Source organism: Peromyscus eremicus, chromosome 4 (assembly GCF_949786415.1).
Source record: "Peromyscus eremicus chromosome 4, PerEre_H2_v1, whole genome shotgun sequence".
Taxonomy (NCBI): domain Eukaryota; kingdom Metazoa; phylum Chordata; class Mammalia; order Rodentia; family Cricetidae; genus Peromyscus; species Peromyscus eremicus.
The window spans coordinates 65,153,030-65,225,118 of NC_081419.1; the positions used below are offsets into that span (position 1 = coordinate 65,153,030).

General features: G+C 36.1%; 4 protein-coding genes, 1 long non-coding RNA gene and 1 pseudogene across 6 annotated transcripts; all 6 read right to left on the reverse strand.

Annotated features, from left to right (window-relative positions):
* Nucleotides 1-440: 440 nt before the first annotated feature.
* Nucleotides 441-3,276, reverse strand: LOC131908320 (olfactory receptor 4C15-like). Its single transcript, XM_059259373.1, has 2 exons — nucleotides 3,144-3,276; nucleotides 441-1,418 (listed from the first exon to the last, which is right to left on the reverse strand). The coding sequence occupies exon 2, from the start codon at nucleotides 1,374-1,376 to the stop codon at nucleotides 441-443; it is 936 nt and encodes a 311-aa protein (XP_059115356.1). The 5' UTR covers nucleotides 1,377-1,418; nucleotides 3,144-3,276.
* A 5,870-nt stretch (nucleotides 3,277-9,146) lies between these two features.
* LOC131909332 (uncharacterized) lies at nucleotides 9,147-34,160 on the reverse strand. Of its 2 annotated transcripts, none has more exons than XR_009378825.1 (7): nucleotides 34,076-34,160; nucleotides 31,692-31,758; nucleotides 21,188-21,375; nucleotides 18,711-18,814; nucleotides 15,484-15,539; nucleotides 14,749-14,846; nucleotides 9,147-9,323 (listed from the first exon to the last, which is right to left on the reverse strand). It is a non-coding gene; the product is annotated as an uncharacterized LOC131909332 (long non-coding RNA). The 2 variants fall into 2 exon arrangements; XR_009378826.1 differs by having other exon boundaries at nucleotides 15,432-15,539.
* LOC131909330 (olfactory receptor 4C15-like) lies at nucleotides 12,396-13,731 on the reverse strand. Its single transcript, XM_059260848.1, has one exon. The coding sequence runs from the start codon at nucleotides 13,699-13,701 to the stop codon at nucleotides 12,766-12,768; it is 936 nt and encodes a 311-aa protein (XP_059116831.1). The 5' UTR covers nucleotides 13,702-13,731; the 3' UTR covers nucleotides 12,396-12,765.
* Nucleotides 30,633-31,598, reverse strand: LOC131909331 (olfactory receptor 4C15-like). Its single transcript, XM_059260849.1, has one exon. It carries the CDS (start codon nucleotides 31,566-31,568, stop codon nucleotides 30,633-30,635), a length of 936 nt encoding a protein of 311 aa, XP_059116832.1. The 5' UTR covers nucleotides 31,569-31,598.
* Nucleotides 34,161-53,012: 18,852 nt separating the features above from the next.
* On the reverse strand, nucleotides 53,013-53,966 carry LOC131907800 (olfactory receptor 4C15-like; annotated as a pseudogene).
* Nucleotides 53,967-63,520: 9,554 nt separating this feature from the next.
* Nucleotides 63,521-64,468, reverse strand: LOC131908321 (olfactory receptor 4C15-like). The gene has a single exon (XM_059259374.1). It carries the CDS (start codon nucleotides 64,454-64,456, stop codon nucleotides 63,521-63,523), a length of 936 nt encoding a protein of 311 aa, XP_059115357.1. The 5' UTR covers nucleotides 64,457-64,468.
* Between the last annotated feature and the right edge of the window lie 7,621 nt (nucleotides 64,469-72,089).

Below are 72,089 nucleotides of genomic sequence, written 5' to 3' on the forward strand. Positions count from 1 at the left end.
GCTTAGATTGTGTGCTTATGTGTACATGTTCTCTCTCTCTCCTCTCTCTCTCTCTCTCTCTCTCTCTCTCTCTCTCTCTCTCTCTCTCTCTGTGTGTGTGTGTGTGTGTGTGTGTATGCACTTGATGAAGTTGGAGGATGCACTAGCAGTGCATGAAGATCATGAAAAGGGAGTTGAGTATCTTTATCTACTTTACTCTGTCTTATTTCCTTGGACAAGGTCAGGGAATGAACCTGGAACTTTCTGGGTTTCTGATAGATTTGCCTTCCAAGGTTCAACTACATCTTATGTGTTTCAGTAATACCAGCAATGGGTTAAAAGGGCACTGCCATACTTGGCTATAGACATCACAATGGGGATACAAACAAAGTTCTATGGTTACACAGTGCAGGCTCTGTTTCTCCAACAGAATCATCTCTTCAGCTAATATATTAACTATTTTAGTGAGCATCAGGAACCACTATAAAACTTCGCCACATTTTTCTGATAGCGTTTTTCATTTCCTTATTCCTGAAAGTATAAACCATAGGATTGAGCAATGGTGTCAAGACATCAGCAAATATAAATACATTTTTCTCCAAAGAGAATGGGGATGTAGGTCGTGCATATATTAATATGCATGGAACAAAGAACAAAACCACAACAGTAATATGGGATCCACAGGTGGAGAGAGCTTTACGTCGCCCTTCAGAACTGTGACCTCTCAGAGAGAACAAGATGACACCATAGGATACAAGCAAAAAGGAGAATATAATGATGCAGATAGACCCACTGTTGGCAAACACCAAAATGACAAAAATGCGTGTGTCCGTGCAGGCAAGCTTCAACAATGGGAACAAGTCGCATATGAAATGATCAATAAAATTGGGTCCACAGAAGGGCAATTGCAAAGTGAAGGCAATTTGTATAATAGAATGTAAGAAGCCACCTGCCCAGGCAACCCCCACCAGAGTGCCACAGACCCTCCTGTTCATAATGGAAGAGTAGTGCAAGGGCTTGCAAATGGCCACATAGCGGTCATAGGCCATGGCTGCCAGGATGATCACCTCCACCGCACTGAAGAAGTGAACAGCAAACACTTGTGTCATGCAGCATTCAAAGGAGATGGTCTTTCTCTTATAGAATAAATCTACAATCATCTTGGGTGTGACAATAGAAGAGACACATGCATCCAATAAGGAGAGGAACGACAAGAAGAAGTACATGGGGGAGCCCAGCAATGCAGGGCTCCACACAATGGTCACCACAATTGTCATGTTGCCCCCGATAGTTGTAAGATAGAGCAACAAAAATACAACAAATAGTATTTTCTCAACATTTGGGTTCTGTGAAAGTCCCAGGAGTATGAAGTCAGTGACAAAGCTCTGGTTTTGCATGATTCTCAAGAGGAAGATAAAGTAAAGTTTGTTCACATCAACCTGAAATAATGAAAAGAGATTGTTTCATTTAATTTGCAGTATCAGCATCAACAAATTGGTCCATTCTTTTGCAGAATCATCTTCACTAACTTTTATTACCCTTTAAAACAGAGTATTGGGATATTTTGTAGTACATTTCTGGATATATGGTAAAATGGAAAAAAAACAAATTATTGGATACTTTAGATAATTATATATTATAGCAGAAACCTTCCATATATGGTAGAAAATAGGAATAGTTTATCTTTGAAGGTTCAAATTTAATAATTCTCAAAGGACTTTTTGAAATGAAGTATTGGGCAATATTTGAAATCATATACCTGGTATGTAGTATTCTATAATTTATTAATTGGGTCTACTATCTGCACTGAATGAGGGAGTGCCATAGAACCTACAGGTAATCACTGGATGAGAACCTTATCTACCAACAGAAGAAGAAATGAAGGCACCTTGGGGCATTCCAGAATATCCTGACTACATTTTGAACTGTTTCAAACTATGAGGTGGGAATAGAAATCAAAGTGAACTAATCTAATCTTCATTTTTTTAAAAAAGCTACGTGGGCCAGTGTTTAGTATTACACATGATACAACTATTAAATAGTTAAAATTTTACTTACATCTCATCAGATAATTATTAATTATCTTCAGAATAATTATGTTGTCATGACAACTAAATGAAACTAATGCAATAAAAGTAACTGCTCAGGACACAGGCCTTTGTCAACAATATGTGGCATGGGTTATTGTTGCTATTTTTATGAAAAATTATAACTAAAATGGAAAGTTTAAACAACAAAAGATACTAAGTGTTTTGTTTTTGTTTTTTTAAGAGACTGGCTCTTTCCTTTTCAGACATCAACAGGGTGAAGAGTGAGATTGTTTTTCTCCATGAGAACTTCAGTTGGTCTTTTTGTGGTCTCCGTCTCTCTTTAAAATGTAAAGAATCTTCTTCCTTTGTGTGTTAAGGTGTCTTGAAAATGGCAGCAGAGTAAAGGATAAACCAACCACCAACACTTGAAAATTACTGAAAACCATATAGCAGAAGTGATGAAAAATAGTTGAATATAATTTAGACTCCCAAGACTTGTTTATTTGCCCATTATTTATAAAATTGAAACTTGTGTAGGGGTTGGAGAGGATGGGTCAACATTTCAGAGTACTTGCTGTTATTCCAGAAAATCTGTGTCATTTCCCAGTGTACTTACATCCAAATAAATAAGTTCTAAAATTTCAACCTTGTCTATTAAGTAAATACTATTATATAAGAAATATGGCTAAAGATTATATGAATTTACTATAAAACATGTTTATTAGCAACTTGCATGCTCATCCACAAAGATTATGAAGACTAAAGCGGGGTGAACAAAGAACTTCAAGGAATATAAAGTCCCAAAGCATATTATACCTGCAGTGAAACTCCAGAAGGTTTAAAGGTGGGAGGGCTGTGTGGGAAAGGAGATAGGAGGAGTTGGAGGAAGGAAAGAGGAAAAAAAATGATACAAGTTTATTATAACAAAAATTTAAAAGACTCAAGTAAACCTCCATATATATATATATATATGGAGGAGAGAGAGAGAGAGAGAGAGAGAGAGAGAGAGAGAGAGAGAGAGAGAGAGAGAGAGAGAGAATACAAGGGGAGGGTATAAAAAACATACTTTAAATTCATTAGACTTGTGCTTAGATCCAAACCAACCCTCTTTTACTATGTCCTGAATTAGGTTACCTGATGTTCCCGAAATTCCAGAAAGCTCAGCTTTCACTTCTGTAAATTCTCCTTATAGGAAAGAGATCAACAGGACTTAGAGGGCAGCACTTTTGTTTCAGGTAGCCTTCCTGAAGAGAGCATCATGTGGAGTAGGAGCTTGAAAGGAAAACAAGCCCTATGTCTTAGTTAGAGTTTTTATTGCTGTGAAGAGACACTATGATCATGGCAACGCTTAAACGCTTATAAGGAAAGACATTTAATTGGGATGGCTCGATTACAGTTTCAGAGATTCAGTCCATTATTATCATGGCAAGGAGCAGGGCAGCATGCAGGCGGATGTGGTGCTGGAGCTAAGAGTGCTACATCTTGCAGGCAACAAGATGTCAACTTGTATCCTGAGCATAGGAAACCTCAATGCCCCACAGTGACATACTTCCTTCAACAAGCTCATACACACTCCAACAAAGCCACATCACCTAATAGTGTCATTTCTATGACATTATGAGGGCCAGTTACATCCAAACTACCACACCCTATGTTCATCTAAAAATTAGGTAAATTTCAACTTCTTTCATGTCCTATTTAAAAGGATCACTAGTTATAAACAAAACAGTGCCACCATATTTCCAATAAAGCAATTTCTAAAATTTGTGTTAAACTATCTATTGAAATGTACAGCAGGGTTTGGTTTTATTATCACAAGGGTAATGGATTATAAATCATTTAGAAAATAATTGGCCTAATCCAAGGTCCACTCTGAAATGAATTTTCAAAGCTAAAATAATATTGACTGAAAAGTAAGCTAAAAACAAATAAAATTTGTTGTTCAGATTAGACAAGTGTATTGAGTTTTCTTCATAATCTTGACTACTGCACGCAGAGTAAAGCTGTGTATCAGAATCAAGTGAATCCATGTAAGTGATATGATGGAACCTTCTGCTCTATCTTATTTGTGATTATCTTAAATTAGGTCAAAATCTAATGTGCTGAGGATGAAAGAGTAAGTGATCATTCCTACATGTAACAACTCTGAGGTTCTGGATACTGGTAGAGTTCCTATGTCTCACTGTCTAGGACCACATCCATATGCACATGGGCAACACTACCTTGATACAGTGAATTATCAAAAAAAACCAAGAGAATCATAATGTTGTAAGAGGTGTGTTGCATTTCCCTTGGGAGGACTTGAAGAGTGGAATAAGGGCAGATAGGATCGTGTTCAATTGCGTACATGTATCAACTTTTTAAATATATAGAAAAACCGAAAGTATATTAAAATTATACTAAACACTCTGGTAAGTGGAAGGAAAATTGATCACTCTTAAAAAAACAAAACAACAACAAAAACCCATCTTCAGTGAAATACATTATTTACCACAGGGGGAAAAAAAAAACTAACAGACTGCAAGATTTGGATCCATGAAAAATGAATTGAGAGTTGTTTACTTTGGTGGGGAATTGACAAGGTCTAAGGCAGACAAGGCTGGGCTCAAACTTACCATTTAGGTTAGGGTGATCTTAAACTCCTTTACAGTCAAAGGCTGGAATTAAAACATTTCCACAGTTTTGTATCAAGATATTCTGCAGACTACATTGTAAGGGACATATGAGTGTTTATTTCATGATTATTTTAAAGATCTGTAATACATGGTGATGTGAAAACTGAATCACTCAAAAGACAAATGTCTTTTCAAATATGTATTTTAAAAGTTACATCAATTAAAATAAAATTGGTTTATTCCAGTAATACTTTTAGAAAACATATCAAGAAGTATCTCAAAATCACAAGTCTGTTTATCTTTGTATTAGTAAACTCAGTCTTCATTATATATTCTAAAAATGAAATGAGATGATGATCCATTGTCAAGTTCGAACACAGAAATATCTAAATCACTCTTAACAGGGTTGATTTGTAGACAATGAAACTACAACTCACTATCACATCATACTACTAATGAAACACTAGTAACATGAAGATCTCAACTATGAAGCATTTTTATGGTGAGTTACGTCAGAAATTCAAGGAAAATTTCATGACCATTTAGTGATATTTTACTACATTTTACAGTGTAGAAGTGAATTATGAAATTATATACATCTTATAATACATAAGTTGCTAGTATCATAAAATATTTTGAATTAATCATCAAAATTAAAATCCACAAAATTAATTTTCTTTGAAGTTCTGAGAAGGTTGTGAGGTTTGTAGGTCATTCATCATAGTAGTGAACTCATATGCTGACAGTGTAACATCTGACATTAATGTTCTGAGCAATTATAATTTTATCTTAAATGGCCAGAATGCTGAGACAACCCTCTCCCATCCCCATATAATCTTGAATTTCAAATCCATATTTTTTATATAAGGACCAACTGAATCTGCCAATGTTTCTCCTGAACATCCCATGCCCTTTTTACCCCTAAAAGCCGTGTAGTTGAATAACTAAAGGCTCTTCTTGATCTTTTCCTTATCACAAAAGGAGCTGTGGTCTCTGTGCCATTTCCTTGAGGAGTGACATTGGGAAGAGTTCTTCTATTTACTCAGCTGTGCACATTACCCCACTATTCCCTTCCCATCCTTGATAGCATTAAAACTAATTATCCCCTTCCCATCCTTGACAGCATTAAAGGTAATTATCATGCTAATCTGTGTATATAAGCACCATGCACTAAGCAACTGAACCACTGGAGCACATCCAATCAATACATAGATAAGAAGATTACTTTGTTAATGTAAAGTGTGAATAACATTCAAAGCTATCAGAGAGATTAGCAGAAATATTATTCTAGGTAGTTGATTTACATATATTTCAATCAAAATATGTTATCAATGATAATAAAATCTCACTTAAAATTATCTTGGTGGTCAATTTCATAAGACACTCATATTCTTATTTCAGACAGTTAAGTACCAATAAAATATTGCTTGCTTATATCTGTAGCTATGGAAACTCCTCTTAGCAGCTCTCCAGGAAATACTTTCTTTGGGTAACTAATGCTTTTCCTCTTTTCATGATTGCTCTGCAGAGTCCTCTAAATGTGTAAACACTCCTTGTCTTTCTATTTCTGAAATGTAGGGGCAAGGACTTTCCCTTGCTTCCTATCACCTCCTTCAGAACAGATTCAGAAAATTATCTTTTGATGTCTTGGTGATTTGGACACTTTTAAGGGTTCAGGCCAGGACTAAAGCACTACAGCTGTTCTTAACTTCATCTAAGATTTTCCTGAGGCAGAAATCTAGTGTTGGAGGAAATTAAGTGTTCTTAATTCACCGCATTCATTCTCTGCCCTTCTCTGACCATAATGTCCTTTCCTGAACCATGTGTTACTATGTAGCAGTGTAAAAAGACCATTTTATATTTGTTTGCAATATTGTATAGAATTTAGTACAGCACTTCAATGTACCATGACCAGTGATGCTTATTCAATCTCAAAGCGTACCAGGTTTATGTCCAAACATAGGAAAGGTCATTTTTACTCACCGTAGTTGAATATGCACTAGGAAAAACAAGTAAAGTATTATTGCAAAGATAATATAAAATGCAAAGCATTGATGCTTTGTACATTACTTGATTTCTGTGTAGAGATGAAAAGGTGAAAAATGCTTCATTACATTAAACATGAAGAAATTAAGAGTCAAAGGGAAGGAAGAAAAATGCTATGCAAGAAAGCAAGCAAGGAACATTATTAAGAGGAGGGAGAGAGGAGGAAGGGAAGGAGAAAGGGGAAGGAGAGGAAGAAAGAAGGAAAGAAGGAAGCAGAAGGAAGAGAAGTCTCCACTCTCTAACAACTGCTATTTATTGGACACTTGGGCAGTTACTACTTTTAAAGGCTATTTTTTGGGCTTCTCGACTATTACTTTTACTAGATTCTGTATGCCTGGTTTGGGGTCATAAAATCAGCATTGTGAGTAAGGTAGATAGATGTATATAATACCCTCAAGAACCCAGTTATGAAGTAAAACTCTCAATGTTTTCATTAACCACACAATAGCCTGAGCAAAAATAAAACAAACAAACAAATTTTAACATGCCTTTTTAGAATTAAAAACCCATCTCTGAAAATGTAAAAATGTGTTTATGAGTCTTACCATGTGATATTTTGATGAAAAATTAGGAGACAGCCAGCTCTTCTTCTCTGTTTTGGTAGTCCATTCAGTGGTACCCAAAAGGCAATGTTTGTAGCCAACGCTTCTTTCCAGTCTAAGAGCTATACCAGTGAAGATGGAGAATGCTAGTCATGTTCCTTTCATGTAGTCTTAGCCACATTTTAAGGATAAAGGCAAAAAATAGAGCCCAAAATCCCTCCTTAATTGCAACTGGAATTTAATGTGGGTTCCCTGAGAGGTGCTCTGCCTCTGAGACTTGCTCTTAGCTCCCCTAGGGTTTGAACGATTTTGTGCCCCATAAGTGGCTGAGATACAATATTGTATACTTTTTTACTAGGTAGGGTTTTTGTATTTATATTTATATCAAAATTCATCCTGAAAAAGTTCTTTGGGAGATTTTATTGATGATGCTTTTATGTACCATCATGTCAAGGAACAGAAGAGTTGTATAATGGATAGGATACAGTGTTGATGGGTAGAATTTAAGTTAAATTCCTATATGTTCATCCAATGTAACAGATGAGTTTTGACATAAGAGTCTATTTATTAATCTATAAGATAATATGAGGGCTGGAGACATGACTCCGAGGGTAAGAGCACTGGCTGTTCTTCCAGAGGTTTTGAGTTCAATTCCCAGAAACCACATGGTGGCTCACAACCATCTATAATGTGTTCTGGTGCCCTCTTCTGGCCTGCAGTACAGGCATACATGTAGGCAGAACACTGTATACATAATAAATAAATAAATAAAACTTTTAAAAAAAGAGGGAATAATATGAACTATTCTGGGGAAAAACTGGTATGGCCAGTATGAATAGCAACGTCTCTATTTCCTCTATGAATATTTTGTTTCATTTTTATTATTTTTGATGATTTCACAGATATGTATGATATATCATAATAGCCACACATCACCATCTCTTATCCCCTTCCCATCCTGGTGACTACCTTCTTTCCAAATAGTCCTTCTATATTCCTGTCCTTTACTTTTGACCCAATGATATTAGAGTTGCCTTTATGAACATCAGTAGAGGATTATTATGTTCAATTTCCCTATGTCTACATAATTGGAAAAAAAAAAGATACACCTTTCTCAGGAGCTTTGACTACAAATATGGTACCAGATGTACAATACTGCTGACATTACCTGACACTTCCAGATGTGGCCTAAACCCCATGCTTGTCTCACAACTATACGAATGTGTCCTGAAAAAGGGGAAGCACTTTCGTGGGAATTCTTTCCAGGAGCAGCACACTCCTTCAGGTATATCCTGAGATCACACTCTCTTCTTTCAAATAAGTTCACTTTTCCCTGTGTTGGAGCCTTTCATGGGTGGAGTCATGCCTTTAGGTCTAATTTGCCATTATCACATTTCAGAGAAGGATGCTTCTCTTTAGCAAATATCACTCCTTTTCTTAAGCACACATCTTGCTGTGAAATTTAACTAGACAGAGCTCTTTTCTTACTTGAAAAATTATACTTTTAAAAATTATTTTTTGCCCAATTTTCTGCTCTCTTTCACCAAAGACTATGGTATGAGCAATAAAATATAGCTAATGTTCACTTGTCCTGAAATTTCTTCTTCCAAATAAATTAGTTCATTATCTTTAAATTCAACTTCACTCAAGCACAGAACATGGGCAGAATGAAGTGAGATTCTTGACAAATATATTACAGAAAAGATAAATTTTCAGTTTCATGAGGGAGTTTTTATTTCCCCTGAAGACATCATGAGACAGCTCTCTACTATCTTCATTTCTTTCAGTAGCTGGTTTTCCAAGCTTCTAAAATAAAGACCTGCCAAAAATAATTTTACCTTTAGCATACTTTGCTAGCACACTGTAACAAGTTCTTCCCAACTGCTGCCATGTTTATCAAAGCAACAACCTTGCCCCTTGTACCACTTACCCATATTACTTGCTTTTCTTCTTCCTGATATCAACTTCATGTTAACAGACCCTTAAAGTGGAAATACTTTATTGTGGCCCACAATTTGGGAATATAATCCATCACAATGGGGTGCCATAACTACCACTGTAGTTAGAATTGAGTCATGAAATGCTGGAGTGAGTTATACAATTTAAGGCTCCTGCAAGAACAAAGAATGCTCTTAGATGCTGAACGATCTCTCTAACTCAAGATGTTTGCATTTACAATAGTGAAAATTATTGGAATCTTGTAAAGTTCAAAACAGACAATAAAAAATTATATGGAATCCTAATCATGGATTTAAAAGCTTCTGACAGATGAAGATGGCCCCCATCCCTTGCAAAATGTATCTAGTGTTCTATAATTTTCCAGTTATATAAAATTCCATTTTAATACATTAAATTTGAAATTCTACTAATGTCTTGGTTTAGCTAATATTCCTAGGATAAAAATAAATGGCCACATTGAAACTGGGAAAGTAGTCGTTTATATGACTTCTACTTCCACATTATTTTCCTTCACAGAGGGAAGTAGGGGTGTGAACTCAAGCAACCTGGAAGTAGAAGTTCAAGGAACCTGGAGACAGGAAGTGAAACAAAGACCATGGAGGAACATTGCTTACAGGCTTGAACACCTGGATTGCTTGATTTGCTTTCTTATACACCCAAGGACCGCATGCCCAGGAGTGGTACTGCCTTGGTGAGTGGACCGTTCTATAACAATTACCAATCAAGGAAATACTCACAGGCTTGCCTTCAGGGCAGTATAATAGAGATGTTTTCTAAATTAATGTTCTATCTGCTCAGGTGACTCTATCTTGTGTCAGGTTGGGAAAAAATACATAACCAAATAAGTTCTAAAGATGAAGAACTGAATTTCATTGTAAATATCTTTCACTTCTTTGGTAAAATTTCTTCCAAGATATATTTAGAGGCTATTTGAATCATATTCATTCCCTGATTTCTTTCTTCATAGGTTTGTTGTTTACGTTCAGGAAAGTTACTCACTTTTGTGTGTCTATTTTGCATCCTGCTACTTTGATAAAAGTTTTTTTTTAGCAGGTACACAAATTTTCTGGTTGATGTGTGTGTGTGTGTGTGTGTGTGTGTGTGTGTGTGTAAAATAATATTATGTGAAAATAATACTTGAGTTCTTTCCTATTTCTTTTACAAATCCAGTCAGATGTGTTCTATATACGTTGTTCAGAAACTGTTTTTGACACAAATTGTGCTGGTACATTTTTCTGAATGTATCTCTTGAGCCCAAAGAGACTAAACTTTTGACATATCTGAAAGAAAGATAATGATATTCTTTGAGATCATTTGACTATGGACTTGACCTTCTATCCTAGGGTGTACTCAGCCTATTTAAGTTTGACTTGCCTCTAAGACAACAATGTAAACTACTATACATATTTCCTATCTAATAAGCTTTTCAAACTAAGATAAGTTCATAGATTTACTATTATATTTATGTATAGTCCCATGCTCCTAAGACAGTATAATGTATGTCTGTGTTGGGATAATCATTTCCTGAAAGTAGCCAAAAGTTGAAAACAGACTAAAACAAACAAAATCCCATAAATATTTGAAAAGCGTGTTCAGATAGGCTGATAACATATGTTTGCAGTTTGGGTTACCCTTCTGGATCAACTGGACTCAGTCAGTTCTTCCCTTGAAAAATCCTTACAAAGAATCTCTTATCACTTTTCTATAACATATCTTCTGTGCTTTTCAATGACCACAGAGCAAGCCCCTTTCTTGGTCACAGGAACAGACACAGCAGAGACATGGAAACAAAACATAGACAATACATCAGATGGAACTAAAGCCAGGCCGACCGGACACACACAACAGGTAACACACAACAGTCACCACAAACTACAGACAGGCACAAAAACAGGGTAAGACATAAGGAATTCAAGTTCAGGCTCGCTCTGCCTCAAACTAATACAAGAGAGAGTTTATGTCTCTGTTCTTCAATGTGACATCTACACATTTTGAAACTTCCTCTGTGTTTTTTTTAATCATTAACTGATAGACCAAATCTTAGTTCTGTATTTTTTTCCCAATAGGAAGTCTCATGTGTCTTTTGTAATATCATGTATATTATCTCTGGCAGTTAAAATCATTGAGAAACAAACACTATTAATATTTACCATTTTTTTACCATAAAATTCAGTTACTTGTTAATGTTGTTGATTCTAAGCAGAAGATGTTTAACAGTAAGTTAATTTTCTGCAAATTCCTTTTGACAATATGAGTGTAAGAATTCATGAAGTGACATGAAATGTCTAAATTTTAATGATATTGATCGATAAGTTTAAAAATGTAATTATCATTTGTGCACACAAAGTTAAGAATCTTAAAATCACATAATAAATTGACATTTTGGAAACTAGTTTTAAATCCGCTTGCTTTGGCTTCTATTCACTCTGTAAAGAGTAGGGACATGTGCTCATCGTGTCACCGTCTTTGCAATGGTGTGGCTAGGACAGTAACGTCCCATAAACACTTTTTGTAGTATAGAAATAGGAGGTCTACATGGGTATTTATCTAATCAGGTCCCAGAGCTCATTGGGATAGGATAGTCCCATCATTCAAGAGAAATTACAGTTGGTCTCAAGGATTTTATCAGTGAAGACGTTGAAAGAGTAACTCGTGTTTCCTTCCAGGCATGAATGGACCCACCTTAAAAGTTAGGGACACCTGGAGGTCAGGTTCTGGGTCTCTCTCTCTCTCTCTCTCTCTCTCTCTCTCTCTCTCTCTCTCTCCTCTCCTCTCCTCTCCTCTCCTCTCCTAGCTTCTGAAGTCTCAATTTGTCACTTAGAAACCTGTTTTCTCTTGAAATAACTTTATTATTTTTCTTGTCCAAATGCACATTTATTTTGTCAACCAAGTTTTTAAATGAAACATAGTATTAATAGAAAGCAGACAAATATTTAAGACATTTTGAATATGCAATTAACAAATGAGAGGATGTAATTGAATTGCTCTTATTTTTATATAACAATACCAAATTATCAATGCAGAGTGAAAATGTGACCCTAGAAACTTATTCACATTCCCACTACTGATGTCTTCTGTATCAAATTGTATCAAATGATGTTATTTCTTTATAAAAAATTAATGCTTTATTTGCCCAATAAAATATTAAGTTCTTTATTCTTTACATTTAACAGTATATTTTTGTTTGCTTATATTGGTGTGTGTGTGTGTGTGTGTGTGTGTGTGTGTGTGTGTGTATGCATGTGTGTGTGTCTGTGGTACACATGTTAGTGTACATAAAGGGTGAATGGTTTTGTATCTGTGAACATTCATGCAAAGCTAAAATAAGGGGCTAACTATGAATATTTACTGCGTTCTGCCTCATTTTCTTAAGGCAAATCTCCAATGAAGCTTGAGCTCACTGTTTCTCAAATATATACGCCGTGAAGCAAAACCCTGGAATCTATAAATCTCCCATTTACCAGTACTAGAATAAAGTGTGCTTCCATGCTTAGACTCTCACATGAGTTCTGGAAAATAAAAATCTTGTCCTCATGTTGACAAAGCATGTGTTCTTACCCATTGATTCATCTCCTCACCATTGTAAAAGCAATATTAAAGCCTAACAAAAATCACTTTCAATCTCTTCCACATTTTTCTCATGGCATTTATCATTTCCTTATTCCTGAATGTGTAAACCATAGGATTGAGCAATGGTGTCAGGACGTTGACAAATATAAGTGTGTTCTTCTCAAAGGAGAATGCAGATGTATCCCGTGCATATATTAATATGCACGGAACAAGGAACAAAACCACAACAGTAACGTGGGCTCCACAAGTGGAAAGAGCTTTACGACGACCTTCAGAACTGTGGGCTCTCAGAGAGAACAAGATGACAACATAGGAGACAAGCAATAAGGAGAAGATGATGATGCAGATAGCCCCACTGCTGGCAAACACCAAAAGGACAAATATATGAGTGTCAGTGCAGGCAAGCTTCAGCAATGGAAACAAGTCACACATGTAATGATCAATGACATTGGGTCCACATAAAGGCAGCTGCAATATGAAGATAATTTGTACAATAGAATGCAAGAAGCCTCCTGCCCAGCATATTGCCACCAAAATACTACAGAGCCTCCGGGTAAGGATGGAAGAGTAATGCAAGGGCTTGCAAATGGCCACGTAACGGTCATAGGCCATGGCTGCTAGGACAACCATTTCTGCCCCCGAGAAGAAATGAACTGAAAACAATTGTGTCATGCAACATTCAAAAGAGATGATCTTCTTCTCACTTAAGAAGTCTATAAGCATCTTGGGTGTGACAGTAGAAGAAACACATGCATCCAGGAAGGACAGGAATGCCAAAAAGAAATACATGGGGGATCCTAGCAGTGAAGGGCTGTAGATGATGGTCACCACAATGATCATGTTGCCCCCTACAGTTGCAAGGTAAACCAACAAAAAACAAACAAACAGTATTTTCTCAACTTTTGGGTTCTGAGAAAGGCCCAATATTATGAATTCAGTGACAAAACTCTGGTTTTGCATGATTCTCAAGAAGATAGCAAAATAAACTTTCTTCACACAAATCATCAATTGTTAAAAAAATGTTTCTCATATGCTTATATTTCCATCAACAAGATAGTATATCCGTATGCAAATTATCTTGATTAATTCTATTACTATTGAAAATAAAGTATTAGAAAAATGAAGGATATAGTTATGTCACATAAATTGAGGAAAACATAAATTATATATTAATATAACTTTAAAGAAACCACATTTTAAATTTCAGTTATGAACACATTCAGTTGTGTGAGAGGAGAAGTCTAGTGTAATTGTATTATCAGCTCTTGAAATGAATATTAAAAGACATTTTTATAACATTTATAAACTAGATATGAATAAAAGGCCATGGCTGAGTAGCCCACAATGACTTGTCAGAGAACTGTCTTATACAACAATAGAATAAGAGGCAAATGTACATTTAGGTGCACACAAAATCCTGGCTACCTTTTAAATTTGTTTAAAACTAAGAAATATATTGTTACCTCAAATAATAAATTATTCTTCACAAAAGAAATTCTTTAATCCCAGCACTCGGGAGGCAGAGGTAGGCAGATCTTTGTGAGTTCAAGGCCAGCCTGGTCTATAAAGCGAGATCCAGGAAAGGCACAAAGCTACACAGAGAAACCCTGTCTCGAAAAACCAAAAAAAAAAAAAAAATGAAATTCTGTACGAAGTATCTAGCACTATAAATGAAAGATCTATATAAAAAGAATTAATTTTTCACTTTAAAGTGTGACCAAAACATTATAAAAATAATCTCCTTGTCATCAAATCTAAGAGAAATACCAAAAGAAATTTCTCCTGTTCTGGTCTCAATCTCCTGGACAAACAGTATATGATATTGTTAGTGTTTCATTTGTCTGACATTCTAATCTAAATATAAGACCAAACAAACAAGGAATGGTTAACTTATATGTTCTAAGACCCAGGAGGTCTCCATGGAGTCAACTTGATGACAGGAAGATTGTTTATCTTAGTTATAGCAGCACTGACAGTTGTTCTCTCTGTTCTCCTTCTCTGAAATACCACAAAAGCATCTTCTTATTTTGTTCCTATGTGAGTGATGAAGGTTCAGAAAGTGATGGTCCAAAATCACATATATAAAAATTGGTGATACCACATAACTGAAAAAGAGAAATTATGCATTGAATTAATTTTAGTCTTGAGACACAATTTTATGTTACTTACTCATGCAGTGTTAAGTTGTTTAAGCAAGTATTATTTGATAAGACAAATGGTTGGAAATATGTATGAGCTTATTATAAAGCATATTCATAAACAGCCTAGCTGCTCATCTCCAAGTCATTGTAAAAGAAGTCAAATTGAATGTGTGAAAATGTTTCTCATGGTCACATGACCCAAAAGTTATAGGTATAATTCAATCTCTTGAAAACATATCTGCTTCATACATAGTAAGCTTCTCCACAGAAATTAAGGAACTATTCCAGATTTTAAATTCATTTGCTCTCCTACTCACACCTTCAAAGGCCATTTGTTTCCTCTCCTGTCTATACAACTGAATTTCACTGGAAATAATGTTTTAGTCTATGAGCATTGCTTGGTTTATACATGCATATATAGAAATATACATGTGGACATCATACATCTTTGGCTAAAATTTTGTGAGTAAAAACAATGCAGTTCTATTGAAATGAAAGATTTTGGTAATTTTAAAGGCAATAATTAAAATAGAACAGAAAAAAATTTACTTGCAGTATCTACACAACTCATTAAAGATGGAGAAGTTGAGTTGGTGCCTACTTAGAGCTTTCTTCCCTATGTTCCAGGATCTTCTGTACAAGAACATACTCTGCAAGCTTTTAAATGAGAAACATAAACAACAAGCCAGTCACAAAGTCTTTATCTACAATGGTTTACTGCCTACAAGATATGCTAGGGAAATATTTGCACAAAGTCTTTGGGAGAAAACAACAATGACTAATTTGACTTAAAGCCCACTGCATGAGATGGAACCCATACCCTACACGGCTTCAAGAACTAGAAACTAGGTAGTGCAGGGACCTAGGTTAAAGCCAAATAATACTAGTCTAGATAATTTTTTTAATGTAGTGATAAAATGACTCCTAATGAAATGTTGCTACTAACAGTACATGAATAGTACCTTGTTCACTTATGAGCAGAGAAGCTTCCTCTTACAGCAGATGGGAACAATATAGGGACCCAAAGACACACATTATGCAGAGAGTAGGAGACCTTGGAAGTTTTAGCCCTAAATGGGATGTCTCCATCAAATCCTTCCCTTCAAAGCTAAGGGAATTGCATGCAAGGGGAAGCAGAAAGAATGTAAGAGCCAGTGAAAGACTCTTTAAATCAACAGGAACAAAACTCACATGAACTCAAAGAGACTGAACCTGAATGCACAGAATCTACATGGGTCAGCACCAGGTACTTTGACATATATTATGGCTCCTAGATTAGTGCTTTTATGAAATTCCTGAGTGTACAAGTGGTCGGGTGTCTGTTTCTTGTGCCTTCTCTTTGGCCCTTTTCCTTCTGTTGGTTTGTCTTGTCCAACTCGAATGTGATAGGTTTTGTTTTTAATTATTATATTTTATTTTGTTATATTTTAAAATAATGAATGAATAAATACAAAAACAAATCCATCATAAGACATTGCTTCTATTTAATTTAAAACAAACAATCATTTCATGATGTTCTCAGAGGAGTTCCTCATTTAACATCTATAACCAAAATCTGGATCCACTCACAGGCTACAACTAAAGGATTAAAACCTAACCTTAGAAGATCATATGAACAAATAACTATCATTTATGATAATCTGAGAAAATCATTATATAATTTATTGGTTATTATCCAAGAATAAATCAGAATGGACAAAAAAACCTGTAATGACTAAGATTGTGGGGTGTGGTACCCATGAATAAAAATGTCAGAATGAAATTCAGTGTCACTTACAATGATGGTATTTGGACAAAAAAGCAAAACTGCTCTAAACCCTTGAGCCATTTTTTCTAAGATGCATACTCTCACTTTTTTATGGTATAGGTCAGATTATTTTATATTCCTAAATTGCCTTAAGTCTTATGTTTCTCTTGTGCAAATGAAATTAATTTGAAGGAGTCTCCAGAGTTCCTTTGTGAATAACACATGAAAATAATGATGGACTTAGAAATGTATGAAGAGATGTTAAATGTTAAGAACAATTTGACCCCGGAGAATTAAACTGAGCAGAGAAGATAATTCTATATTTCACTCTTATTTGTGGATAGTAAAAGGTGAGAAGTTCTTTCCATAATATTTATACACAGGTAAATTATTTTATGTTATGAGTTACAGTAAAAAGAAGGTTTCAATGCCTAGAATATCCTGTTATTCTTTATAATTAAAATATCTGAAATGATATTACAATGTAGTTATGTTTTATGATCATATTTATAGGAGTCAGAAAATACATGAATTAAGCACAAGATGTAGCCTTACTCTAAATTGAATCTTGCAACATAAAAGGGATAATGGTAAGATATAAACTTTAGTGACCTAAAAGCCTTTGCCCTGAGTATAAATTGTCATTATACTAGAACTTGCTTGTTAAGCTGCAAGGTGGAGCGGCAATCAATAGTCATAATCAGCTGTGATGCCTGTGAATCACAATGATCAACATGGTAAGACATTCCTGAAGGCGTAATAAGGCATTCGTTCCTATTTCAACATTAACCAGCATCTTTCTAAGGAACTTAAAAACTAAATTGAATAGGAGGAAAATTACACCCATTAGCCAACTACTCAAGGCTAATGTGGTCATGGACCTTAGAGGAAAATCTATTACCACTTCTTTTCTAGACCATCCCAATTCCTAACTGAATTCTAAAACTTTTCCTTAAACACGTGGATGAGTGTAGATCTCATCCCTCATCAAAGAAGTTTCCCTTTGCAGCAAATGGAGACCATTACAGAAAATTGGTTAAATGTACAGATAGACTAATCATGAGGAACCCAGTCCCAACAGATACAGCTAGGGTCCAGGGAACATTTCTGGAAGGGTACAAAAATATAGAATACTGTAAACACTGTAGTACAAGAAATTCTGCTGTGAGACTGCTTCCTAGAAAGGACAGAGAAGCTGCATCTATGACATCTCGGAAATATGTCTGTCTAAACAAGGCCTGAATAATGAGGAGGACACCAATACACATGCGAATGTGGAAGGAGAAATCCCATGGGCCCCACCTCTAGACAAAGAACCACAGGCAAATAATGACTGCTGAGAGAGGGAGACTGAGTCTTTCCCAGGGATGAATTTCCAGGCTAGGTATCCTGATATCATTTAACTACCTGCAACAATAAACAGACTGAGCAGGTTGTATTTTAAAATTTTTGTATTTATATATTATATAGCAATAATATTTTTAAAGGGCCATCATTTTGAGATATTATGAGGAAGAAGACATGAAAAGCCTGGTGGGAGGGGACATGGGAGCAGCTGGAGGGAAAACAGGCTAAGGGGGAGTTACTTAACTATGTTTAACTTTGAGTTGAGAGGTAAATACAATTTAAAAAGGATCATCACTGAAAATTATCCAACTATAAATACAATTTGTTGTTTAGATGAGGCAATCATTCTCACTTTTTTGTACATCATCTACAACAGAATGCACCTTAAAGCGACGCAGCAGACTCAAGTGAATCTATGCAAGACAACCTGGGGCTTCTGTTCTATTTGTGTTCAGCTAACATTAGACTAAATAAAATGAAGAGTGGAAATTAACAAGTTATTTCCTTTCTATTGTGGGAACATCTAGGATATGTTCACAATACATTGTGCAAGATTCTCAAGTTAATAAAAAATTCATTAAAACATGGGTAACAAAACAGCTGGATGTGTAATACTCATGGGCCATTTACTGATCTACCACAGCACTGGGATTTTTTTTCCTTAAAAGACAGATAGACTTTACTCTAGTGGTAAAGGGAAACACAGATGCAGCCAAGGTTGGACACAAACTCACCATGTCATTGAATTCCTGATCTTCCTGACTTCAAGTTCTGGGATTATAAGCATGTGTGATCACAAACAGCAAAATCCATAAATTTTATTAACATTCTGTAAACTCTATGTCAAAAAGAACATGAACATTGGTGTCAAGTTTCTTTAAAATGTGCTTTATGCCAAAAATGAGATGAAACATAAAATCAATCAAAAGAAAATGTCTCATAAAAAATCACACTTTCAAATGTATTACAATAACTTTAACATTGCTTTTTTAATGCAGTAATTTTGGAACACAAATCAGAAATAATTACAGAACCTTAAGTGCATTTTTATTTTTTAAACAGAATTCCTCCCAAAAACTTTTATTCTAAATATTAAGTGAGTAGAGTAACATTGTGATGCAGTGTGTAAAATATTGAAAAAATGACAAAAATGTAAAACTTCCATAAGAGCTATGATATATAATTAAGACTATTACAAATTACTATAATATGATAGCATAAATAAAAATCCAAAGATATGACATAAAACAGGAGGTATTTAAAAACTTTCTTAAGTGAGAATGAAAATATAAGAACATTAATAATTCATTCACTAACATAAATATGTACTATTTTCTATGAGATATTAAAGTGATAAATTCCATTAGTAAGAAGTATGTTCCTATGATTATTAAAAACCTGAAAATTAAAAACCAAGATGACACCCACAAAAGCTAATTTCCTCTCAATTTCTGAAAAGAATTTCTGATTTTCACACTATCCATCTGATTACCAAAAGTTGAAGTAATGAGTTAATTTAACAGGCATCTTATGTGGACTATTTCATTATATCATAATCTTTCCGTTAATGACCATACATTGGACTTGACTCTATCCCAATTCTTTGCTCTTTGACTTAAAATCCAAATTCTCACTTAGGAACAACATGCTTTCTCTTTACTTATCCTAAAATATTCCATGATCTTTTCCATAGCAGCCATGCACTTGAAAATAATAGAGGGCTAACTTACCTTACTCATGGGCACTAAGTAGAAACTGTGGTCACTGAGCCTTCTCCTAGCAGAGACCTAAAGGAAGTATGCCTCCCCAGTCCACCATCCACACTGCCCACTATTTCCTTCCCATTCATTAAGGCAGCACAAGTAATTGTAGTGCCAATATGTTCTCATAACAGAATGTCTTCATTAACTTGAGATGCATGTAACACTCAAAATGTTTAGAGAGATGAATAGAGGGTTACCACTATAAATAGTTGCTCTTTAATATATTTAATATAAATAGCTACCATTCTTACAAATGATGATAATTTATTGAAGTTTTATATGAAATTATCCAAGATATTAAATTCCGTAAGTCCAATATATTTTTAAAATAAAGTTATTATCTACCAATAAAAGTTTCCTTCTTTGTGTTTATTGCTAACCAGGTTTATTTCCTTGACTTTCTGGAAAACACATTCCTTTCAGACTACTAATCTTTTCTCTATCCACAGTGTTATTCTTGATTTCCCTACATATCTCAACTTTACTCCCCCTATTATCTCTGGAATGTAGGCAAAAGAGATATTCTCTTTCTTTTCATGTTCTCCTGGGGGAATTTCTGAAGCCTCTTTGATGTTTTAATGATTCTGCTCATTTTAAGAGAGAGGATGACACAAAATTCTAGCTCTAAGGGAGTCAGAGCTTCACCCACTTGGTTTTCCTAAGAGCTCAGTGAAAAACTCTAAGGCTTTGAGGAATGTAAGTGGATATGATTGAATCTGAAGAGTTCACTTTGTGAATTAAGTCAAACTTCGTTACCTTGTATCCCTCCTGTGTGTTATGTGTTGCTGTGTATATGTGGGAGTAGAACATTTTATATTCGACTTCCACAGCTTTTTTTTAAGATACAGTAATGCTTCAATTTATGACATTCTTATTTCAGCATTCTTAATACAAACTCAAAGCATCCTACCTTTCCACGCAAGCTTCACAATGGGGAGTTACTAGTATATAAATGGACATATGTTTAGATAATCAAAGTATTGTCATTGAGATAAAAGAAAAATAAATTAGTGCTGCAGTTCTAAATTATTTGATTTTAATGTGAGAATGAACATTTGAAAATATGTTAAATTTCAATGAACTCTGAAAAAAACTGAAAGCTCAAAATAAATTATGGAAAGACATTTCAACGAGGGATGGATGGAAGGAAGGAATTTGCTCTTAACAGTTATTTAAGCACTGTGAGCACTTAAACAATTATTTATTATTATCTGATTTTTTTTCATGTAACATTTTATTCATTTAATAAAAAACTAATTTTGGTAATAAAATATTTACTAAGGTAAATAATATGAGCACCAGGCTTTATAGAACTTTCACAAGAACAGATGGCTGTAGAGTTAAAGGGACATAATTTTGCTAAACACAATAGGTTGCACATAATACCAAATGTTAAATCACTTTATCACAAACTAAAGTTTTTCCATGAAGGTGCATGATATGCTTACTTTGTCTCTCTAGGTGTGACTTCTGTGAAAAATTTGAAGGCAGCCTCCTTTTCATTCAGTCTTGACCAAGATTCTCTGCTTGTTTCTATTTCTTCCTTCCACATCTAAGGGACAGAAGGAGAGCAGCCCTGGCAGTGAGGGTGGAGGATGTTACCTCTGCTTCTAGGATACTGAACTCATCATGGTTGCTGAACAAAACATAAATTAAAAATCCAAATATTACTCTCTCACTGTATCTGGCATTTAAAGAGGTTTCCTTGAGACATCATGAGTCTGTGAGACTAATTTTTAGTTCTCTCAGGGTTTGAAAATGTTCTGGTCCCATGAGATTCAATGACACAATTTTGTGAAACTTTCCACTTGTTTCAAAACTTAAAATGTTTCCATGTCCATCTAAGCTATGCTGTGTAGTTTTGTAATTTGGAGAAGGTTTTATTTGCTCATAATTTCATATACCATAATTTTCAGAAAAGGTAAATTGTTCTACATTGGATGGAATACAGTGCTTCTGTGCATAAACTAGGCAAAAAGCCTTGTGTCAGAAGGAATCTATCTTTAAGGAAAATATCCATTGTGTTGTTAAACACTGTTAAAGACTTCTTAGTAAAGTATAACTTTTTTTATACTTTTATATTCAGTAAAATATAATTATTTTGTGTATAAATATAAGTGAACTATAAAATAATAGAAATATTTTTACCTCAAAGAATATTTTATAGCTCCTTATTTTTCACAATTCTACACACTTACCCAATGAAATATGATCACATTGGCCACCAATATGTTTTCCTTCTCCACTTCCCTTTAATGGCATTCTTTTCTCGTTATCATCCTTTTCCTCTGACAGTCATATGTTTTTATAGACCATTGAATTTGATGAGGGAGGCTTGTGTGAGCATGGTTGGTGCTTATTTCTTGGCCTATGGAGCCACTTATGAAAGGCTACATAGGTGAAGAAAATACTGAACTACTCTGCTTGGCATCTAAATTTAACTATCAATAACTTCTCAAGGAGGAGTAGGGCTTCCTGCGATCATCCCAAATCAGTGATGGGATGTCCTAATCTTACACCTGGCATGTGTTGGTGTCTACAGTGAATGCTTGTTAATGGTTGCAATGTCCATGCTACCACTATCAAACAACTTACTATAACATACCTCTCTAACCCCCAGGAACAAGTATATTACAGTAAAACACCAGAAAATGTTTCCGTTAAACACCAGTGGTATTAAGGTGGAAGCACATGGGAAGAGTGATGGGGGAATAGCCCAAAAGGTGTTGGAGAAAGTAAAGGAAAGGGAAAATAGTGTAATTATATTTTTAAGAAATTTTCAAGGGACACAAACAACAGCAACAATAAAAAAGAAAGGAAAAAGGGGAAGATATAAAAAACTACTTAAACTTTTTAGACTTGTACTCAGTTCCCTATCCTTTAGATTACAAAATGTTCCCAAAAATCTGTATGTCTCATGTTTATCATCTGTAAATGGTTCCAATAGCAAGGAGTATCATTATAGTTTAGTGGGCATTGCTGTTGTTTCACAAAGCCTTCCTACAGAGAGCAGCAAGTGCAATAGGAAGTCCCAAGGAAAACAAAGCTCCACATTCATCTAAACATTAAGTAAATCTTAGCTTCATCTTTCATATCCCAATTAAGATATTGACTAATGTTAAGCAAAATAAGTGTAATTATATTTCCAATAAAGAAATTTCTAAAATTTATTTTAAAACATTCACTGAAGTGTATAGCAGGATAATGTTTTATTATTACAAGGGATATAATTTCTAATTAATTAGAAGATGACTGACCTAACATAAGGTCCATTCTGAATTGAATCTTTCAACAGTAAAAAGATAGTAGTTGCAAGTTAAATTAATTACAAATAAAATATGTTATTTAGATTACATAAGCATATCCCTGTTTTCTTCACTATCTTGATGACTGAATACAGCATAAAGCAGTATAGCAGAATCAAGTGAATCCATGTAAGTGATATGATGGAAACCTCTGTTCTATCTTCTTTGTTTTCATCTGAAATTAGGTCAAACTCAAGAGTGCTAAGGATGAGAGAGTAAGGGATCAACCCTACATGGGACAATTATGTTTCCCCTACACCATTACCAATGCTCAGAGAACAAAATGGAAGAGAAGGAGAAAAATGTAATAGCCAGGGAATCAGAAGGAGTGCTCTGAAATGTCTTCTGGACATGATGTAGCTATTACCTTCATGAACTCACAATAACTGTAGTTACTGCAAAAGATAAACAAAGACAAATTCCTGGACTAAATGTAGAAGATCATTTCCAGGCCCCTGTCATAGTGAAAAGGTATTTACCCTTTAAGTTCATAGGGAATGAAAAAAAAAAACATTTTTTACTAAGGATCTGGCCACTAGTAGTTTACCAGTAGTAGATGCTCCAGTAGCTGGCACCATATACAGGTGCCTATGGATAACTTGGGTATATGAATTTAGCTGCTTATCAAAAAGGAAGAGATTTGTCATGTTAGGAAGGGCATATGGCAGTTGATATTGGAGGAATTTGAAGAGAGGAATGAATGTAGAAAAGTTTATGTTTAATTGTATGCATGTGTGAAGTTTTTGAATATTCATAAAATCTAAAAATATGTTAAAATTAGACCAACTACAATGGTTAGTAGAAAAGAATTATTCATTTCCTTTTCTCAAACTGGCAAAAAATAGCTTTGTGTGTTATGTATTTGTCATAGAAACAAACAAAGAGACTGTTTAAGTCTATTCTGCACTTTCTTCTCTATTGTCTTTAAGGTGTCAGGTCTTTTGTTGAGGCCATTGATCCATTTGGATTTAAGTTTTGTGAAGAATTAGATGAAGAGTTCTAGATTCATTTTTTTTCTGCACGTGGCTATTCTATTGTGCCAACACCATTTGTTGAAGGTACTATATTTTCTCTAATTGTTGGTCTATGACAAAAAATCAGTTTATTGTGATAGACTAGGCTTATATGTAGATATTCAACTCTATCCCACTGATCTATGTATCTGTTTTCATGACAGTATTATTAATTTTTATTGTATGTCTGTGTAGTACAATTTGAAATCTGGAAGACAAGAGTGGTATGTATTCTCTAATAAGTGGATGTTAGCTTTAAAGCTTTCAATAGGCATGGTAAACCTGTATAACCACAGAATCTGGGTACAGAGTGATAGAGTGAGAGACTACTGAGACTGTAAGATTAATTAGAATATACAGTTATTGAGAGAGTGAATAGAAAGAATAAGATAATTAAATGAAGGGGGGAGATGAAGGGGGAGTAAGGGAGAGAATATAGGGATAAACTGCTAATACCATGGGCCTTTTGAGAGGTCATATATAAGCCTATTGCTGTAGAACCTCCTTAATACATGTGTGTGTGTGTATAAAATCAGTCTAACTATAATCAACAAATAACAAAGAAGACAAAGTCACAAGACATCTATCATGATCAAGTGAAATAGCCAGTGCCAGAAATGGATCATATCTATTTCAGTTGTTGGACAAAGTTGCCCCATGGAAGCCCTCAAGCAGGCAATTGACAAGTCCATTGGTTCCTTTCTACAAATTTATGGTAAACCCCTGTTCCTAAAGACCATATTTACATATTTCATTGAGGATGGAGAAGTTGAGCTCATGACTACCAAGAGCCTTCACCTCTACTGAGTAGTGTTCATAATGCTGAAAGGTAGTCTGCACACTACCAGAAGAGAAAGTTAACCACTACTCCAGCTACAAATGTTTAATCTACAGTGGTGTCCTGCCTGCAAGGTACACTCATTCAATAGTGGCACTAAAGTTGTGGGAGGAACTAACCACTGCTTGAATGGATGTAAGGCCCAATCCATGAGATGGAACCCATGTCCAACAATACTTGGGTAGCCAAGATCCTGAGATTGGATAACAGAATATTATTGTTCTGCTAACAGAACTTAGAAACAAAATGACTCTATATGACATGCTGCTAAATCCATAGATCAGCATCTCACTCAGCCATCATAAGAGGTCATCCTCATAGAAGGAGTTTGGTAATGTTCCTTCTGTTTCTATTGTGTGGAACAATTTAGAGAGCATTGGTATTAACTCTTCTTTGAAGATCTGGTAGAATTCTGCACTGAAACCATCTGGTCCTGGGCTTTTTTTGGTTGGGAGACTTTTAATGACTGTTTCTATTTCATTAGGGGTTATTGGACTATTTAAGGAATTGCTCAACATCCCTAATCATCAGGGAAAGGCAAATCAAAACAACTCTGAGATACCACCTTACGCCTGTCAGAATGGCTAAGATCAAAAACACTGAAGACACCTTATGCTGGAGAGGATGTGGAGCTAGGGGAACTCTCCTCCACGGCTGGTGGAAACGCAAGCTTGTACAACCATTTTGGAAATCAATATGGCGCTTTCTTAGAAAATTGGGAATCCATCTCCCCCAAGATCCAGCTATACCACTCTTGGGCATATACCCAAGGAATGCTCAACCACACCACAAGAGCACTTGTTCAGCTATGTTCATATCAGCATTGTTTGTAATAGCCAGAACATGAAAACAACCTAGATGCCCTTCAACTGAAGAATGGATAAACAAAATGTGGTACATATACACAATGGAATACTACTCAGCAGAGAAAAACAATGACATTATGAGGTTTGCAGACAAATGGATGGATCTAGAAAAAAATCATCCTGAGTGAGGTAACCCAGACTCAGAAAGACAAACATGGTATGTACTCACTCATAGGAGGATACTAGATGTGGAACAAGGATGACTGGACTGCTACTCACATCACCAGGGAGGCTACCTGGAAAACAGGACCCCAAGAAAGACATGGCGATCACCCAATGATGGACAAATGGAAGAGATCTACATGAACAGCCTGGAATGAGTGGGGGTAATGAAGGGCGAGGGTCGAGGGAAAGAGAGCTTGGGGGAGCGGGAGATCCCAGCTGGATCAACAACAGAGAGGGAGAACAAGGAATAGGAGACCATGGTAAATGAAGACCACATGAGAATAGGAAGAAGCAAAGTCTTAGAGAGGCCCACCAAAATCCACAAAGATACCCCCACAACAGACTGCTGGCAATGGTCGAGAGACAGCCCGAACTGACCTACTCTGGTGATGGGATGGCCAAACACCCTAATTGTCGTGCTAGAAACCCCATCCAACTACTGAGGGATCTGGATGCAGAGATCCATGGCTAGGCCCCGGGTGGATCTCTGGGAGTCCAATTAGCGAGAATGAGGAGGGTTTATATGAGCAAGAATTGTTGAGACCAAGGTTGGATAAAGCACAGACAAATAGCCAAACAAATGGAAACACATGAACTATGAACCAATGGCTGAGGGGTCACCAACTGGATCAGGCCCTCTGAATGGGTGAGACAGTTGATTGGCTTGATCTGTTTGGGAGGCATCCAGGCAGTGGGACCGGGTCCTGTGCTCATTGCATGAGTTGGCTGTTTGAAACCTGGGGCCTATGCAGGATCGCTTGGCTCGGCCTGGGAGGAGGAGACTGGACCTACCTGGACTGAGTCTACCAGGTTGATCTCAGTCCTCGGGGGAGGCTTTGCCCTGGAGGAGGTGGGAATGGGGGGTGGGCTGGGGGGGAAGGTGAGGGGGGCCGGAGCGGGGAGAATAAGGGAATCTGTGGCTGATATGTAGAACTGAATTGTATTGCAAAATAAAAATAAAAATTAAAAAAAAATAAGAGGTCATCCTCTTGCAGGAGACAGTAACTAATACAGAGATCCACAACTGGGCAATGTTCAGACCGTGAGACATCTTGACACTCTCAATTCTAAGTGGGATGTCTTCCTCAAACCTCTCCCCTCAAGGAGGATATGGCAGCTATGCAGAAGAACAGTCAGAAAGGCTGTAAGATCCAGTGGGACTGAATGACAACAAGGAAACAGACCCTTCCAGAAACAACAGGACTAAGACACATATGAAGCCACTGTGGCAGCACGCACAGGGACATCAAAGGTCCAAGCCAAATGGGGTGCCAGTGCTGAGAAGTGAAGTGGACAAGAACCCCCATACCTTATCAGGAAGCTATCTCCAAATGACACCTGCTCACAAAGGAAAACAGTTTTCTCCAGTAGAGTCTCACTGGATATACATAACACACTTACATGGAAGCCCTGTGCCCAGCAATAATGGTCAAAACAAAATGAACTCAATGGTATTTTTTTTGGAGACTTTTTGTCTCATATACTTTGTTTGGGCATTTTAAAAAAAGGTTTTATTGATTCTATGTGGATTTCACATCATGCATGATCCCATTCATCTTCCTGTCCTTTTGTATCTATCTACCTGCTCTCTGCCCTTGCACCATCCCCCCCCAAAAAAATTTAAAAGAAAAATCTCATCGTGAAAGCTGAAGTGTGACACAGTGAGTCACACAGTAAATCCTTTAGTACACATATCTTTACTTAAAGATAATCATTGCAAAAAGTCATTGGTCTAGTTTGAGGCCTCTGGTTTCTCACACACTATTGATACTGGGCCCTCACTGAGACTCTTCTTGGATATCCTGTTGCTGCCCTGTGTCACGGAGATCCTGCAGTTTTGGATCCACAGGATCAACCACTTCATAGTGCTATAGCAGATCATAGATAGGATGGATATTGCACTGGGCCAGCTCATCATTCTGGGCCTGGGTGGTTGTAGGGTTGGTCAGTCTGCCAGCTGTCCCCATCCTCACCACCAGGGTGAGCTCTACAGCATTGTCTCATCTAGTTTACCCTATACAGCAAGGAGTAAAGCTGATTCTTCTGTTTTCATGGTCTCAGGGATGGCTCACCCACACCTACACCACCAGGGCCAGCTCTACTGTGTTGCTCAAACAATGTGCAGGGGCTGCTCTCCATAGTGCTGCAGCTGATGAGGGGCAGGAACATGTCTCCTGCTCATGATCTCACAGCCAGCTCTCTCACCTGCCACAGGCAGCAAGGGGCAGAGGGTGGGGAGGGTATTTCTACTCACTCACAGGACCATAAGTCAGATGAGGGGCAGGGTCAGCTTTCCTACTCTCAAGCCCTCCATGCCAGCTCACGCACACCCCTGCCAACAGAGCAGCTCTACCATGCTGCCCAGGTGAGGTACAGGGCGTGCCCCTCTGAATGTTGTTGCCAGTGAGAGGCAGAACCAGCTTTCACACTCTCAGGTCTGAGGGGCCAGCTCTCCAGCCTACCACAGGTGGCGAGCAGTGAAGGGCATCAGGGAGTCATCTCTCCATTGCCCATGCCACCACATAGGCAGCAAAGAGTGGGGTCATGCTCACATTCTTGGTGCTGGCTCACCTAAGCCCCTGTTGACAGGATCAGCTCTACTGTGTTGTCCATATAAGGTACAGCAGGGCCTGCTTTCCCAAGTGCTGCAGTTGATGAGAGGCTGGGTCAGCTCTCCCACTTGCCACAGGTGGTGAGGGGCAAGGGGAGGGCATCTTTTCCTTACCCACACCACCACAGGGCAGATGAGGAGGACAGGACCAACTTTCCCACTCTAACACATTCAGTGCTAGCTCACTGGCACCCCTACCCCACCTCCAACTGCCTAACCCTCCCTAAACCCCCACCACTCCCCCTCCCCCACCCACTGTGAATAAGGGAAGCTCTATTGTACTGCCCATGTGAGGTTTAGGACCTGCTCTCCCTGGTGCAGCAGCACCAGAGGGACAGGACCAGTTCGCCCTAGGGTTGCAGCCATTGAGGCAGAGGTGGGGGTGTGGGGGTGTGGAGGGGTGGACAACACTGTAGAGTCCTATCTCTTCAGCAGGGCCACAGACCCAGGCATAGGCCTTGGAAGGAGCTGAGGCCCATACATCACCATGGCCCAAGGTGACAAGCATGCCACCTACCTCAGCCCACTCTTCACCACCTGCCTTCACAACTTCAGATCTCCCTCTCTCCACAGGACATGAACCATTCTGTCTGTCCGCCTGTCTCTCTCTCTCTCCCATAACCCACCATATATTTGCTCACATAATAGTGCCTGACTGCCTGGAGCTACAGGGGACCAGGTTGGAGAGTGTTTTCACCTCACTGCCAGGGCAGGCCATCCTGGAAGGAGTATGGGTCTCCTTCTACTCGGTCTTAATGATGCTGGGCAAGTCTTTTGATTTTTGTGTTTTTATGTGTTTTATGTGTCTGTGTGTGCCTGTGAGTATATTTGTTTCTAGTGCTTTTTCTTTTCTTTTGTTTTTCTGTTTGTTTTGTCTTATTCTCTATTTTAGTGGCCTGTTTGTTTTCTGAAGAAAGAGACAAAGAAGTCACGGAGTTGGATGGGTGTGGGGGGTGCTGGGAGAAGATAAGGGAATGGAAACAATAATAATAATATATTATATGAAAAAATTACTTTTCAACAACAGGAAAAGAAGTCACATGTGCAGAAACGCCTAGAGGTCAGGTTCTGTTTCAACATCTCTGTATTTCTAAGTTCTGGAGTCTCAGGGTGTCACTTAGAGACTTGTTTTCTCTTGAAATGATTTCAATATTTTTCTTCTCCCAATTTCAAATACACATTTATTTTGCCAACCATTTTTAATGAAACAATGGGAATAACAAGGATCCAAATAGTTAAATGTTCTCAAATACGTAATTAAATAAATGAGAGGATAAAATTAAGCTGACTTTCACTTTTGTAGAACAATCCTGGATGGTCTTTTCAGAGTGAAGGTGTGAACTCAGAAACATAAATTCTCACTCCCACTATTGATGTCCTCTGTATCTAAAGATGCCATCCATTTATAGATTCTAGAATGTAGTATTTGTCCAATAAAACACTGACTTCTTTATTACTTTCATTTAGTTTTTCAGGTGTACTTTTTGTTAGTTTGTGTTGGTGTGTATGTTATAAACACATATGAAGGGTAAATAGTATGTGTGCCCATTAACATTGATACAGAACCAAAAGAAGTCACTGGCTATGACCATCTTTTGCTTTCTACCTTATTTTCTTAAAACCAATCTCCACTGAACCTTGAACTCACTGTGCACCAGATAAATTCACAATGAATTTAAACTCTGGGATCATAAATCTCCTGTGCACCAGTACTGAATTAAAAATGTGCTTCTATCATGTTAGCAATGTCATAAAAGTTTCTGGAAAGTAAATCGCAAATCATCATGTTGGCATATCAAGTTCCTTTATCCAATGAAAGTGGAATATTGTAGTGGGTAGCTGTTCCAGGTTTGCTTCTGGTAACTGTCATGCCTAGGAGGGGGGGGCAAGAGAGGAGCCCTTAAGACCTGGATGTGCTGGCTCTCTTGGTTCCTGGATCCTGGACACTGGAGGTAGACCAAGCAGAGTTCTCCAGAGAATATTGCTGGACTGCCCTTCACCTCTCCTGGGCCCTTTTACTTGTAAGTTACCCCACAAAATAAACCTCCCCTTTAACTATGTGGAGTTGCCATAATACTTCCACCAATAAAATATTTTAAAATTGATCAGAAACCACTGTCAATCTCTTCCACATTTTTCTGATGGCATTCATCATTTCCTTATTTCTGAAAGTGTAAACCATAGGATTGAGCAATGGTGTCAGGACATTGACAAATATAAGCATATTTTTCTCAAAGGACAATGCAGATGTAGGTCGTGCATATATTAATATACATGGGACAAAAAACAAAAGCACAACTGTAATGTGGGATCCACAGGTCGAGAGAGCTTTACGGCGACCTTCTGAACTGTGGCCTCTCAGAGAAAACAAGACAACACCATAGGAGACAAGCAATAAGGAGAAGATTATGATACAAATAGCCCCACTGTTGGCAAACACTAAAAGGACAAAAATGCGTGTGTCAGTGCAGGCGAGCTTCAGTAATGGAAATAAGTCACACATGTAATGGTCAATGACATTGGGTCCACATAAAGGCAGCTGCAATGTGAAGATAATTTGTATGATAGAATGCAAGAATCCTCCAGCCCAGGATATTGCCACCAAAATGCCACAGAGCCTCCGGGTCATGATGGAAGAATAGTGAAGGGGCTTGCAAATGGCCACATAGCGGTCATAGGCCATGGATGCCAGGACAATCACCTCCGCCCCTGTGAAAAAGTGGACTGTAAACAGTTGTGTCATGCAACATTCAAAAGAGATGGTCTTCCTTTCATAAAAGCAGTCTGTAATTATCTTGGGTGTGACAGTAGAAGAAGTACATGCATCCAGGAAGGATAAGAATGCCAAGAACAAGTACATAGGGGAACCCAGCAGTGCAGGGCTGTAGAGGATGGTCACCACAATTACTATGTTGCCCCCAACAGTTGCAAGGTAGATCAACAAAAATACAATAAATAGTATTTTTTCTACATCTGGGTTTTGTGAAAGCCCCAGGAGTATGAACTCGGTGACAAAGCTCTGGTTTTGCATGATTCATAAGAAGACAGTGAAAGTAAACTTTATTAATATAAAATCTTCAATTACAACAAAAAATGATGCTTATAAATTTATAATATCACCATCAACAAGATGGTACATCCTTACAAAAATTACCTTGATTGAGTCTCTTTCAACTGAAAACAAAATACTGGAAAACTTCTGAAGGCTATAGTTGTGTAACCTGAAGAATTGAAGCAGAGGTGAATTATTAAATTCTTGAAAGTAGTCACAATTCAAACACCATACACAAAGACATTTACTCGTGTGAGTGGTAATAAATAGCTCATCTTTGAATTATCAGCTTTTGTAAATCTGCTGACTTTTTTTAAGAGAAATATGAAAACAATATTGAAACTATAACCTAGATATTAACCAAAGACCAGAATTTACAAATCATGCCTGTAATCTTCATGGAATGAGACAGGTCTGAGCAGCCTGCACTGACTTTTCAGAGCGCTGCCTTGTACACCACTAGAGGAAGAGGCAAAGTGTACTTTTTGGAACACACAAACCTTGGGTACTGATTAAGCTTGCTTCACACTAGGAGGCAGATTGTCAAATGAATTATTCTTCACAAAAAATTCTGTAGGAAGTGTTTAGCACTACAAAAGATGAATATATTGGAAGAGTTAAAATTTCACTTCTACTTCATTTTGATGTGTGACCAGATCAATATGAAAGTTAGGCTGCCATCATCACACAAATACCAAAAAAGAACAACAACAACAAAAAACCATAAAGCATAAAGAAGCAAACAAAGAAAATGTTACTGTTCAGGTCTCAAGCTCTTGGTCAACATTATGTGGCAGAGGTTATTGTTATAATTTTATTTGTACAATATTATGATCTAAGTTACAAGACCAAACAAGGAATGATACACCTGGGATTTTAAGTAACATGTGCTCTAAGACCCTTGAGGTCTCCGAGGAATCAACTTGTTGAACAGTGAGATTTTTTTTTCTTAGTTATAGCTGCTAGTGGATATATATGTTATCATGAATATTCTTTCTGTTCTCCTCTGCATCAACACAAAAGCATCTTCTTATGTTCTTTATATGTGAATGATGCATCATGACAGGGGAAATAGTAAATGTTGGATGTTCAGAAGTTTATGGACCAAAAACTCAACATATGAAAATTCATAACAACACATATCTGCAGAATAGAAACCATTCTCTGAATTTGAATTAGACTCTTGAGACTTAATTATTTGCTACTTAATTATGTAATGTTACTTGTTAAACAACTATTGTTTGAAAGGTTGATAATAAAAATAGTTGGAAATTTGTATGAAATTATTATAAAACATGTTAATAAAGTGCTTATATGCCCATCTTTAGGAACAATGAAGAAAGTCAAATTGAAATTGTTAAAATGTTACTCATAGTCACATGATCTAAAAATTCTACATGCAATTCATTTACTTGAAAATCTATCTGTCTCATGCATAGGCAGTTCTTTAATAGACAATAAGGTAATATTCCATCTTATGGATTTATTTCCCTCCTTGTCATGGCTTCAAAGAGCATCTGTTGCCTTTCCTGTCTACACAACTGAAATCTCTTAATAAATATGACCTTTATGTATGAATGATTCCAAATAAATACGTGCATATATAAATATATATGTGGACCTATACATATTTGTTTTAAATCTCTGAATAAAAATAATGCAATTATATTGAAAAAATGTGAAAATTTTGATGACTGCAATGTAAAAAGAACAGAAATAGCAAAGCAGTGGTGGTGCATGCCTTTAATCCCAGCAGCTGGGAGGTAGAGGCAGGCAGATCTCTGTGAGTTTGAGGCCAGCCTAGTCTATAAAGTGAGTTCCAGGAAAGCCACAGCTACACAGAGAAACTCTGTCTTAAATAACCAAAAAAAAAAAGAGCAGAAATAAATTTACTTACTAATGACTCTATCATGTGATACTGCCTGTATTTAATTTTAAACAAACAACCATTCCAAGATGTTCTCAGAATAATTACTCACTAGAATCTATAATCTGAACTCTGAATCTGTTCACAGGCTACTACCAAGGAAAGAGGAGTACACTAACCCTATAAGGTCATTGGATCAGACAAACATTATTTATGATGAACTAAGAAAATCACAATACAATTGTTATCTAGCCATAAAACAAGATGGAAAAAGAAGTGTAGTAACTAAGAAGACCATAGAGCATGGTTACCCATGCATGAAATATCAGAGGAAAACTCGACATCTCTTAACATTAGGATGGTACTTGTAAAAAAAAGAAAAACTGTTCTAGAGTTATGAGATTTTTTTCTTAAGTCTAGATCCTTATCTTTTTCTCTGGCACAGGTCAGGATATTTTATACTCCTAAAGTTCTGTAATCTTTCAGTTTCAGTTGTGCAAATAAATTTCTTTGGAAGGGATATCCAAAGTTCTTTCATGAAAATAATGATAGAATTAGAAATGTAAGAAGAGATGTGAAATAGAGATTGCCCACAGAAAGGCAGAGAGAAGATCTTTACATTCTTCCTTTCCTCCAAATCCAATCCCTCAGTCTCATGCCCAGTTCTATAGTAGACCACCTCTGCTGCCTCCAAGTCCTTTCTGTCACCAGATCACAAAGATCTTCTCCTATAGCCTCCTTCATCATCCCATCCCATTGTCTCAGCTACAAACTCCCAGAGACATTCCCTAGTAACTCACTGTCAGATAGGCAATCTTCACTATCCTTCTTCCCCTCGAAATCCAATCCCCCAGTCTCATCCCAGTTCTGTTTCAGGATACCTGCCTTAGCCTCTCTTCCCTCTCTGACCTCATTTTCATGGGCCTATGCAGATCCTGGCTTTCTTCCCTCCTGTGGACCCCCTCAGACACCTCCTTCTTACCTATTCCTATTCCTAAGTATCAATTCCTAATACATAGAAACACATTCTGTCCCGGAACTTTGCTTGGTGTGATGTCAGAAGCATTATTATCAGGCAACCCACAGACACTCCTCTAAGAACTAGAGAGGGCAACAGATACCAATGAAAGGAACACCCATCCAACAAAGAAAAGAAAAAATATATTAGCACCAAGAATTACAATCATCCCAAACACAGATGCTTAGATCCCAATGTAAAAACAAATTCAGTAATAGCCATCACAGTTTGTCCCCACTAGATCCCAGCAAGCCTACTCAATAGGCCCTAACAATTGCAATACAGCTGAAGCACAAGACAAAGACTCAAAAAATAGCCTCTATGATTACAATTGAGATTCTCAAAGAGGAAATGAATGAATCCTTTCCTGAAATCTGTGAAAACACAATCAAGCAGTAGAATGAAATGAATAAAATAGTAAAATACCTGAAAGTGGAAACAGAACCAATAAAGAAAATACAGACAGAGGGAAAACTTGAAAGGAAAAAGTTAAGAACTCTAACAGGAATCTCAGAGCCAAACCTGACGAATAGAATACAAGACACAGAAGTGTGACTCTCAGGCACTGAAAACAAGATGGAAGAAAGGGTTACCTCTGTCAAAGAAAATATTAAATATGAAAAAATCCAGGAACACATCATTGAGGAAATCAGAGACACCATGAAAAGACCAGATATATTCGTAATAGGAATAGAGGCAGTAGAAGAAATCCAGTCAAAGTCACAGAAAATATTTTCAACAAAAACATAGAAGGAAATTTTCCTAACCTAAAGAAGGAGATGCCTATCAAGGTTCAAGAACCATATAGAACACAAAATAGACTGAAGCATAAAAGAAAATCTCCACAATATATAATAATCGATAACAACATAAAGTCCAAAGAGAACATTAAAAACTAAAAGAAAAAAAGACCAAGTAACATATAAAGATAGACTTGTTAGAATAACAGCTGATTTTCAAGGGCAGCTATAAAAGCCAGACAGGCCTTGACATGTTCTACAAACTCTAAGAGACCAAAGATGCCAGCACAGACTACTATACTTAGCAAGAATTTCAATCACATTGGTTGGAGAAAAAGGCATTCCATGATAAAAACCACATTCAAGCAGTATCTATCTACAAATAGAGCCCTTCAGATAGTGATATAAGGAAAACTTCAACCCGAAGAGGTTAACTACATCTACAAAAATATAAGGAATAAATGATATTAGAACAACAAATCAAAAGATGGAGGGAAAACCCACACTAGAACAACAAAATGACAAGAATCAGCAAACACTGCCCATTGATAACTCTCAATCATTTGTCTCAGTTTCCCAATAAAAAGACATAGACTAAAAGAATGGATTTCAAAACAGGATCCATCCTTCTGCTGCATCCAAGAAACACACGTTAATATCATCTATCACTTCAGGCTAAAAAGATGGAAAAATATATTCCAAACAATTAGTCATAGGAAGCAAGCTGTGTATCCATTTCAATATCTGACAACATAGACTTCAAACCAAAACTAATCAGAAGAGATGGGGAAAGACACCTATATACTCATCAAAGGAAAACTTTACCAAGAAGATATTTCAATTCTTGACATCTATACATCAAACACAAGGACACTCAAGTTTGTAAGAAAAAGACTACTACAGCTTAAATCACATAACGACACTCATACAGTGGTAGTGGTGACTTCAGTACCCCATTCTCCAACAGACAGGCCATCTAAATAGATACTAAACAGAATCATGCTGCAGCTAGCTGACATCATAAGCCAAATAGACCTAAAAGATATTTACAGAAAATTTCACCCAAACATAAAAGGATGTACCTTCTTCTGATCAGCTCATTGATATTTATACAAAACTAACCACATATTTGGACACAAACAAGTCTCAACAGATACAAGAAAGTTGAAATAATACCCTGCATCCTATCAGATCACCATGGATTAAAGCTGAATATCAACAACAACAAACCTTAAAAACTCATAAAAACTTAACAACCCACAACTAAATGAAAAATGGGTCAGAGTAAAAATTAAAAAAGGAAATTCAAAAAGAACCTGTAGGATTGTACAAAATTGAGCACAACATACCCAAACTTATGGGGTACAATGAAGGAAGATCTAAGGGGCAAATTCATAGCACTAAATGCCTTTACAAAATATGGAGGTCTCATATTAATAACTAAACCAAACACTTGAAAGATCTAGAACAAAAAGAAGAGTCAATACTTGAAAGGAGAAGGTGAAGAGAAATAATCAAACTTGGAGCCAAAATCAATAAAATAAAAAGAAAGAAACAAACAAACGAAAATACAAAGAATCAGTAGAACAAAAAATGGTTCTTTGAGAAGAAAATCAGTAAGATTAACAAAACCTCAACCAAATTAACTAAAAAGCAGACAAAGAGAATATACAAAACAACTTAATTAGAAACGCATTGGAGGATATAAGAACAGGCACTGAGGAGATCCAGAGAATCATAAGAATATATTTCAAAAACCTGTACTCCATCAAATTGGAAAATTTGAAAGAAATTGATAATTTTTTTCAGAATATACCACCTACCAAAGTGAAATAAATATCAGATAAGCAACTTAAACAGGCCTATAATTCATAGTGAAATAGAAGTAGTAATTAAAGTCTCCCTACCAAATATTTTTATCTTCTACATATCTAAGAGAGTTCTAATATCCAAAACATATAAAAAAAGTTAGTATCAAGAAAATAAACCAATTAAAAAAAATGTATAGATCTAAACAAAATTCTCATAAGAGAAAACTCAAATGGCTGAGAAGCACTTGAATATTTCAACATCTTTAGTCATCATAGAAATGAAAATAAAAACTACTTTGAGATCTCATCTTTCACAGTCATAATGGCCAAGATCAATAAAACAATTGGCAGCTCATGTTCTCAAGGAAACAGAATAAGGGTAACACACATCCATTGCCCGTGATACTGTGGATTTATGCAGGCACTATGGGAAACAGTGTGGTGGTTTCTCAGTATGTACTTCAAGATCCAGGTATACCACTCTTGGGAGTATAACAAAAAGATGCTTCATCCTTTATCCTACTACAGAGATACACGTTCAACCATGTTCATTGCTACTCTATTCATAATAGCCAGGAATTAGAAACAACCTAAATGTCCATCAATGGATGAACTGATAAAGAAAATTCAGTACACATATACAATGGAATATTACATATTCACTGAAAATGAAATTAGCAGGTAAATGGATGGAACTAGGAAAGTCATCCTGAGTGAGGTAATCCAGTCCCAGAAAGATAAACATGGTATGTATTTTCCTACATGTGGATGTTAACTGTTAAGTCATTCATAAGCACGCTATAATCCATGTAACTACAGATGTTAGGAGTAGAGTGGGGGACTAGGGGTATGTGTGGGGTTGGGTGGATCTCCCTAGAAAGGAGAAATAAATTAGACAGCTTTGGGTGGATAGAGGAGTATTAGACAGACTAGACTGGACAATAAAAATGAGGAATTGGAGGGTCAAATGGGGCAGGAGGGACAGCTAAAACTTGGGGCCATTTGAGTAGTATTGAAACCTAATCAGAAGACACTTCTAAAAATATATATGTACATGACAGTGATCTAAATGATCTCCAAGTAATGGGGGAGACAGAGCCCTAACTTTTCTCATCACCAAATGAAGCTTACAATTCTAAGAATGTTTACATAAAATGAAGTTTTTGGCCATAGGGGTCCCATGGGAGACACCAAACACATCTGGCTATTGCCAAGGCAATTATTTTCTCTGCACAATCTGATGGTGAGGGCCCTATTGCAGAAGACAACCCTTACAGAACTCCTTGTACATGAGAAGTTGATCTGCTGACAATAGATCCTTCTCCCCTATGTTCTAGAGCCTTTGGTTCAGGAAGGTACTCTACATGCTGCCAATCTAACCACAAAACCTTTTATGTATGATGATGACCTGACTGCAAGACATGCTGGTGTAATAGTCACACAAAGCTTGTGGAAGTAACCAACCACCCTTTAATTGGACTTATGACAAACTCCATGAGATGAAACCAATACAAAACACACTTTGGGCAGCCAAGATTCTAAGGCTCGATAGGCCAAGGACCGAGGGGAAAACCAAATAATATTGTTCTGCTAAAGGAATATAGCCACAAAATTACTCCTATGGCACTCTTCTATACCCATACATTGAAGACTTTCTCAGCTATCGTCAGAGAATTGTCCTCCTTTAGCAGATGAGAACAAATTACAGAGACAAACAGCAAGACATCCATCAGGGTGCAATGTGCCATCCATCTCTTGGCAGTAAACACCAGCTCTATAATTGGAATTAAGGACTACTCAATAGGAGAGAAATCATGCATAGTACTAGAAATCTAGCCAGCTACCCAGGGCTAGTGAAGTCGTGGATCTTAGATGAGAACCTCTTACCACCACTTTACTACAGCAGTCCAATTCATAATTGCATTATAACATTTTTCCTTACACTCAGATAAATGTAGCTCTCATCCCTGATAGAAGATATTTTCTTTGCATCAAATGGAAATGCTTACAGAAAACCAAAACCAGCCAGTTGACCAAGATGAACTGATCTTTTTGTGACAAACCACAACAGATACATCTACAACTTGAATCTAGCAACTAAGACTCAAGGGACATTTCTGAAGAGGTACAAAGAAATTATAAGAGACAGAGGACAAGGAAGTTTACAGTGAGATTGTGTCTCCCAGAAATGACACAGAAGCTATATCTATGATATCTCTCAGCAGTGTGGATGCCTAAGCAAGACCTAAATAATAAGGAGGGCACCAATAGATATGTTAATGTGGAAGACAGAAATCCCATGGGCCCTACCTCTAGACAAAGAACTACAGGCAAATAATGATGGCTGAGGGAGAGAGAGTTAGTCCTTCCCAGGAATGAGATCCCAGTTAGGTATGCAATAACAAGTGGTCAATCCTTATATCATTTACACGCATACAACAATAAATAAACTCATCAAACCTGATGTTCTTTTTTCTATTTTTGAATTTATATATTATGTAAGAATAATAATAATAAAAGGCTATCAGTCTGAGAGGCTGTGAAGAAGAAGACCCAGGAGGCCTGGAAGGAGGAGACTTGGAGGGGGATGGAGGGAGAACAGAAAGGGGGGGGAAATACAAAATTATATTTTGTTTTGAAAAATAAATTTAAAAATTTAAAGATAATAATTGAAAAATTATACAAATATAAATAAAATGCATTATTTAAATGAGACAAACATTTTTCCTTTTCCCCTCTTTGTCAAATGAATACACAGTAAAGCAGTAACATAGTACCAAGGAAATTCATGTGAGATGCAACCTGAGCCCTCTGTTTCCTGTTATTTCTGTTAATCTAAAAATGGACTAGATAAAACATTACTTTGAAATTAAATATTGTTCAGTTTCTGATGTTGGATGAGCTAGGATATGAGCACAATACCTTGTACACATATGTAATGAAAATCTCAAATGAATAAAAAATACACTACAAATATGGTTAAAAGACAACTAGATGTATGACAGCCATATTCCATAAATCAGTTAACTACAGCTCAACATAGATTTTATTGCTGTGGTGGTGAAAAGAAATGATGTAGCCTAGGATGGATAAAAACTCACCATGTATCCTAGGATGACTATGAATTTATGATTATCCTGCCTCTGCCTCATAGTGCTGGGACTATAAGCTTACGTGATTACATTCAGCCAAATGCATGGATCTTATCATAATATTCCAAAAAAACTACTTATTAAAGAGATGTGTGAAGATTGACATCAATATTTTATAAAAGTGCCCGTCTGCCTGCCAATGTTGAATCAGTCAATAGAAAAATGTATTTTTAAAGTATATGTTGAAAACCACTCCACTTACTTTGACGTTGCTTCATTGGAGCAATGTTACAGATTACATGTTGAAAATAATTGTAGAAGCTTAACAATGTTTTTATTTTTGAAACAGGACTCCAGCCCCAGAATTTTATTCTAAAAATAAACATGAGACAGTTTTACAATATAATATAATGCAGTATCTAAAAACTGAGAAATGAGAACAATGTAAAACAGTCATAAGAGTTAAGGTAGGTAAATAAGACTATTACAAATTACTATCACATAGTTCTATAAATAAAACTCTAATCATATGATATCAAAGGTAAGGCTTTTTACAAGTTTTATAAGTGAGAAAAGAAGAGGAACATTAATCACCATTCATAGATATTATAAATATACACTATTTTCTAAACGGGACCTTAAAATGATAAATCCATTAGTGCGGGAGTCCAGCTCTGGATGAGGGCAGGGTCTAAAGTGAGTGAATGCAAGAGAATCGAAGGAGAATCCAGACACAGGACAGTTTTTAGTTTTGTTTTACGGGAGATGGACAGAGAGGAAGTTCATCTTGGTATGGCAAGACCTCCTCTGACAACCTGCATCTCTATCAGGCTTTATTTATACACAAAATTATTTTCTCATAGATTTTAATCATTGATTACAAAATATTTTCTAAATTCTTCCTTGATTATGCAAGCATATCGAAGCAAAAGAAGCAAAAAAAGCAAATAGCAAATTTCATGAGAACTAAAATCTAACATTATGATAAGAATTTTTTAACTCAATGACTTTTTCTTTAAAATCAGTGCCATAAAGCCTTGCAGTTATATAAATACTACACAGGATGTCTCTATTTAAGTTTGACTAAGTCAGTAGATCAGAAGTTATTTCCTACTACCTGCCATATCAAGCTTCTCCTGTATCATTCTATTGACCTGCTGTAATGAATATCCAATCTTTCTAAGCAAAATCTAATCCCTCAGTCCCTTGTTTAAATTTTTTTCTTTTATATCTGATGTAAGACCTCCATCCTTTCCTTCGATTTTTTAAAGTACTTTGCTCTGCTCTTTATTCTTTCTACATTATCAGAAAAGGCCTGATCTGACAAGTCTGCTCAGGAAACCAGGACATTCACTGAGCCAGAATGTTTCTCTTTGTGTCTGTGTCATAAAGTCTTGTTTCTGTATGGTCCCTATCTTTATTATAATCCTGCAAAGTGTAGAAGAACATAAGATTCCTAAAACTGCTTACTTTGCCTTCAGGAGGATACCAAGGCTTGGCATTAAGTTTTGTTTTGTTTTGTTTTGTTTTGTTTTGTTTTTTTAGACAGGGTTTCTCTGTGTAGCTTTGGAGCCTTTCCTGGAACTCACTCTGTAGCCCAGGCTGGCCTCGAACTCACAGAGATCCACCTGCCTCTGCCTCCCGAGTGCTGGAATTAAAGGCATGTGCCACCACCACCCGTCATTAGTTTTATAATTAAAAGCTTTTCCTGTCCATGCTAGTTTTGTGTTTCTGAGGCAGAACCTGAGAACCTAATGATTCAGCTATAGTTTATTAGCTTTTAAAATTTCCCTAATTTTTTCTTTTTTAATGATTTTTTCCAGATCCTGTGTCCCAAGCTTACTAATACTTAAGAAATAAGTCTATAGAAGACTCATTTTTTTTTGCATAGCTTATTCTCCTAGGAAGCTACCATGAGTTTTATTCTTATTAACATCAGCTTCTATATGAACTGTTACATTATCACAGCTCTAGACTTCAGTGAAGGGCCTTTGACATCAAGGAATTCCAAACATTAAACAAAGACACAGGCAAGAGTTGTGCAGCAAATTCCACCAAGGTCAGTGATGGGTCAGTCCAAATCATCCAAGCACTGTAGCTTTGTCAGGAAGTGCCTTCAAGATGCTTAGCATAGCCACATTAGTAAAAAATATGCTGTTATTATTATTTTAAAAACTGAAAATTAAATACCAAGATAACACTCATAAAATCTAATTTCTTAACAATTTCTGAAAACAATGTCAGATTTTCAGTCCATCCATCTGATTACCAAAAGTTGAAGTAATGAGTTAGCTTAACAAGCATCTTATGTGGACTATTTCATTATATCATAATCTTTCCATTGACAACCATACATTGGACTTGACCCTTTCCCAGCTCATTGCTCTTTGGTTTCAAATCCATATTCTCATTTAGGAACAACTCACTTTCTCTTTACTTATCCTAACATATTCCATGATCTTTTAAATATATTTAATATAAATAGCTACTGTTCTTACAGATGATAATAATTTATTGAAGTTTTATATGTAATTGTCCCACATGTTAAATTCTAAAAGTCTGACATATTTTTAAACTAAAGTTATTATTTACCAGTAAAAGCTTCATCCCTTATGTTTGTAGCTAAGCACGTTTATTTCCTTGACTTTCTGGAAAATACATTCCCTTTAGATTACTAATCTTTTCTTTGTCCACAGTGTTATTCTAGATTTCCCTGCATGTCTTTACTTTCCCCACTATCTAAGCCATGTGGGGAAAAGAGATTTTCTCTTTCTTTTCATGTCCTTCCTGATTGATTTCTGAAGTGCCTTTGATGTCTTAGTGATTCTACTCATTTTAAGAGAGAACAGGACAGACTGCTAGCTCTCACAGAGCTTCACCCACTTTGTTTTCCTAAGACTTCAGTGAAGAACTCTAAGGCTTTGAGAAATTGAAGTGAACATGATTAAATCTGAAGACTTCACTTTGTGAGTTGAGTCAAACTTTCTTAACTTATGCTCCTTCTGTGTAGCATTATTAGTGTGTTTTTGTTGAATTAGAACATTTTATAGTCAATTTCCTTAGCTATTTAAGGTACAGTAATGCTTCAATTTATCATGTTCTTATTTAAGTATTCTTTATACAACATCAATGCATTCTACCTTTCAATGCAAGCAGAATTGTGACTTGCCAGTTTATAAATGATGATATGTTTAGATAATCAAAGTATTGTTGAGGGATAATAAAAAATAAATTTGTGCTGTATTTCTAAATTGTTTGATTTTAATATGAAGATGAAAATTTGAAAATATATTTACTCTCATTAACCTTGGAAAAATGAATGCTTAAAAATTATTGGAAAGAATTTTCTTGGATGGATACATGGATGGAAGGAGTTTGTGTTGTGCTCTAACCCAGTTATTTAAGCCCATGGGCACTAGAAAATTATTTATTACGAAATGTTATTTTCTGGTATCCTCACATTGCAATTTATTAGATTAATAAAACACCAATTTTTAGCCGGGCAGTGGTGGCGCACGCCTTTAATCCCAGCACTCGGGAGGCAGAGCCAGGCGGATCTCTGTGAGTTCGAGGCCAGCCTGGGCTACCAAGTGCTGTGGGATGGTCTGTATGTCAAGTGTGTTGCTGATTGGTCAGTAAATAAATCACTGATTGGCCATTGGCTAGGCAGGAAGTATAGGCGGGACAAGGAAAAGAATTCGGGGAAGTGGAAGGCTGAGAGGAGAGACACTGCCAGCCACCATGAGGACAAGGAAGATGTAAAGTACCGGTAAGCCACAAGCCACGTGGCAAAGTAAAGATTAATAGAAATGGGCTAAATATAAGAGTAAGAGCTAGACAATAACAGGCCTGAGCTAATGGCCAAGCAGTTTAAATAATGTAAGAGTCTGTGTGTTTATTTTATAAGTGGGCTCTGAGACTGGCCGGACTTGGTGGCGGGAGTTGGAGAGAAATTCTCCAGCAACAAATGGCGTCCAACGTGGTGGCAAGAGTTTCCACCTAAAAACTTAGAAAAAAGATTCTAAAACGGAACTAAAAACAGCTTCCTAATTGTCTCTCTCAAATAAGCGGCAGCTGCCGGTTTGAGCTACTGGCGGGTTCCTAGCATGCGCTCTCGACCTGCAGTATGGTGGGAATGAGGCCTCTGCAAGTAGCACATTAAACTGTGTGGTGAATTTAGCCTTTGCTAGTACAAAACAAAAAAAGAGGTTTCTGGGCTACACGCTGCTTTGGTAAAAGTGTAGACCCACTATTTCTGAGAGTTATGGCTCCCAGAGCTGGCGGAAAGCGGACCGCCGCCATGTTGGGAAGCTGAAATGGGCGGAGCCAGCAGCCACTGCGCCGTTTCAGGCTTAGAAGGCTGCAGTTTAAAGCAATAGGCTCAAGCTAATATAAAAAAATAAGCCACGTAAAGATGGCTACCACACAAAGAATCTGGATTATGTTCTCTTTGATATTCGTAACTACAGAAAAACATTTGATTGTAAAAGCTGTTGAGTTATGCCAAAATGTATATTTTAAAGGTTCCTTGACTTCAAAATTTGGATATAAGGATATGTTGCTTTGGAAAAGAGTCTCTGCTTTTGTTTCCACAGAAAGCCAGAGACTATGGATTTGTTCCAGATTAAGATACATCAGGTTTGACCAGCCAAGACCCCCTGAAAGGTCTCCAATGACACCATGGCCCAGATGACTCAACATCCAGAATGGTTCCAAGGCAACTGGCTCAGACGATACAGCCTCATGGACTACTCCATGATCCTAAAATTTTCTTCGTGTCCCCATAAGATACAGCGCCCCCCTCCAGCAGGAAGTAGTAAGAGAAGCTACGCCCAAATTCCCAAATATACCAAGCTGGCTTTAGAGATGGAATTGGCTCACTCCCCCTCTAAACCCAGACATATTGCTCAAAAAAAAAAAATGGTTAAGAGATTCTTATGTCCCAAATCAGAAGAGCCCTCTGGTGTGGGACAGACAAAAACCAATATTTTTATTTAAAGCAGGTTGATTATAAATACAATCTCTTTCTAAAGAAAAAAAGGGGATAGTTTAGATATGATAGGATGAAAGGGTAGATTAATAAACCTACTTTTAAAGAGTAACAACTTGTTTAAAATGTTTTACATTGCTATAGATTTTAGTTTATTGATACAAATTTAAACTTAATTTTGTTATACTGTATATATATTTCTATTCTTGTTTGAGGTATTATGTTTATGTAACTCATTTAAAATTGTAATGGATAATTAAAAAATAGATTAATAATTAGTCATCTATGATAATCATATTTGTAGCCATGTTAGTTAAGTCTTTTAGGTATACATAGTTATATTTCAGATAGATAGGTAGTCTTCAAACACTTCAAAGACCTACAGAATATGGCATTTAAAATGTTTTAAAAATTTAGACTTTCTGGACAGTGAGACATGTCTGCTCCTGACAGCACCGATTTACTTCAGAGAGGAGGATGGGCATCGAAGACACTCCATACGGAGTTTATCTTCACCTTGACAAAAATAGCCATTTGGGCAAGAAACTGTTCTTGCCTGGACTGCTTGATCAACTGGACATACAGGACCCATACAAAGGTGACCACTGAACTTTGCTTGACAAAATGGTCCTTCAGGTTCCTGCTTTGCAGAGAAAACTGCCAGACATTCTACAGGACACAGAGAAAAATGAATAAGAGACTCTAGGCCTGTGGGCTGAAGACAGATGTCCCAACTTTACAAGAAAACTTTGCATGACTGTCCAGGCTCAGCTGTCTCTGTCTACCCTGCAAGACTCCCAAAAGTTGCTTGCATCCTTCTCCATTTCTCAGGTAGTAATATATCCTTCTGAGGTCTTTGATGTGGTTAAAGACTAGATACTTACAATTTTCCTTAGTTATAATAAAAGATAAGTTAGATATAAAACCTTAAACTTACAAATATAAGATAGATAGGATCTCTTCTTTAATATTGTAACTGTAATTCTTGCTTCATAATTGTTTTGTTATATGTAATTTTACTATGTTAAAGTTAAAACCTTCCTTTTTAAGAAAAGAAAAAGGGGAAGTGCTGTGGGATGGTCTGTATGTCAAGTGTGTTGCTGATTGGTCAGTAAATAAATCACTGATTGGCCATTGGCTAGGCAGGAAGTATAGGCGGGACAAGGAAAAGAATTCGGGGAAGTGGAAGGCTGAGAGGAGAGACACTGCCAGCCACCATGAGGACAAGGAAGATGTAAAGTACCGGTAAGCCACAAGCCACGTGGCAAAGTAAAGATTAATAGAAATGGGCTAAATATAAGAGTAAGAGCTAGACAATAACAGGCCTGAGCTAATGGCCAAGCAGTTTAAATAATGTAAGAGTCTGTGTGTTTATTTTATAAGTGGGCTCTGAGACTGGCCGGACTTGGTGGCGGGAGTTGGAGAGAAATTCTCCAGCAACAACCAAGTGAGTTCCAGGAAAGGCGCAAAGCTACATAGAGAAACCCTGTCTCGAAAAACAAAAAAAACAAAAAAAAAAAAAAAAAAAAAACACCAATTTTTGTCATAATATTTCTACTACTATAAGTAATATGAGCACCAGGTTCTACAGAACTCTTACAAGAACAAATACTTGTGAGGTGAATGGGGCATGGTTTTTTAAACACAGTAGGCCTCACACAAAATTCAAATGTTAAATCACTTAACACAAATTAAAAATCCTTCATAAAGGCACATGATATGCTTACTTTGCCTCACCGAGTGTGACTTCTATAAAAGATTTGAAGATAGCCTTCTTTTCTTTCAGTCTTGATCAAGAGTGTCTGCTTGTCTCTGACCCTTCCACATCTAAGGGTAAGTTCTGAGAGTGAAGATGGAGGATGTTACCTCTGCTTCTTGGGTGCTGTGTTCATCATTGTTGATGAACAAAATGTAAGGAAGGATCCAAAATTTCACCCTCAATGCATCTGGAATTTAAAGAGGTTTCCCGGAGACATCATGAATCTGTGAGACTAATTCTTAGTTCTCCCAGGAATTGTAAAATTTCTGACCCCATGAGATTCTAAGAATCAATTTTGTGGAATTTTCCACTTGTTACAAAACTTACATTGCTTCCATGTCCATCCAAAGTTATGTTGTGTTCTTTTCAATTTAAAGGTCATATTTGATAATAATTTCATGCGTATATCATCATTTTCAGAAAGAGTAGACTATTTTATAATGAATGGAACACAACATCTCTACAGAATTTACTTATAATGCTTTCTCTCAAAGGTGTCCATTAATCATTATGTAAGGAACTATTCAAATACTGTTCACTAACAAAACTATTTTATTTATAAATGTATGTGGTATATGTATAATAATAGTATTCTGGCTAGTTTAACTCAACTTAACACAATATAGTGCAGTAAAAAAGAAGGATCCTTATCTGAGAAAATGCCTCCATAAGATCTTCTTGCAGGCAAGTCTATAACACTTTTCCCAGGACACAAGCAGTATGAAGCCAAATTCTTAGATAAAATACCACATAAAACCATATGAGTTCAGTCCCTGATATATTCCTTACCTGTCTCATGAATCTGAATCTCAGAATGGCTCATCTGTACAGGCTAGTTCCTCTAGTGCTAGGAGGTTTGAGGTAAGCTATCAGAGAATAAAGCTAAGCATCAGCATCAGCCTCACCAAAGTTTGATGTCAGAAGCTTCACTAATTTCTGATGTGATAAACAAATATCCACAGGTGCAATAGTGGTACAAAAGCTACACAAGTAACCAATGACTTTCTGGTTGTGTCTAAGACCTGCTCTGCCTGAGGGAACCCATATCTCATACTTAACAAAGGAAATTTCCAGTGATTGGATGGGTCATAGGCAATATGCGGAAACCTATTATTCTGTTAAATGAACATAGTATTAAAATGACTCCAAATTACTTATCATTATACCATAGATAAGTGCAGTTTTCAACTCTCATCAGAGAAGTTTGATGTTAGGGGATGACAATTAACATATGCACCTACAAATGGTCAATTTGCAAAGACTAAGACAATGGGGAGAGGTGAAGTTCTGAGTCCTAATGGGATGTCTACATCATATCCCTTACCACAAGGCTCAGAGACCACTGAGGAAAGTGTATAGGAAGAGTGTAAGAGCCAGAGTGATGATGAAAATAAGGAAACTGTTCTCCAAACACAGCAGAACAGAAGCACATATTAAATCCCATCAGTTGTCACACCCTAAAAAAATCAACAGCAAAAATCCCAGCTTTGAGGAAGTAGTGAGATGGAGAGCACCCTAGCTGAGGAGATACTCGTATTTGACAGCTGATGAGAAATAGTAAGTCAGTTTTATTTAAGCTTGTGATCCTTGGTAGGTCAATTACTCTCAAGGACACATCCCATACCCAAGTTTGAGGATCACAAAATGGACTTGAAATTTTGGGTTTTATGTTAAGAGGAAGGAAAGTTAGATGTGTTGGGAGGTTGGCATAGATCTTGGAGGTCCTGGGGTGACAGACAAGATTAAATACATTGCAAAAACATTGTATGAAATTCTCAAAGAGTAAAACATTACCTGATTAAAAAAAAAAAAAAAAGAACAGTTCCAATCTTGAGTTTGTTGCTTACTTCTTTTCTTTCTGCTTGTTTTGTGGTGTTTGTGTGTGTGTGTGTGTGTGTGTATGTGTGTGTGTGTGTGTGTATTTCTTGTGAATTCTGTTTGTTATTTTTTTAATTCTTTTTTTGGGTTTTCACATGGGAGCTATGTGTCTGAACTCAAATTCTTACACTTTACAGAAAGCACTTTATCAAATGAACCATCTCCCAGGTCTAAGATTTTATTTCACATGTTTACTGAAGTTAATCATGCTACCATCTTTTATACTTTTTATGTTTACTGATGGTAGAGGATGAGGAAGAAAATAAAATAATACTATTTTAACCAAGAGGCAGATATGAAAGATTCATTACAGGATAAGAGAAGTCATGGGTGTGGAGATGACTTAAAATGGACAGTGATGGCAAGAATATCCGAGACATAACTACCAAAGCTTTGTAGCAAAGCACTGCTCTAATTTATATTTTAAGGAAGTATTTTCTGAAACACCTCATTATTTTAATAGGAAGGCATCCCTTTATGGCCTACTTTTAGATCTTTATACATATTTCCATACTCATATTAACACTCACAATGTATTTCCAAAAGTTCTATTAATACAGCCAAACATTTTGGCTAATGCCTTTAATGTCACCACTGAGGAGGCACAGGCAGGACCATCACTGTAAGGTCTAGACAATGTGGACTATGCAAGGGTCCAGGCCAGCCAGGGTTATATAAGTGACCCTGATTCTAAAAAACCTTCTTTAAATAACTGTAGCACATAAAGAAATTTCCTATTAGCAAAATGTTACAATGTTGCAATACTAAAACAATTTAATAAATCTGAGCAAACCTAAACAAAAGCAAACACAAAATAAAATAGAAAACTAAAAAAACATAAGCTAAAATTTAATCTTTGAACTACTGTGACTAAAAACATAAATAAATGAATGCTAGTAATTATTTCTCAGCTAAAATTTTTGATTTCTTTTTTTTATGAAATATCATTACCCCAGTCCACAACTGAACATTTGCAGTTAAGATCCTAAATAACGTTTGAATTCAATATATAATTGAACAGAGTGAATCTTTTTGGTTCCTATGTAATAGTCAAAGTAATGTTTTATTTTTACCTTATTTTCCTACATTGGAATCACAGCTTCATCAGGCAATTGAACAACCAGTACCAGATCTTTATTTCCTCAATTAATGCTTCGGATCTTAACAATAAGAATATCTATGTGTGGGGAACCAACTTGACTGTCCAAATGTAAATGAACAAGGATGACACTCATGAACATGCCAAACTGGATGCAGAAAAAACCCACAAGGTTACAATTCTACAACACAATAGGCAACTGAGGAAGCTGGGAACAGAAGAAGCAGTCTTTCCTAGGAGGAACACATCAACTTGTTTACCTGTGATAAATAGTCAGTCTTGAAAAAATCCATACCAGTAGCACTCTAATAATGGAACAGGTTATATTTGGTAGTATATTCTTATATATGTATACATATATGCATGCAATAACAATTAGAGGTTTTCTGGGGGAAAGGAGGACATAAATTTGTAGGTAAGGGGTATATAGGAGGGTTTGGAAGTAGAAAAAAAGGGAGAAAGATTGTAATCAAATTTTAACCTCAAAATAAAATGGAAAGAGAAGTGTACCTGGGTCAGATGAGCGACACAGAGACTAGGTGGGAAAGCACTGGCATATCTAAACTTTCACAACACATCTGGTCTCATGTGATTCATAAACATTTTTTATATGTTGCTTTTAATCTAATTTTTAATTTTTCATACATTTTCCAATGATAAATCAATAAAATCCCATTAATTATCTTTATGTTAGTGTACTTTGGCTCAAGCAACCAGTATTTAGTATTTTTGGCTGTAGAACTCAATTGGTGGTGTTGATTATGAAAAGAAAGGATGTCAAATAACACTCAACAATCTTACTGTAATGAAACATAATCATGAAGTGATATAAAAATGTGTAACTTTCAATTATCTCCCTTGATAATTATTTGAATGTTAAGTACTTCCATGTATACATACAAAGTTGATAAGACCATAAAATTAATTGAAATGAATTGTCTTTTAAAAATATTTTTTTTCATTATTATATTTTTATTATTTAAAACCAATTTTAAAATCTGATCATATTCTTCCCCTGTATCAAGTCTTTTTCAAATCCTCTTCCTCTTCCTATCCCTCTAATTTTAAGTACTTTCTCAAAAAAATATATATGTCCAGGAAATACTGGCACATGCCTTTAATCCCAGCACTTTGGAGGTGGGGGAGACTGATCTCTATGAGTGCAATGCAACTAGCCTGGTCTACAGAAAGAAATCCAGGACAGCCAAGGAAACACAGAGAAACCCTGTCTGTGGGAAAATAGACTGTGAAAACACCAAACTGTGAACAAACAAAAGCACAAACAAAAACCTATAGAGTCCATTATATGTTGGTCAACTACTCCTGAATGTGAGGCTGCACTGAAGTGGTTGATATACGCAGTGTCACTCCATTAAAGAAGACTGATTTTCCCTCTTCCAGCAGATATAAATGACAGTTCATTTATTAGCCTTTCCCCTGGTGACTAGGTCTTCATTCATGCATGCATTCATTCATTCATTTTTAACAAAATACATTTGAATAAGGTAGAACAAAACTATCATATCACAATTGGACATGACAAACCGAGAGAAGAAAAAGAGCCCAAGAGAAGAACCAGAGACTCATTCTTTCAGCACTGAACTGGAAAGCATAATATATACACGGAGGACCTGGTAAAGACACAGGCAGGCCCTGTGCATGCTACCTTAGTCTTTGGGTTCATATGATCTTTGCTCATGTTGGTTTAGAGGGCCTTGTTTTCTTGGTGTCCTCAATCCACTCTGGCTTCTTGCCTCCTCTTCTGCAAGATTCCCTGAGCCTGAGGAGCAGGATTTGAAGGAAACATCACATTTAAGGTTGTTTGTCCAAAGGACTCTTTCTCTCTTTGCATAATGTCAGGCTGTAGGTCTCTCTATTTATTTCTATCTACTGAAGGATAAAGCTTCTCTGTGATAGCCAAATAAGGCACTGATATATGAGTATACCAGAATATCTTTATGAATATTTTATTGCTATGTTTTTTTGTTTTTGTTTTTTGTTTTTTTTTTGGTTTTTCGAGACAGGGTTTCTCTGTGTAGCTTTGCACCTTTTCGTGGAACTCGCTTTGGAGACCAGGCTGGCCTCGAACTCACAGAGATCCGCCTGGCTCTGCCTCCCGAGTGCTGGGATTAAAGGCGTGCACCACCTGCTATGTTTTTTTTAATGTATTTTTTGAGAACAATTTGGTTTTACTTTAGGTCCCTAGGCTAAAATCTGTTGTCTCCGGATTAATATGGTCACTATCTCAACATCTTACACCTGGTATTGATGGAAAAATAATGTCCAAATTCCTCTTTCTTTGTACTTGAACAGGAGGTACTTATGGGTATTTCTCTATGAGATAAGGTAACAGAGCACATTGAAGTAGGTGATGCGGGGGCACCTACAGGGGAGGTTCTGTTTTTGCTCTTCTATCTGCAGTCTGTGGTTCTGAGGTCTCACAATGTAGTTTAAAAACCTGTTTTATCTTAAAATATATTTCAATTTTTCTTTTCCTAATTTCAAATAAGCCTTTTTCTTCAGTAAACTTTTTAACTGAATAAATAGTGTGAATAGCAAGAATTCTAATAGTTTCAATTCAAATAGTTCCTTCTAATACTTCACTGGATTCAGGAGAATATAAAATTGAACAGGTTTTAATTACCATGTAATAATATAGAGTAGTCAATTCAAAGTGAAAACTTGCACTCAGAAACATTTTTTCACCCTGATATTGTTTTTGTATTTTATAAACTGACATGTCTTCAGAGTGAGTTCATAAATGTCATACCTGTCTGAATTAATATTAGCATCTTTATCCTTTGCTTTTAGTTTTCTAAGTGTAAGTTGTTATTTGTGTCCAAATGTACATGTGTGTCTGTTGTGTGGTGTGAGATATATCAATGTATATACATGAGTGGTAGATGATATTTGTCACTATGCACTTGAACATAGAGACAAAAGAAGGTACTGACTGTGAATATCTATGCAACTAAACCTCATTACCTTATGCCAAGTTGTCCACTGAGCCTGGAACTCTGTTAGGAAGGATTAATAGTCTGGTAGCCCATGGAATCTATTGGTCTCAATCTTATGAGCATTGCGTTAACCATGTACTGACATGGCTGGCTTCTGAAATGGGTTTTGAGAATCCCAATTCATATCATAATAATTTATTAGCAATTATTCTTCAGCACTGAAAGTATAATATTTTATTAGTTATCAAGACCACTATCAATCTCCACATTTTCCTGATGGTATTCTTCATTTCCTTATTCTGGAAAATGTATGCCATAGGATTGAGCAATTGTGTCAAGATATTGACAAATGTAACCACTTATTTCTCACCAGAAAATGGCCATGTAGTTTATGCATATATTAATATGTATGGGACAAAGAGCAAAACCACAATTGTAGCACGGCCTCCACAGGTAGAGAGAGCTTTACATCAACTTTCAGAGCTATGGGTTCTCAGAGAGAACAAGACAGCTCCATAAGAGACAAGCAGTAAGGAGAAGATAATGATGCAGATGGAACCACTATTTGCAGACATCAGGATGACAAAAATGTATGTCAGTGAAAGCAAGCTTCAGGAGTGGGAATAAGTCATATATATAATGATCAATAAATAATATTGGGTCCACAGAAGGGCAGCTGCAAAGTAAAGATAATTTGTGTAATACAATGCAAGAATCTTCCCTTCCCAGGTTACCACAAGCAAAATGCCACAGATTCTCCTGGTCTTGGTAGAAGAGTAGTAATGGAGGTTTGCAAATGGCTAGATAGCAGTTGTAGGTCATAGCTTTAAGGACAATTACCTCCATACCAGTGAAAAAGTATACAGTAAACTGTTGTGTCATGAAACATTCAAAGGCGATGGTCTTCCTCTCATAGAGGAAGTCTGCAATAAGCTTGGGTGTGACAACAATAGAAGTACATGCATCTAGTAATGACAGGAATATCAAGAAGTACATGGGGACTTCAGCAATTCAGGGGTAGAGATCATGGTTGCCACAATTATTATTTTATTTCCAATTGTTGCTAGTTAGACCAACAAAAATACAACAAGCAGTATTTTCTCAATATTTGGGTTCTGAGAAAGCTCCAGAAGTATAAACTCATTGACAAAGCTCATGTTTTCCATGATTCTCAAGAGGAAGACATAAGCAAAATGTGTTCATGTAAATCTGCAAATATGATAAAAATATGACATAGAAGTTTATGGTATTTAAATCAACACTGTTGAATTCTCATACAAAATTATACTGATTGATTTTATTATCATTATGAACAGAATATTAGAAAAATTCTAAGATTATAGTTGTGTGATATGCAGAATTGAGGCAAAAAATTATTGATTACTTAAAAACAATCATTTTTTGTTATTAATGATGACAGTATCTATTTGTGTTAGTGAAGAGAAATAGTTTATCTTTGAAGTGCCCATTTTCATCAATATCTGGGAGATTTTTTATGTGAAATATTGAAAAGCAATTTGTAACTATATTGTAGATGCTAAAAAATGCTATAACTTACTAATTTTGTCAGAAATTCAAATTGTATAATGCAAGAGTGAATAACCTGCTGTGACTGGTAGGAGCATTGCCTTATCAGCCAACAGAGGAAAAGGCAAATTACTGCAGAGTGCTCATAAAATCATGCTCATATTATAAATACCTCTAAAAGTACAAAGAAGATTGGAACTTCAAATAAATCAATTTATTCTTCATAATACTGAAATAGCTGTGGGGTGTGTCAGCACTATACATGATGCATATGTTGAAAGTGTTATAATTTCTCTTTTAATTCATCATTTTAAAACGTAATTAAAGGTTTATAATAATCATGGTATTGTCATAGCATCAGAGTAAAATTAGTAAAAAAAATATTGGCTGATACTCACAACTCAACATCCTAGTCAATATAGGAGGCAGGGTGATTATTGTTTTTCTATTTATGCAAGAGTTATAATAATTATTTAAATTAAAGAGAAAACATATTAACCCGGGAATTTAAGAGACACAGGCTCCCATACCATTAGGACTTCATGAAATCAACTAAGTATGAGGGTATTTTTTCTTAGTGAGAAATTTATTGCACTGCTGTTCGATCTAGTTTTCTCTCTATAAATACTAAAGCATCTTTTTATGTTGTCTGTGTATGAGTGAAGTATATTCATAAAGAGAGGAGAGTAAATGATGATTCAGAAGGTGATGGACCAATCGCTTATACATGAAAATTTGTAGAAACACATAGTTAAAGAGCATCAATTTGTTCAATATAATTTAGGCCCTTGAGGATTAATTAATTGGTTCTTTCTTATGCAATGTTAACTTGTTTAAGAAAATACTATTCTACAAGACATGATTTAAAATTTACTAAAAATCATGTTCATAAATAGCTTGTATGCTCTTCTCCAAGAGTTAGCAGAGGCTCAAACAGAAAGAGCTGAAATGTCACTCACAGTAACATTTTCTAACCATAATAAGGGAAATTTATTAACTTGACTAACCATAGTAAGGGAAATTTATTAAATTGAGTAAGACACGATTGTTTTGCCCATTGACAGCTCTTCCTTAAACACTACATAAATAGTCTAGCTCTAGCATATGTAATATGAAGTCTGTATCCACTCATGAGCTAAAACCAAGGAAAAGACAGGATAAAAAGAAATTGTATGAGTGATTGGATCAGACAGTGATTAAAAATGAGAGACAAAGAAATTAATTTACCTGTTATCATTCAGTGACAGCACAGAAATGCCAGAGAAGTACAATGAGTAAGCAAAGCACAGAGCATGCTATATGTGCATGAAATATCATAAATGAAACTCAGCATTTTGTACAATGATGATACTTAGAAATAAAAAGGAAAATGCTCTAGACTCTTGAGATTTGTATTCAAATCCAAATCCTCACCATTTTCTGTGGCATACGTCAGGTTACTTTACAACCCTAAGAGTCTATAAGCCTTAGATTTTGATTATAAAAAAAATGCTCTTTTATAAATTCACATAAAAATAATGATGCAATAATAAATGTATTAGGAGAAGATGAGTATCAAAAATAAGTTTTCCCATAGAATGACACAGAGCTGAGATAATAATTTTAGTTTTGAGTCTTACATTTACATAGCCAAAGCTCATAAGTGATTTTGTTCATTTTTATTTGCATAGTGAACTGCTTTACTTCAGTGATTGCATGATGTTTTCAGTACACAATGATTCTAATGGTCTTAATAATCAATGGTGAAGTGCTTTGGCCCCTGTATTCACTCACGAGGATTTCTGTTTCAGACAGCTTTCTTGGAAAAAGAAAACTGACTTGAGTGGGAAATTCCAATGGAACAAAGCCCAATGTAAATATGAACTAAATCTTAGCTTTTTGTCTTATGTTCTATTTAAGGTCCTCCATAGTTCTTAATTATTGACACCATCACTTCTGCATTAAAGTAATTTCTAAAACATCCATAGTGGACGGTACAGTGTAATCATGATAAGTGGTCATAGTGTTTATGATACTATTATTTAGAAGAAAATTGGCTTAAACAAGAGGTGTAGTCTGAATTGAATCATAGAATATTTAAAAGATAATAGCTGAGCCAGGTGGCGGTGGGGCATGCCTTTAATCCCAGCACTTGGGAGGCAGAGGCAGGTGGATCTCTGTGAGTTCCAGGCCAGCCTGGTCTACAGAGTGAGACCCAGGACAGGCACCAAAACTACACAGAGTAACCCTGTCTCGAGAAAAAAAAAAGACAATAGCTGAAACATGGTCTAAACATAAATAGAATTTGCTACTTAGATGAGGTAATTATGTACCTGTATACTTCATTATAATGACAAATGCATGAATAGTAAACCATGTGACAGAACCAAATGAGTGATATCCTAGAACCTTCTATACTGTTTAATTTGTGTTATTTAAAATTAGACTCAATAAAAATGTTAAAAAGAAGTTTTTAAATATCCACTTTCTGTATTGGGGCTTCTCAGAAGAGAAGTGGATATGATTACAATATATTGTATACATGTGAAAATGTATCTAAATGTACTAAAATATATTTTAAAAGTATGTAACAAATAATTTGATATGTACTAGCCATGTGTAATTGAGTTACCTACCACACCACAAGGAATTTTGTCCAAGAAAGGCTATTTTAGTGGGGTTGACAAGGTCTAATGTCACCCAGGCTGAAATCAAATTTACTGTTGTATGTTATGATAACTCTGAACTCTAGATCCTTATGTTTCTTCTCTAAGTACTGATATTACCAACTCCTGCTGCCACAGGCAATCCAACCCATAGGAGTTTTTATCATATTCCATCAAAAGGAACATGTGGCAATTAATGACAACATTATTTTAATCAGTGTCTGCATAACCATTTGAGATGAAATATTTAAACTATTAAAATAAATGGTCTTTTTATAATCACATTTAAAAATATATCCAATTGCTTTGACATCTCTTCATTCATGAACATTTTTAGAGCACATCTTGGAAAATAATTGCAGCCCGCTAAGCATGTTTTTATTTTTAAAACAGAACTCCATGCCCAAAGTTTTATTCTAAGAATCAAATGAGGAAACTTGAAAATAGAATATAATATGGTGTTAAAACATTGGAAAATGAAAAAGGAAAACCTTCAAGTTAAGATATGTAAATAAGACTATTAAAAATTACTATAACATAATTCTATAAATAAAACCCTAATTATATACATGAAAAATGAAGTGTTCTAAATGTTTAAGAAAGAAGAGGAAAATTGTGGGATCCCGTTTTCAGATTCCTCGTGGCTTTACCCAGCAGGTCCACATAGAGGATGATTAGGATCATGGGCCTGAGTGCAGGTGTCTGAAATGGTCTGCACTTGGCTGTGCTGGGGGAAGAGGTCTTTTGCTCCACCCCTTGGCATCTCTATAAATACCCTGGGGCAGAGACAGTCAGGGCCCCGTTGGATTAGGTTCCAGGCCCTCTCGAGGCTATCCTGTATTTTCTGTCTGTTCATCTCCACAATCTGAATCCTTCTATCTAATATTTCCTGCTGCTTGCACTCAAGAAAACTCTGGGGAGCTGTGGGGTTGGTGGGTAAACATCCCACAGAAAATGAAATGTCCATTTATGAATGCATTAAGTATATTCTATAACATATATTTAGAGTGACATTAAATGGTAGACTTTATTTGTAATTTTAAGTATTTTTATTTTAATCAAATAATTAACCAAAAGTGGACCTAGTGAACTAATGTAACAGGGCATCCCTCTTATAATGGCGATCTTAATCTATTATCATCTTTCCATGAATGACCATATTATCATAACCTTTCCCACCTACAATGCTCTTTGATAGCAAATCCTATTGTCATGTAGGAACTATTTCATTTTCTCTATTGTTCTCCTGATCTATTTCATGATGTTCTCTCCTCTAACAGCCATGCATTGAAAAATTCTAGCTCAAAGATCCCTCACAGCGGACAATGTGGCCACGGAGTCATTTCCTGATCAGTAACTTAGGGAAGTGTACCTCCTTCGCTCTACCATCCACTTCGCCTGCTACTTCCTTCCCATTCAAAGTTACTTATAGAACTAATCTATCTACATATACTAGAACATCTTTGTTAATTGTGCAGTATATTTATCATACAAAATTATCAGAGGAGTGAGTAGAATGGTTATCATTATAACTTGTTGCTTATAATTGTATGTTAAAAATACTGTTATTATCGATGATGATAGTACATTAAAATCCTATTTTAAATTGTCCCATATCTTTAGATCTGTGAATACATTACAATTTTTATCTGAAAATGTTATCTTTCATTAAAAGACATATTTCTTGCGTGTATTTGTGGCTAAGCAAATCTTTCCATGACTCTGTAGGAAGGATATTCTTTTCAGATTACTAATCATTTTTCTCTCATCAATGTTGCTTTTTCTAACTTCCCTAAATGTCTACACTTCTCTTAGAATTTCTGAAATACAAGAGAAATAAATTTTCTGTTTCCTTTCATGTTTTTCCTAATGGATTTCTGACTTCTCTTTGATGACTTGGTGATTCACTTTGTTTTAAGAGAGAGTTGAAGTCACAACTACCAGCACTGAAGCAGTTCAGAACTTTAGCCATTTAGATTTCCTGAACAGTTCTGAAGTAAGACCTAATGCTTATGAGAAATTAAGTGATAATGATAAAACCAGAAGACTTCACTCTGTGATTTTTCATTAATTCTGACTGAAGCGACATTCTCTGTGCCATGTTGGGTGTTTCTGTGGAAATAGAGTATTTTGAAATCTCTATCAGTACCTCTGTAAGGTAAGGGAGCACTGCAGTTTATTATGTCCCTGTGTTAGTGTTCATCACACAAGCTCAAAGCATACCCTCAATCCAACCATAAAATGCTGAGTTACTACTACATAGATGAACTTACACTTAAAACAACAAAATATCATTGAAGAGACACTAGAAAAATAAACTTCTATTGCATTTCTAAATTATTTGGTTTCAGCTAAAGATAAAAAGCTAAAATGTGTTTAATTTCATTATACTTGAAGAAATACATGCTCAGAAGAAATTAAGGGAAAATCTTTCTAGGAAGGAAGGATTGAAGGCAGGAATTTGTACTATAAAAACAGTTATTTTAGCCTGTGAGCATGTGAGCAATTATTCATTGTTAAGGCCTATTCTCAAATTTCCTCATATATCATTTTATTAATATCCTCACTCTCATAGCCAGAGATGTTCTCCTAATGGCCCTTAGATGTGGAAGGAAGAGATAGAATCTTGGTCATAGCTGAATGTAAAATATGTCTATCCAGATTTTTCATAGAAGTCATACTTAGTAAGATACAGAAGCCACACTATGGATTATCTGTCAGAAGTGCTTTTTAATTAGTGATAAAATGATATAACAATTGGGTATTGGGGCAGTGTATTGTGTCCATTTATTTTATTTCATAACTACTTGTTCTTGAGAGCATAGAATAAACTCCAGTTCTTAAATTCCTTTCCTTAAAAAAGATTGTGTGACCAAAGTCAATGTTTTAAGTATGTTCCATAATGGTTGCTAAATAAAACATAAATGAAGTTTCCAAAATTCCTCCCTCACTGCATCTGAAATTTGAAGATTTTTCCTGAGACATCACGAATCTATGAGACTAATTCTTAGTCCCCCAGGATTTGTAAAATGTCTTCTCCCATGAGATTGTAAGACACAGTTCAATTCAATTTTTACATACTTGCATCTATGTTGTAGGAATCAAAGGAAGCCTTGGGTGAGTGAAATCTTGAAAGGATGTATATTTTTGACATGGGTTTGACTATGCCGAGGATTCCAAGACCTAATATCTGTGTAATATTGACAAAGCCATACCCATACAGGTCAGATTCAGGAAGACAAGGATATCCTATGTTCAAGTACAAGTCTATATCTATGATTCATCAGTGTGTATGAAAACTAGCAGCTGCAGCTTTATCCTCCCTGACACCTACAGCTTGATACTGCTCACCTACAGAGACCTGCTACAGAGATTAATTAAGCCCTCCTTCTATGCTGTCTATAACACTCTAAAGATCCAAGCTGTGGTGCTAGGAAGTGCAGCTTCACCAGAGCACACATCCTACCTGACCCTAGTTTTTCTGTATGTAGCTGTGTGTCTGTCCTTCTTTCATTCCTTCACTGACCCTAGCTTTATGAGAATTTTTCTGTTTGCTAATAATTTCATATATAATTAGTTTGAGAAATAGTACACTATTTTATATTGGAATACAATTTCTCTGTGCAGAATTGGGACAAAATGCTTTTGTCAGAGGGATTATATCAATTAATCTCTAAAGATAATATACATTGTAAAACACTATTCAGTATTTTATATATAAATATATGAGAGTTATATATTAATAGGAATAGTATATATGTCCTCTAATAATATGTTTCACTTTTTACTTAGATTTAGAATTTTATACATGTATACAATATACTATGATCATATTGTAACCCATAACTGTCTCCTCTCAGCTCTCTCATCTTCTGGATCTTCTTATCACCAACAGGTTTTTCTACTATATGCATATGGATTGAAGAGCAGTTCCTCACATTACCACAGATAGGGGATTATTTACTGGATCACAGACAAGTTACCTTTACCTTAATGCTACCCCCAATTTGTAACCACTCACAAAGGAAAACTATTTTTCTCCAATGGAGTCTTGCTGGTATACACACCATACTTGAGTGCAGGCCCCTTGCCCAGCAGTATATGTCCAACACAAATGAACTCAAAGGTATTTTGGGAGCCTTTTCATCTCATAATGCTTTGTCGGAACTTTTATTTAAAATAAAAAAATCTTACTGGTCTTTTGTTTACATGTTATGATTTCCAGTTTTATGTTTTTATATGATTTCTGTGTCTGCAAATACGTGTGTCTCTGTGTCTGTATGTGTTTCTTGTATTTTCTTTGGCTCTTTTTTTTTCTATTTGTTTGTTTTGTCCTATTCTGTTTTATTTTATATTATTGCTTTATCTTATTTTATTATTTTTTAAATGTCTGCTCTATCTAATGAGAGAGAGAAAAAATGGTGTAGCTTTTGGGTGAGTGGGGTGATGAAGAGGATTTGGGAGGAGTTAAGGGAGGGAAAGCATAATCAGAATATATTGTATGAAAAAAATTCTATTTTCAATAAAACAAAACAGAGCTGAAATAACATCTGTTAGAAGAATCTTAGCAAATTCTAATCTTTATACTAGTAGGGATGTAAAACAGGCAGATGGGATTCAGTGTTATTTTGTGTCTAAAATTTGTAATTTCTTTTCTCCTGTTATATCCTTGCCAGAGTCTATAATTATAAATTAGAGATAATTTAAACAATCATAAATAATATTTGAAAATGACATATGGTGAAAAAATCTATTTTGGACATTGGATTGAAGTTAGACTATTTTATTTCATATTTTCAGCTCAAAATTGAATTCACAACTTCATAAATCAATTGAACAAATAATAACAGGTCTGAATTTTCTAAACTAATGCATAAGGACAAGTGAATTATTCAATAGTAAGAACTTCTATGAGTAGAGTAAGGACATTAAGAATCCACATCTGGTATGAGTCAGACACATGACAGACAGAGAATAGGTGGGTAAATCACCCTAATACATGTGTGCTTTTGTTACACATTTGCTCTCAACACATTTTATTTAGATACTGTTTTTATTTTTTTTTTTTACCAATATTTTAATTCTTTAAACACTTTCTAATGAGAAATCAATACAATCCCACATATCTTCTGCAGGATCGTGTACTTTGGTTCTGGTAAGTAAAAATAAGGAGACACAAACACAGTATGAGTATTTAGTTATTTCACTCATAAAATTCAATTGACCTATCAGTGCACTTTATAATGAAGGAAAAACATATAATTAAGTTAAATCCCTGCACATTCTACTTGACAACTTGACTTTGTAAAACTAAAACCATGAAGTAATGTAACATGTCTTAATTTTAGTGATCTCTACTGACAGTTATTTGAATGTAATCATTTTCATATGTATACTCAAAGTAAGTACCCTAAAACTACCAAATAAATTGAAATTTATTATTCTTTTGAATACTAATTTTAAATCTAGAACCTGTGGATTTTATTTCCTCTGTAAGGAGTGGGAGAAATATGCTCACTATGTGGGCATCTTAGTCTTGGTACTGTCGGTAAGTGATGCCCAATACCTGCCTTTGTTTGACCTAAAACATGGGGAGCCTTATGGGTTTTTCTATATGAAATCAGGTCATTGCATTTGGCCTGGGACAGTGACATCATACAAGAGAAAAACTTACTCAAGTTTTCTGCAAGACATGAAGGGACTCAGCTTTCAATGTTTTCAAATGATGCTGGAGGAACTGAATAAGATTCTGATTTTGCTCCACTCTCTGCATGTCAAGGTTCTGAGGTCTCACAATGTCACTCAGAAACCCATTTCCTCTTGGAATAGTTTTGTGTGTGTTTTTCCTCTAATTTCAGGTACACATTTATTTCATTTGATCAATCTCTTTTTTCATTAAATAAAACATAGTGATAATAACAAGCATCATCATTGTTAAATTCCTTCAAACATTTCCTTAGATATATAAGAATATGAACTTGAACTTGTTTTAATTTTCATGAAACAATAAGAAGTTGCCAATTCACAATGAACAAGTGATCTCAGAAAGAGATTTCTTACCCTTGGTATTGATGCACTTTCTACCAAATGATGTAATGTCCTTATGAGCAAATCATGGATGCTTTTGTGAATAAATACTGACTACTTTATTGTCTACACTAACTGTTCTAAGTGTGACTGCTTTTGTCTCCTGGGGCATGGAAATGGTTGGGTTTGTGCACACATGTGTTTACACATGATTTGTGGATGGTGTTTGTGCTGGTGCTCATGAATGTAGAGAACAAGAAAGGCATCGTATATGTCCAACCACTGCCCTCTAACGTATTTCCTGTCGAAGTCTGTACTGAGCCTTGAACTTGCTGTTCTTTGGATTAAGTTACTATCCACAGAGCCCATTGGATTCCCTTATCTGCACTTCAACACTGTTGGATTAAAGATGAGCTACCATGCCTGACTTCTTGTCTGGGTGGTAGGACTGAGCTCAGGTCTTCTTGGCAAATGCTCATGTTGACAGATTCTTCTTCTCTCCAGAACTGTAAAAGTGTTCTTTAATATTTATCAGAAACTACTATCAATCTCTTCCACATTTTGCTGATAGAATTCTTCATTTCTTTATTCCTGAATGTGTAAACCATAGGATTGAGCAATGGTGTCAGGACATTGGCAAATATAAGTGTGTTTTTCTCAAAGGAGAATGGGGATGAAGGTCGTGCATATATTAATATGCACGGGACAAAGAACAAAACAACAACTGTAATGTGAGATCCACAGGTGGAGAGAGCTTTACGTCGCCCTTCAGAACTGTGGCCTCTCAGAGAAAACAAGATGACACCATAGGAGACAAGCAATAAGGAGAAGATAATAATGCAGATAGAACCACTATTGGCAAATACCAAAATGACAAATATATGGGTGTCAGTGCAGGCAAGCTTCAGTAGTGGGAACAAGTCACACATGTAATGATCAATGACATTGGGTCCACAAAAGGGCAGCTGCAAAGTGAAGATAATTTGTATGATAGAATGTAAGAATCCCCCAGTCCATGCTACCCCTACCAAAAGAACACAGAGCCTCCTGCTCATGATAGAAGAGTAGTGAAGGGGCTTGCAAATGGCCACATAGCGGTCGTACGCCATAACTGACAGGACAATCACCTCTACTGCAGTGAAGAAGTGTATGGCAAACAGTTGTGTCATGCAGCCTTCAAAGGAGATGGTCTTCCTGTCATGGAAGAAGCCTATGATCATCTTGGGTGTTACAACAGTGGAAGTGCAGGCATCCAGTAGTGATAGAAATACCAAGAAGAAGTACATGGGGGAGCCCAGCAGTGCAGGGCTGCAGATGATGGCCGCCACAATTATCATATTGCCACCAAGAGTTGCAAGGTAGACTAGCAAAAATACAGCAACCAGTATTTTCTCAACTTTTGGGTTCTGAGAAAGCCCCAGGAGTATGAACTCACTGACAAAGCTCTGGTTTTGCATGATTCTCAAGAAGATGGAAGCAAAATGTATTTGTATAAATCTGCAATCATGAGGGGAAAAAAAGGCTTTATATAATTTTTTGTTACCATCAACAAATTAGTTTATCCTTATGCAAAATTATAATAATTGACTATATTACCACCAAGAATACAGTATTAGAAATGTCTTGATTAATATAGTTGTATAGCATGTAGAAGTGAAATTGAGGAAAATTATGGAATATTTTTAAATAGTCACATTTTGGATATTGAGTGCAAACAATTACATTTGCTAAAGGACAGAAATAGTTTATCTTTAAAAGATCAGCTTTTATCAACCTCTGGGGTGTTTTGAAGTAAAATATTAACTTGTCTTTTGAAACTAAACCTAGAGATGAACAAAAACGGAATTATTCTGTCTTCTTTTCTTATTCATTTTACACACCAACCACAGATCGCTGTCTCATCCCTCTTCCCGCTCTGCTCCCACCACAGTACCCCCACCCCACTGCTCATCTCCTCCCCCAAATGGGTAAGGCCTCCCCTGGGGAGTGAGCAAAGCCTGGCACATTCAATTGAGGCAGGACCAAGCCCCTTCCCATATCAAGGCTAAGCAAGGGGTCCCACCATAGGTAATGACATGCCTATCATTAGCATGGAATGGGGCAGGGCTGAGAAGCCTGCAGTGAGTAACAGTCCAATACAAGAAGAGACAAGTGTCCTGTAGGGGATGTGTGAAAATCACAGCTACATTTGGAATTTGTTTACAAGTACAACATGCGCTAAAACTGCAAATGGATTAACATTTCTTGAAGGAAAGGTTTAGCTCTGTGCATGGTATGTGTGTTTTAAGCATTGAAAGTTCACTTTTAAATTATCAGTTTAAAGCTTGAGCAAAACTTTCCGAAAATTATGTTGTTATCATGATGACCAAATGAAATAATTCCTAAAAAAAAAAGCTACTTCTCAGCTCTCAAGATTCTAGTCAACAGTACATTTCAGGGGTTACTGCTGATATTTTATTTGTTAAAAAAAAAAAAAATATTAACCAAAGGTGCTTATCCTGGGACTTTGAGAGACTGGTTCTAACAATGAGTTCCCCAAAGTATAAAAAGCATAAAGAGTGGGAAGTTTTTATACTAAGAACTTCAGTGTGGGGCTATTTTTCTCATGTCCTATTTCTCAGTATCAAGCATCTTACATTGTTACTGTATGAATGAAACATCTTGACAGGGTAACAAAGGGAATTGATTCAGGGACCATGAACCAATGAGCTATGAATAATAATTGGTGGAAATAAGTAACTGAGAACTGAAACTCCTCACTGAACAAAGTTTATAATCTTGAGACATAATTCTTTGCTACTTATTTATACAATGTTAAAAAGAAAAACAATTCTATAAAATATATTATTCAAGATTTACATGAATTGTTAAATCTATGAAAAAATATCTGTAAACAGCTAACCTGCTCATCCACAAGAATTCTGAGAGAGTTCAACTGAAAAATGTCAAAATGTTAGTCATGGTAAGGTAACCTTTCAAGTCTAGGGATAACTCATTCACTTGCAAATGAAACCAGCCCAAAGGCACTCCTGATTCAGATAGCATTCCTTTACAAAGAAAACCAAATTGAGATAGAAGTTCCAAGAGAAACAAAGTCCAATGTTAATTGTAAAATTAAGTAAGTCTTAGCTTCATCTTTTACACTCTATTTTAGATGCTCATTGGTGCCAAAGGGGTACTGTCATATCTCCATTATAACAATTTCCAAAGTTTGTGTTAATATATACAGAATGGGGAGTACAGGGTAATGGTGGTTTATGATGACAAGAGTGATGATTTTATATCATTTAAAATATGATTGACCCAAACACAAGGTGTAGTCTAAATTGAATTCTGTAACATCAAAAGAGCAAAAATTGAAATTTAAGCTAAATATAAGTAAACATTGTTATTTCAATAAGGCAAATATATCCATGTTTTCTTCATAATCTTGATACATGGATGCACAACAAAGCAGCTTGGCAGTAACAAGTGAATCTATATGACTGATTTCCAGAAGTGTTGTATTCTCTATTATTTGTGTTAATCTAAAATTATAATAAGCACAAGGTGCTGAGAATAAGAGTAAAATGATCTTACATGATGTGTATTTGTTAATTCCCTTCTCAACACAGATATTGAAAATAGCTTTACATAGAACAGGAACTATAAATATATCAAACTACCAGACTTCAAGGTTTGGGTCCATGAAGGACAAACTAATAGTTCTTCATTTTCATGGAGGCTTGGTCAATTCTGATGTAGTCCAGTTGGACTCACACTCACCGTTTAGTCTAGGAAAACTCTAAAGTTCCAATCTTCTCTCCTCCACCTCCAATCTTGTACCACTACCCCCAGCCAAATCTATAATTGTTATCAGGATATTCTGTAGAGTATAAAAATGGATGCTGTAAATATTGATGTCAGTATTGTCTTAAATAGCACCTACACACATGCTGATATAAAAATGAACTTAGTGAAAATAAAAATGTTTTAAAATCACATTTGAAAAATTATATAAGTTAGATGATATTAGTTTATTCAAATAATGCTTTTTAAAAAACATACTAGAAAATAACCCCAAACCATAAGCATGTTTAAATTTTTATACTAATAAACCCATCTTCAGATTTTATTCTAAAAATAAAATGAAATTTTACATTAGAATATGATGCAGTTCAAAGTATTAAACAAAGACCTAAGATATGCATAAAACTGTGCTATGTAAATAAGACCATTACAAGTTACAATCATGGATTACAATCACATGATACTGAAAGTTAAGCACTAACAACAGAAGGACTTCTACTATGGTACAGTTTTCTAATGTGTTAAGTGATAAAAAAGGGTAGGAAAAATATAACCCCATTATTGATATTGTATTTACAATATTATAAAAGAGAATACACACACACACACACACACACACACACACACACACACACACAATGATAGTATTAGCCTGATATAGTAACAGAAGCCTTTAATCTCAGCACTAGGAAGGCAGATCACTAAGTTCAAGGCCAGCCTGATCTACACAGTAAGTTTCAGGGCATCCAGAGCTACATAATGAGACTCTGCCTCAAAAAATATCCCCAACAAAAGATAGGATTTATTTGCAATAAATGTGTTGTAACTACTTTCAAAATATTTCAGGTTAAACATCAAAATAAAAGCCCACCAGACCACATTTGGTTTAAAGTTCTAAGAAAGGTTGTGAGGCTGCAGATCATTCACAGAATAGCAAACTCAGGTGCTAATGGCGTATCATCTCACTTTAACATCTTTACACTATTACAGTCTTTCCATAAATGACCATAATGCTGAGCCAACCCTATCCAACCTCATGTACTCTCAGATTTTAAAGCCATATTTTCACATGAGGACCAACTTCTCTGTTCTCTGTTTCTTCTGGAATGTTTGATGGTCTTACCCCTAACAGCTATGTAGCTAAACATTCATCTGATCACAGTGGAAAATATGGTCACTGTAGCATCTCCTGGAGGGGTGATCTTGGGAAGTGTGTTTCCATGTGCTCAACTGTTCTTATTGCCCACTTTTTCCCTTCCATTAATCTTAGCAGCAAAGATAATTGTAACACCACTCTATCTGCAGATAAAATAATTTCTTTCTGAATGTAAACTGTGTATGACATTCAAAAGCATCAGGGATTAACAAAGATGTTGTCATTCTAAGTAGTTGTTTTTAAATTCACTTCAAATAAGTATGTAAATATTATCACAATGAGAATAACAAATTAAAATCATATTTGAAACTATCAAAATTGCATAAATCCATCATATTTTGTTGAAGATCATTTACTTCTAATGAAATATTTTTATGTGTATCTATGCAGTTCCTTTCCCACTCTCTAGGAAATACATTCTCTTTAGATTACTAAATCTTTTTCTTTCCATGTGTGTGTTTTTCCCACTGAGTCCCCTTGATGTGTCAAATGTACTCATCTTACTACTTTTGTAATGTATGGGAAAGGACTTTTCTGTTTCCTCTTGTATACTTCCTGATGGATTCTCAGGACACTTCTGTTTCCTCTCGTATACTTCCTGATGGAGTCTCAGATATTTTCTTGTCATGTCTTGAGGATTCAGCTCATTTTAAGAGAGTGATAAGCCAGGACTGCTAAAACTGAAGCAGTTCAAAACTTCAACTTAGTTTTTCCTGAACAGTTCAGAGGTAGAAACCTAATGCTTGGAAGAATGTAGATGGATGTAAGTCAAAACAATTCACTGTGTGAATTAAGTCACTCTGAAAGTAAAGTTCAATATCTGACTTATGAGTCTCACCGTGTGTCAGTTGTTTTGAAAATCTGGGGAAGGCGGTCTCCTCTTTTCTAGAGAGCACTCCATTCAATGTGTCCAAAATGCTATGACTACAGCCAATTCTTTATTCTACATTTAAAAGAGAAAAGTTCCTGGCAGTGAAGGAAGAAGACATTAAAATATTAAATGTTAAAATATTTCTCTTATGCTCTCTTCAATGTGGTTTAAGAATAAAGGAAAAATAAAGGAGCCAAAAATCTTCTGTAACTGCAAGTGGAATTTATTGTATGTTTACTGAGATGCCATCTGCCTGTGAGATTTATTCTCAGCTCCCCGAAGATTTGGACAATTTATGGCCTCAGGAGTTTCCAAGACATGAGTTTACGTACTTTTGCAATTGCTTGATTGTTTATAATACTTTCCCCAAAGTTAATTCTCAAAATGTGTATTAGAAACAAACCACTTCCTTCTGGCTACTTACCTGAAGAGAACAATACCTCTTTTTAAGTAAACACTATTGTTAAAAGCTCTTCAGTGAAGGGTTGGTACTCATTAGTGTCTCCCCTGTTCATGAAGCAGGGTTGAAAGGCTAAATCTTATGCCACTGTTGTGGAATTATCCATAGGTGCCACATGTTCATGGTTAAAATGGTTTTCTCAAATGCAGAAGACAGCCTTTCAAAACATTCCTCCCCATACCCTACCCAGCTCTTATAGTCTTTCTGCTCTCTTTTTCAAGTTATTTCTTAGATCTAGGAGGGAGTAATACAGCTGTTCCATTAGGGTTGTGTGTTTAACAGTGACTTAAATTCAGAACAGAGATGTGAGCCTATGCATTAAGTCCCTACCCATTGTAAAAATAAGCTATTCTATCAATATCTTAAAAGCACGCTAGACAGTAGAAACATACACAAATTTTTAGAAAAACAACAATAGGGTTTATTTTTGCAGGGCTTGTAAACTTAATTGGCCTATGACCAATTTTACAGTACCAGCCATGTTAATCTCTTGGTGGAAATGCCTCAAATCCATTCAGAAACTTCTCAGAAAACCTCAAAACATGCATTCACCATTGTGCCAGTGAGTATGCCTTGCTTTGTGGGTCAGTATTCCAGTATCCTGTGACCACAGCTGGTGAAGACCATTAATTTTTTTCTCCCCAAACAAACTGCATAACCTGTTCTGTAAAAACTAGCCACCAAGGAAGAGTGTTCTTAAGTTCTTAACTGTGAGTGAGTTCATATGGAATTATAAAGAATTTACCAACTTCCTTTATATAATCTCACAGAGTAAACATTCCTATTTTGAAGGAAAAGAATGGAGATCTAATAAGTGATGCTAAAACAAAAGCAAGAACAAAACTCAACAGGTCAAATTCCCAATCCTTCAGCTCTGGGGCTTATAATCATTTGAGATATAAAGGAATAAGAAAGCTCTACTGCCCAGCTCAACTGCCTATCACACAAGCAACCTTTCCTGACTTGCTTCCACCCCTGTATGGAAACTGTTTCTGTCTATGTCCCATGATCTGGCATCATCATCACCCAGGTGTCTCTATTCCAGCTTGGGTTTCACCTTTGTAGGTTTACTTGATGGCCTTTCAGAAGCTACTTGCAGGATCCAGAGCCTTCCATACATGTACAGCCTTCGTTGGGTACATTTATAAAACAATGGAATAAGACTCTGTGACTCCCTCATTCTCAAAGTCCACAGTTTTTATGTCTACAAGGCCAATACCACATCTGCAATGCTCCATAACTTGCCTGTGAGCTCAATGTTAAAGTTCCCACTCTCATACCACAGCAATATGGGCTTCCATATACTGATAGTATAGTGGTATAATGGAATCATTTTCCTTGGCAGTTGTTTTTCAGGAGCATTGAACTTCTGGAGCTCTATTCTTACATTAGGCTTTCTACTTTCAAATATGTTTGCTCTTCTGTAAGTAGGAAACATTGATGGATTAGGCTTTCCCAAATGGCATGTTTCCTATAATTCTAGTGCATGGCAGGAGGTAGCTTGTCTTTATCAGTTAGAGCCTCTCTTCAGGCACATGATGGCTGTGAAAATTATTAAGCTTGAATTGTTTCTTTATGGACAAACATCACATTTAAAATATATCGTTCCATTTTTCTCCCATTTTTCCCTGTAGACTTGAATAAGTGCTAGAGCCTAAAATTCCTCTGCCAAATAAATTAGCTCGTTGTTTATAACTCAACTTCACTGAAGTGCTCACTACATAAGCAGAAGAAAGCCAGATTCTTGACCAAAAAATACAAATGTGGCTGGGTGGTGGTGGTGCACGCTTTTAATCCCAACACTGAAGAGGCAGAGCCAGGTGGATCTCTGTGAGTTTGAGGCCAGCCTGGTCTATAGAGCAAGATCCAGGACAGGCAACAAAACTACACAGAGAAACCCTGTCTCAAATTGCGCCCCCCCAAATTATGCAAATAGCCCCTATTCCAATCCCTGATAGAGTCTTTGAATCACTCTGAGACCTAATGAGTTGGCCATCTACTGTCTAAATTTCTCAATATGTTGTGGTGGTAGTTTGAGAAAAAAAGAGCCCCCATAGGCCTATAGGGAGTGGTACTATTAGGAGGTATGGCTTTGTTGGATAATGTTTGTCATGGGGGTGGGCTTTGGGCTTGCAAGCCTATAGGGACCATGGAGTCCAGTGTTGTAATTTTAGTAAAAATATCCCCCATAGACCCATAGGGCAAAACACTATTAGGAGGTCTGTCATTATTGGAGTAGGTATGTCCTTGTTGAAGGAAGTATGTCTCTGGGCATGAGCTTTGAGGTTTCAGAATCTCAAGCCAGGCCTAGTGGCTCACTCTCTTAATGGTGCCTGCTGATCCAGATGTAGAACTCCCGGCTACACCTCCAACACCATGTTTGCCTTCATGCTGCCGTGTTTCCTACAATGATGATAATGGACTAAACCTCTGAACTCTAAGCCAGCCTCAACTAAATGTTTTTCTTTATAAGAGTTGCTGTGGTCATGATGTCTCTTCACACCAGTAGAAACCCTAACTAAGACACTTGTCATCCAAACTCTCAACAGAATGGCCTAAGATGTCCCATGTCCTACATACTAGAGAATTTCTAGTCCAATGGAACAAATTCTTATTCATTGCAGCTACAAAATACTTTAATGCCTAAAAAATATGTATTCCTTCTAATCAGAGCAACAACCCCAGTTCTTCCACTAATTTTCAGAGATAATTTTTTTCTTCATGAAATAAAATTCTTATCAACAGAAACCTTAATAGGCACAGTTTTAATTTTTCACACAAGTTGAGGATATAATCCATTGTGGAGAAAAAAAT

Excerpts from the sequence above, each read along its gene's own strand:
- LOC131908320 (XM_059259373.1), bottom strand. The coding sequence starts at position 1,376 with ATGCAAAACCAGAGCTTTGTCACTGACTTCATACTCCTGGGACTTTCA.
- LOC131909330 (XM_059260848.1), bottom strand. The coding sequence starts at position 13,701 with ATGCAAAACCAGAGTTTTGTCACTGAATTCATAATATTGGGCCTTTCT.
- LOC131909331 (XM_059260849.1), bottom strand. The coding sequence starts at position 31,568 with ATGCAAAACCAGAGCTTTGTCACCGAGTTCATACTCCTGGGGCTTTCA.
- LOC131908321 (XM_059259374.1), bottom strand. The coding sequence starts at position 64,456 with ATGCAAAACCAGAGCTTTGTCAGTGAGTTCATACTCCTGGGGCTTTCT.